The sequence below is a fragment of the Notamacropus eugenii genome, chromosome Y (genome assembly GCF_028372415.1).
Source record: "Notamacropus eugenii isolate mMacEug1 chromosome Y, mMacEug1.pri_v2, whole genome shotgun sequence".
Classification (NCBI taxonomy): domain Eukaryota; kingdom Metazoa; phylum Chordata; class Mammalia; order Diprotodontia; family Macropodidae; genus Notamacropus; species Notamacropus eugenii.
Window position 1 is genome coordinate 1,875,633 of NC_092880.1, and position 66,771 is coordinate 1,942,403.

General features: G+C 39.5%; 1 protein-coding gene and 1 long non-coding RNA gene across 6 annotated transcripts in view; one reads left to right on the forward strand and one right to left on the reverse strand.

Moving 5' to 3' along the window:
• Positions 1 to 7,350: 7,350 nt before the first annotated feature.
• LOC140516643 (E3 ubiquitin-protein ligase Mdm2-like) lies at positions 7,351 to 36,625 on the reverse strand. Of its 5 annotated transcripts, none has more exons than XM_072627644.1 (10): positions 36,531 to 36,625; positions 34,287 to 34,361; positions 30,879 to 31,012; positions 29,738 to 29,787; positions 26,014 to 26,081; positions 25,800 to 25,893; positions 23,903 to 24,063; positions 13,412 to 13,555; positions 12,887 to 12,964; positions 7,351 to 8,514 (listed from the first exon to the last, which is right to left on the reverse strand). In XM_072627644.1, exons 3-10 carry the CDS (start codon positions 30,983 to 30,985, stop codon positions 7,948 to 7,950), a joined length of 1,269 nt encoding a protein of 422 aa, XP_072483745.1. In that variant the 5' UTR covers positions 30,986 to 31,012; positions 34,287 to 34,361; positions 36,531 to 36,625; the 3' UTR covers positions 7,351 to 7,947. The 5 variants fall into 5 exon arrangements, with proteins under 5 accessions (XP_072483745.1, XP_072483742.1, XP_072483746.1 ...); XM_072627641.1 differs by lacking the exon at positions 36,531 to 36,625 and adding an exon at positions 36,317 to 36,395; XM_072627645.1 differs by lacking the exon at positions 34,287 to 34,361 and having other exon boundaries at positions 36,531 to 36,615.
• Positions 36,626 to 60,354: 23,729 nt separating this feature from the next.
• LOC140516605 (uncharacterized) overlaps positions 60,355 to 66,771 on the forward strand; it is a 10,967-nt gene continuing 4,550 nt past the window's right edge. Inside the window, exons 1-2 of the long non-coding RNA XR_011971399.1 lie at positions 60,355 to 60,525; positions 63,049 to 63,201. This is a non-coding gene — a long non-coding RNA (uncharacterized lncRNA). The remainder of the gene's footprint in view (positions 60,526 to 63,048; positions 63,202 to 66,771) is intronic.

Consider the following 66,771-nt stretch of genomic DNA (forward strand, 5'->3'; position numbering starts at 1 on the left):
ATCTCCCCTCCCTGAAGCAGCATGTAATTTGATATGGGTTCTACATATACATTCTTGCTAAATACATTTTCACCTTCATCACGTTGCATAGAAGAATTAAAATGAATGGGAGAAACCATGAAAACAAAAGAAAACAAAACAAAATATAACACAAGAGTTTGCTTCATTCTGCAATCCAATTCCATAGTTCTTTCTCTGGATGCGGAAGGCTTTTTGCCTCAAGAGTCTATTGGAAATTTTTTAGGATCTTGCATTGCTGTGAAGGGCTAAGTCTACCAGAAAAATTCCTTGCACACTGTGGTTGTTACTGTGTACAGTGATCTCCTGGTTCTGCTTTCACTCAGCATCAGTTCATATAAGTCCTTCTAGGCCTCTCTGAAGTCTTCCTGTTCATCATTTCTTATAGCACAATAGTATTCCATTAGATTCATATTTCACAGCTTGGTCAATCATTCCCCAACTGATGGGCATCTCCTTGATTTCCAGTTCTTGGCCAACACCAAGGGAGCTACTATAAATATTTTTGTACAGGTGGGACCCTTTCCCATTTTTATGATCTCTTTGGGATACAGTCCTAGAAGCAATATTGATGGGTCAAAGGGTATGCACATTTTTGTAGCCCTTTGAGCATAGTTCCAAATTGCTCTCCAGAGTGGTTGGATCAGCTCACAGCTCCACCAATGAGTTAGTGTTCCAACTGTCCCACATTTTCTCCAACATTTGTCATCTTCCTGTTTTGTCATGTTAGCCAATCTGACAGGTGTGATGTGGTACCTCAGAGTTTTTGGATTGCATCTCTCTAATCAATAGTGATTTAGAACATTTTTTCATATGACTATAGACAGCTTTAATTTCTTCCTCTGAAAACTGTCCATATCCTTTGACCATTTATCAACTGGGGAATGACTTGTATTCTTGAACATTTGACTCAGTGCTCTATATATTTTAGAAATGAGGCCTTTATCACGGACACCAGTTGCAAAAATCCCCACTTTTCTGCTTCCCTCTGATTTTTTTATTTTGCATGACTTCATAAGAGTCCTTCCAGATTCCTATATAGTTTGCGTATTTGTGTCATCCTAATTGCAATGTGGTGTTTCATTCACTATCTGTTAAACATTTAGACTGTTACCAGTTTCATTTTTTTTTTTTTTGCAAAACTGTAGATCTTTGGATAGTTATAAAAAAATACTTTCAAGTTGTATATTGTCAACAAAAGAATGGGTCAAGAAGTACAATTGTTTTTAAGCTAGTACAGCATACTGCCCTTCAAAATTCTCTATTTTCAGTTTTCCACCAGCAATGAAGAAGTAAGTCTGACTAGTAATTTCATTGCTTTTATTTTGGGGGGCCTATTGGAAAATGTGAGATGATGACTCAAATTTGTTTCAATTTGCATCTTTATTAAAATTCTTAAATTCTTCAAAGATTACCATTTTTTTTCTTTTAAGAATTATTTGTTCAAAATCTGTGACCATCTATTTATCCATTAGAGGCTAGGAATTGCTTTTGAAAATTTTTACCAGTTCCTGATATAGTTAAGATGAAAGTTGTATCACAAATTTTACATACTTTCCCCAGTGGTACTTTCATGTTTTTCTTGTTAAAAAAATGCTCAAAATAATCCAACATTTATGATGTTGCTAATATTTCCTGTTTATTTCTTTTTTACATGTTTTATATTATCCAGTTGGAGATCATCAAGGTAGATATCTAGGAGATATAGGTCTAAATTCATTTCCCACCCATCATGAAAACAGCCTTCCCAAATAATCTGTGAAATAATGGATTTTTTTCCCCTTATCCTAAAGTGTATTGGGTGGGGCACCTGGAATCTCTATTCTGTTCTATTTATTTATTTTTGGACTTTATTTATAGTGCTGTTGAAAGACTACTTCTACAAGTTTTTTTTTTAATTATTGTAAGATAATTTTAATTATCATTCTGAGAAAAGTGCACAGTGCTATTGAGTTAGCATGCTTCAAATATCTGAGGTCAGAAATTATACTGTTACTCTGTCCTTTATTTAGTCTTTACTATATAGAGAGTATTGGAATGGAGATAAAAGAGAAGACAATCTAGGCCCCAAGAATCTAGTTGGAGAAATACAAATATATACAGAAGATTTCTGAAGTAATTTTCAACCTAGTTTGGAAGTAGGTATATAGATGAATTTAATGTTAGAGCTAGGTGGCTCAGTGCATACTCAGCTGTGTGTAGACATAACTGTGTGACCCTGGGCAAGTCACTTAATCTGTTGGCCTTAATCCACGGGAGAAGAAAATGGCAAAGCACTCCAGTATCTTTGCCAAGAAAACACCATGGACAATTTTGGTGTGCTACAGTCCACAAGTTACAAAGAGTCAGACAAGACTGAAAGGAGTGAACAGTGTGGATGATTTGACAAAGAGAAAGGAAATTCCACAAAGACAGGTGCAAAGGTAAGAATAATCTAGGCATATGCATGGTGTGGAATCACAGACTCTCAAACAAGATTTAGTTCAATCCTTACTCAAATTTTGACAGGCTTCTCAGCTTGGCTAGGGCAGTGAATCTAAGTCAAGATGGACCTTATAAGTTTCAGGGGCCGGTAGAATACTCCAATGGATAAGTCCAAGACACCACTGAAAATATGTTCTTCCTGTAAGCAAAGATCTTAAATTTCTTTTGCAATCACAAAAAATCAGAGTTGGAAGGCATCCCCGAAATCATACAGTCCAATCCACAGTTAAAGATGAAGCATTAAAAATAGCTTTTTAAGGAAAGCAGTGTTCATTTTTCCAAATTTAAAAAGAATATAAATATAGAAGAAAATGACAAATGTTGGAGAGGTTAACAAGTTCATTAATGTACTATTGGTAGAACTTTTTCCAGATCAGTCATAATGGAAAGTATTTTGGAACTAAGTCCCAAAAGTTACTAAACTGCATCCTCTTTGATCCAGCAATATGACCACTAAGTCCATATACCAAAGAGATAAAAGAAATAAGGACCCAAATGTTCAAAAATACAACAATCCTTTTTGTGTTAAGAACTAAGGAAATATTCACCAACTGAGGAGTGGCTGAACAAATTATGGTATATGAGTGCATAATGGAATTGCAATTGTGCTATAAGAAATATTAAAAGGATAATAAAAGAAATGATTTCAGAGAAACCTAGGAAGACTTCTATGAAATAATGCAAAGTTAAGTGACTAGAACCAGGAGAAAAAATTATATATTCACAACATTGTAAAGACAAGTCTGAAAGACTTAAAGCGCTCCTATCAACATAATGACTAAACCCACTTCCAGAGGACTTTATGATGAAACTGCTACCTAACTCCTGGCAGAAAGGTGATGGACTTAGGGTGCAGACTGAGACCTATTTATTGGACTTGACCAATGCAAGATCAGTTCTGCTTGATTATGCATAAAAGGTTTGCTTTTCTTTTTTTTCTCAAGGGGGAAAGTGGGAGGAAAGATAACTTTAATGGAAAAAATTTTTTTCTAATTTTCTTAAAGCATACTGTATTTAGCTTCAAGTCAATTACAATCCCATTTTAGCCCAATTCATATCATGCTATGTCTAGAGAGAGAAGCTGGTAAATATTTAATAAATGACTCTAAAAAACAAAAAAACTGTGCCTAAACTGTGTATGTGCATATGTTTGTATTCATCCATACATATCATACCATGTACATGCATACACACGTGTGTATACACACACGTCTTTTTGACCATTTTATATTGCAGTCATGGAATTACAAAGCTCAAGCATCATCTCCAGCCATGAAGAACTCACTACAACTCCAGGTAGTCAAGTCTGACTTTTAGACTACTCTAGTTGTCAAGACATTTTCCTTTCTGTTAAACAGAAATCTGCCATCCTTTAAGGCATCCCTAGTCCTGCCTTAGTTCTGCCCTCTGTGGTTTAACCACTATCTACTGGCATGCAGAGATAACTGAATCTTAATCAAGTAATACCTATAGTAACAAGTTTTTTTTTTTTAAATGTGAATTTCACTTCCATCTTTTCCAACAGTCTCCTGTACCAAAATTTCAAATTCAAAAATTTATGCAGGCATTTAAAAAAAACCATAGTAGTACCATTTGATGCTTACAGCTTAGCTTTTGTATCAATAAGAACTTCTCATGTTTAAAAATTACCCTGAAAAGAATCTGGAGATATTATCACTGAATACTCCTTTGTACGAGCAATCTAAAGCTGTCAGGGAAAGCTGAGAGGCATGATGCATCAAACAAAATAGAGCAAACTCCCACGTCTTCAGCATCCAACCCCACCCCCACTAATTCTAGTAAGTCCTAGGAGTTTAGAATTACTTCACAGTACCAACACTGGTGACAGACATTTATAATAATGCTCCTAGGCCATTCCATAAAGTCTGGAAATACATCTTCTAAATCAAAGATTAAATGAAGCGTAAGCTCCAACTTTCCAGCTTTATTTCACAGTTCTCTCCTTAATCCATTCAATGCTCGGTTCTACATCAGACTACATCCCCACCCCAATACCCACCCACCCATGCTCTCACAATTTTATACCTCTTAGAATCCTCAATGCACTTCAGATACCCTTATCACGTCCAATCTCTCATGCTAATTTGCACTAAAACTTATAGTGTACCTGTCTCATCCACTGGACTAGACTGTAGAGTCCGTTAAAGAGAGAAACTTTTATTTTTCAACATATCTTCTCACTGTCTAAAAAAGTGCTGTGCAAATCAAAATATTTAGCAAATGAATACTGAATTGAATGCTCCCCTGGCCAAGATCCTTTAAATACAGTTCCCACTCCTATCCAGTCCTTGCCTGCTTCGCCACCCTGATCCCAGCAGCCCGACTGCTGCCCAACATCACTTAGAGTAGCTGCCTGTCTGGCACAGGACTCAATTCAGATGTTACCTTCTGCAAGTGGTTCTAGTTTTCCTAGATGAGGGCACAACACCATGATTTTCTTCTTTCTGCTTTCTATGTACATTTCTTATTTGCATGTTTTCTCCCATTAAACTGCTGGCTCCTTGAGGGCAAAGATTGTTGTTTTTGCCTTTCTGTGTATCCCCAGCACTTAGAACTGTTCTAGGCATTTCTAATAAATGCTTGTTGACCTCTAATTGACTTTCTTCTGGTTTCAAAACATGAGTTGATACTTCCTGCTTGGAACAACTCCTTTATTTACTCTCTTGATCCCATCCTGGGGCAGCTAGGTGGTGCAATGGATAGAGTACCAACGCAGGAGTCAGGAGGATCGGAGTTCAAATCTCACCTCAGACACTTGACACTCACTAGCTCTGTGACCTTGGGCAAGTCACTTAACCCCAATTGCCTCATCCTGGGTCATCTCCAATCATCCTGATGAATATCTAGTCACTAGATTCAGATGGCTCTGGAGGGGCAGTGAAGCTGGTGATGTGCACAGCCCTCCCTCATGCAAAACAAAGTCAAGTGCAAGTCATGTCATCATTTCTCTGATGACATGGTCTTCTTCAGTAACAAAGGACGAACACATACACACACAACTGCCACTTTTAGCACCACAGCAAGTGATCACCAACAGTGAGCCCAGCATGGGGCAGCACCACTGAGTGGTACAAGCTGCAATACTTTGATTCCAGTCCAAGTTGTACTCAACAGCATTGTCACACACACCAGGCTGGGCAGCCACGGGGGTTGAGTAGGCCCAGTCTCAGCAAGAGTTGGAGCAGACATTCTAGGGAAATGATCCAGATGTACAGCTATCTGGTTCACTACCAGTCTTCAATACAAGCAGAAATGGACTCCAGTTTATTTTATTTCCTTATCTTAACTTGCACAAACACATTAGTCACCTAAATTGGTGCAATAAAATTTCAAATTTAAATTAGCTTTCCAGTCAGCAAATAATCTGCAGTTCGAAGAATTCACAAACTAAGCAACAATAGTTATGAAGGTAAATCTGCTTCCAAAAAAACCAAATCATAATCTATTTGCTTTGGAGGTGCCCCTATGCAAAATCTTAAAAATGGATCACCTTGATTTGCATGGAAGAGCAGAAATTCATGTTAATATCAGTTTTATGTAATTGTGACTGATGTCCCCAACTTTTAAAACATTAAATTCAAGCATGTACCAATGGTTTAACTACATCTAGTAAATATTTTGACAGCCTAAAAAAACCAAAAGATTCTTTAAGAACATGCTTTCATTTGTGTAATTCCTGAATTTTTTTTAAAAACTGGACCTGGTTGTTGAAACCAAGACACCTACCTGGGGCCATATGTCCAGATTAAGATAACATAATGAGTTACATCTGAATTATGTTCAACTTGGTAGAAACAGATTTTCCCAATTCTAATCCTAATTTGAAGTGTGAAAAAGGTCTGGGGTAAGCTATCATTCATCCAAAGGGGCATTGCTACATTGTACTTGAGGCCCTTAAAAAGACCTGCCTGGTATGGTCCTGGTGGCAAAGGAGTATAGAAAGAATTATGATGGCCCCAACGATACCATTTTTAGGGCTGTATCTCAAAGGGATCATACAAATGGAAAAAGGACCCACATGTACAAAAACATTTGCAGCAACTTCTTGTGGTGGCAAAGAATTGGAAATTGAGGGGATTGTCATCAATTGGGGAACAGCTGAACAAGTTGTGGTATATGAAAGTAATGGAATACTATTGTGCTATAAAATAATGAGCACAGGAACTTCAGGAAAACCTGGACTTAAATGAACTGATGCTAAGTGAAGGGAGCAGAACCAGGAGAATATGCTACGTACAGTTACAGTCATATTGTATTTTGACTAACTTTGATAGACTTGGCTAGTCTCAGCAATGCAAGGTTCTAAGACAACTCCAAAAGGCTCATGAGGGTAAAGGCTATCCACATCCAGAGATGGAATTAGAGTCTGAATGCATAGTATTTGTTCTCTGTTTTGTTTCTTCTTTCTTGTGGCTCATTCCATTCATTCTAATTCTTCTTTACCACATGACTAATGTGAAAATGTTTAATATGAATGTATATATAACTTATATCAGATTGCATGCCATCTTGGGGGAGAGGGGAAAATTTAAAACTCAAAAGCTTGTGGAACTGAATGTTGTAAACTACAAATAAATTTTAAAAATTTATAAAAGAACTATGATGGGCTCTAAAAAACATAAAGCCACCCTTTCTTTTGTATTTGTCTGTGCAATATAAAAAGATCTCTAAATAACAAATGAAAACTATCAGGTTTTTCCTAGGAGATTTTCCCTAAGATTCTTGGAAGTAAGGACAGATAAAACTTCAAAGAATCAGAAACCTGAACTTATTTGCAACTCAAAAACAATCATTTTCATGAATCATCATCACATTTCACCAACAGTATGCAACTTAAATAATATTTATTAAATTTACTATTTACACAATTTTTTCAAAAAATTTCACACTCCCAAACTAGATAAGGAAATTACTTAACAAAAAGAAAGTCAATCTTCAAAATAACTAGTGATTCTTAACAGATGCAAACAGTAAAGGATCTATAGATTCAATATAACCCAGTATGAGTGTTTATGACTTACTCTCAAATGATCTGACTTGGCACATAAGTTTTGGGAACCAACTAAAGCACAAAGAGGTTAAATGATTCATCCGGGGTCAAACGAGCTGTAAGTGTCCCATGCAGTATCTGACCCGCACTCTATCCACTATACCTGGCTGCCTCTATAAATAATACAAATGAAAACTAATAAAAATGCAAAAATGGAAAAAATAGTAATTAAAATGTTTTTTCCCAAAGGAAGAGAATAAAAAAATTCTTCCAAAAAGTAAATTGCATGAGATTTAACTAATATGGATTAGAAGTCATCCCAGAAAAAAATGTACAAAAATAAAATTTTAAATAAAGTTCACAAGTCGTGTGAACATTCTTTAAGAGTTTCATACACAAGGTTCATACATGGTTCCATTTTTAGTACATCACATTTAGAGAAAATAAGTTAACACAATCATCTGAATTGGCTGCCTACACACTGGACAAGGCTTATTTCTCTTTTTCAGCTTCTTAGCACATGTAAAACATGCCATAAGATGTCCTGTCCTTCCATGAACAATGCATCCATTTTTAGGTCGGCTCTGACAGATGACACAGGGCTCTACTGTACTAGGGGGAAGAATGGATTCCACACTTGCTTCTTTGTCTTGCACTTCTTCCCTCTCAAATTCTCCAGCATCTTCCTGACTACTACAGATGATACTTTTAGATGTCGATGGCTGAGAATAATCCTCACTTTCTTGGGAGTCTGACATCTGTACTATTTTTTCATCACTTTCCTCAACACATGAATCTTGAGAGTCATTCATTTTATTTTTCTTACAATCTGGAACATCAAAGCCCTCTTCCTCCCCTTGCGTGGGGCGTTCTAGTCTGCCTTTATCTGACACGTCACCTTTCCCCTCAGAAAGCCAATTCTCTCGCAAAGCCCAGCATCTATGGCAACGTGGTGGAAGTGGAGGGTTCATTTTATCACAGGAAGTACACTTCCAATAGTCCTGCAATGAAAAAAGAAGTAGAACTAGTTTCAATAGTTCTTAAATAACCAGAAATAACAATGCTAGTCATGCCAATTTATTCAGCTTGTTTGTTAAAAATCAGGTTTTGCAATAAAAAGATTTGGTAGCTTATTTTGTAAAACATTTCAAATTCTACCCCATCTTTAACTCTTAGCAACTTCTCCTGAAACCTGAAATTGTGGGTAAGTGGTCTTTTCACCTTTTGGAGATTCTGACGTGAGGCATTCTATTTCTCTTAGTTGTAGACCTTTTTTTAATAGGAATCCATCCTTATCCGTATCTGTCAGGAACCATCTGCTACCATGTCTATTTTGATTGGGTAGTATTCAGAAGAATATGTTTTAACTATTGCCCCCCCCTCCCCCTTTTTGTAAAATAGAGAGTAATGCAATTTATAGGAAACTAGCCAACTTACATTTGTAGCCAGTTCCCACCTTACAAATGATTTTTGTTATTTTACAAATCAGGTTTTTTTGAAAGTGAAAATGAATGTCTTCATAGAAATATTGCTAGAAACAGAAGTTAGGTTCCCAGGCCAAACTCAGAAAAGTCTACTTTATAATACAGCCTAATTAATAATACTAGATATTGAGAACACTGAACAATGGAGAGGTGGAAAAGGCTGAGAGGATGGCTGGAATTATGAATGAAAATCATCTAATGGATCCCCCTCTAGTTCTCTTGCCCTGTGGAGAAGGTTAACCCTAGATGAAACCTGTCTTTGACATCTTCATTACCATTGTACTTTCTCTCATTTCTCCCTCTATGTATCCTAATGTGATTCCCCCTTAGCATTTCCTTATATTATCCTCAACTCATATGTGCCCGCCAATGTTCTTCATGTCCCCAAATTACCTATAATCCTTTCACTCTAAACAAAATTCTTATTTCAAATATCAAGCTGTGTTAGGAAGAAAACCTAAATTAAAAGAAATTAATTCTGAGCCTCAGCAAACCTCCCAGGAGTGATAGCTCCATTTTTTTTCAAAAGGCTTGCAAATTCAAACGAATCCCTGGTAGTCATTTCAGGGACAAAGTGAAATGAAAATATTTAGTAAGCATATGTTTGGAAGAGAAAATATTTTGGAATGGGTACAGAGGTTACTAAACAGTCTGTTATCTTTAAGTTTGTCAACTGCTTAGCTCTAGAGAGCTAAACTAGAGAAAGAAGCCATAGTAATTCAGCAGTCTCTCTTCTTAACACTAAGCCTAACTTTTACTTGTTTCTTATGCCTCGAAGATCTATGATTTCACTCATGTGAGCATATTCTCACTGTATTGACGTACATATGCTGCACCTTAGCACAGGGTTTCCGACTTATCACTTCTGGTGATAAACTTCTCTGATCTTCAGAGATCTTGGGTTGATCTTGAGAGAACAGACTAATAGTGCTTCACTTGGCCTAGACTTCTCACCTTGGTAGGAATTTACTAAATTTGCTAAAAAGTCTGAGTCTCACTGGAATAACTTGAAAATTCAGGATTACCTGAATTATATAACAAGACATTAAGCTAGGATTTTAGTGAAGGTCCCTCACTACCATCTTATGAGAAACAATACAGAAAACAAGTTTCAGTAAAAGGCTTTGTCTGCAGGTTTGGTGTTTGTTGAGATGGGGTCAAAGAGAGAAGCAAGAGAGAAACAAAAAGCAACCTTCCCTCCTGACTCTTTTGTTTCTGCTAATAATACCAAACTCTCAAAGGAGTGGAACCACCTCTGACTCCCCCCATTTCCTTCTACCCCCAAATTCAGTCATTATAGTCTCCTCATACTTCCTCTGAAACACAACATCCAAAAATTCTTCCCATTCTTATTGCCATTCAGGATCTTTATTATCTAGAGTAATGAAATGATTTAAACGAGCTTTCCACCAATCCATCCTGCACATTAGAGCCAGTGTTTCTCATGTCATTTCCCTATTCAAAAGCATCCAATGGTTTTCACTACCTACAACATAAAAGTCCAGACTCCTCAGCCCACCATTCCAAGGCCTCCACAACAGACAATATTTAATAAGTGAAGTATTAACAGTGAACACAGCATTGTGCAAGATCCTGAGGAAGGTATGAAGTTTAGAGAAAACATAGCCCTCACAGAGCTATTCTAGAAGAGGCATAAGACATACATACTACTAGAATGCAAAAAAGTACATAAAACACTTGTGTATTAAGGAAAGATTTCATAACCAAGTGCTATGTAAAATTTGAGGGGAGAAAGTCATTGAGGGGAAATTAGAAAAATCTTTATGAATGATGAGCATTCTAAACTGAATTGGAAAGGATAGGTAGAAAGTCAAAAGTGAGGAGGAAGGGAAGGGAAGAGAATAAGCATTTATACAGCACCTACAATACGCCAGGGGCTGTGCTAAGCACTTTACAAATATTATCTCACTTGATCTTCACAACAACTCTGCAAGGTAGGTGCTATTTGTTATCCCTATTTTAGAGTAGGGGAAGACTGAGGCAAGCAAAGATTAGGTGATTTACCCAGGGACACAAACCTAATAAGTGTTTGAGAATGGATTTGAACTCAGTTCCTCCTGACTCTAGTAAACCCTCTATTCACTGAGTCACTTAGCTAGATAGACATGCTAGGTAGAGAAAATGGCTTGAACAAAGGCAATGAGGTACAAGACACATTCAAGAGATACCAAATAATCCAGTTTAGCTGGAGCATTGAGTCCATGAAGGGAAACAGTATGAGGTACAGGTAGAAAAGTAGGGTGATCAGTATATAGATTCATATTCAGCACTTTTTGTGATGGTAAAGCAGAGTGTCCATCAAACGGACAATGACTAAATTGCAGTACATGAATGTAATAGTATAGTGTTACACAATAAGAAATAGTAACTATGAGAATAACTTAGGAACAACTGCATAAAATGATACAAACAGATAAGTAGAACCATACATACAACTACAACAATGTAAATTAAAAGAAAAAAAAAAACCTGAACCCTGAGTCACTAACAAACCAATAAGGCTCAGTCTGAAGAGAAGCTGGAGATAAGGGCAGAATGATGCAAACAATGTCAAATGCAGTTATAACTGATGGGTGAAAGCAAAATTCTTGACCAGTCAGGCTTAAGGACCAGAGCAGAGGCATCAAACACAGAGTTCACTGATGCACCACAACGCTTCCAAGCACTCCCTGGAACCAGAATAAAATGTGCCTGGGAAATGTTACAAAATAAATAAATACAATAAAACAGAGGTAACATAAGTCAATAAGTAGCCCACAGGGATCTTGATGTAGAAATCGGTGGCCCCTATATTTAGTCTGACACCAATGGACTTTAAAGCACATCATCTCACAAAACCAAGCATGCCCAGTGTCTACAATGCTATCTTATAATATTAAAATGGAAGTCATAAAAGAATGTTAGGAAATAGTTTTCACTAAGTTCTTTTAAAATCATAACGGTATATGTTACTGTTTCTGTTAGGATGAGATAAAACTATTGCTAGATCTACTATGTGACTATGTACTTCAAAATTTTTATATACAGTATGTTATATGAAACAGCTTACTCAACTTGACTTCAACTATATCAACATTATGAAGTCATTTTAATTTTCTAGTTTTTGTCTTCCAACATTACAATGAAATTTAAAGTTTTCTTTTCAAGTCACACAGTATTATGGTGTTCTTACAGTTCTCAAATACCTTTGATCTCAATGATTTGGACATTCCCTCTAACAGAAATGCACATCACAACTCATCCAGGCCTTGCACCACATCCTTCCCTAAGTTCACCATGGGGGGACAATCTTCCTTAGAAGTTGTTTGGCACAAGGATACTGAGTGCTGTGTCATCCCCCTGCCATCCTCTGTCCTCAAAATGTAGCAACCAGGCCACCTTTTTTAACCTTTTTTCTTATTCTACATACAAAGAGAGTATTTGAAGTCAGGTAAACACAGATATCCCCATGGTGTATACCTGATTTTATAATCTTTTCTCTTCTTTAGCATATGAAAATACACTTTACTACTAATCTATTCTTAGAAGGAAAGAATAACTAGCAATATTAACCAAATAAGAAGCTAAAACAATAGTTTAACAAAATCTTCCTCAACATCAGTTAATTAATGAACAGGAAATCCTAAGTGTGTGGCATAAATGTGAGCATTTAACAAAAAAATATTAATCACATTCCAATAAACAACATATATGTAGCAACAGATGACTGCCTTAAGTCATTAATGTATATTGTAATGTTAAAAATAAAGTAAATTCCACAAATTTTTTTACTTCTTACAAAGTGGATATACTTTTCTAACCCTACTCTAAATTCACATCTCACTGTCATTTGCTTTTGTATCGCAGGAAATCAGAATTTTATACTTACAGCTAAGGATATTTCAGGATCTTCATCAAACGAGTCAGTGTCACTATCCTCTGCCTGATATAAGGTTACCTGGGATATCTAAAACAAGGCCCAACAACTCCATTAATACAAACCTATTACTTCATTTTATCTAAACAAGTTCCCTAGATTTACTAGAAGTGGAGTTTCGAAAATGAAGAGCTGACCCACAAGCAAACAGAAGCACAGCACTGGAGCTGAGCAGAGCCCAGACAGGCTCCGCAACTTGCCAAGGGCAAGTAACTTCACCTTTCTAAACTTCTATCTACAAAATGAGAATGATACTGCTTGTGTTAGCTACCTCTCAGAATTACAAGGTAAACAGACTTTTCTTTCATGCGTGAAGGGTGATGAAGACAAAGATAAAGAAATTTCTGGAATTTTAAATGAACCAATACATTCAAAAATTGGGATTAACATTTCAATTTGCTGTACAGAATGCACTAAAAACAAGGAAAACACTTCACTTATTTCTTAAGCAGGTATGTTAAAAAAAAAAAAACCCACCTCATCATCTTCATCTGTGAGTTCTTGTCCTTCTTCATTGTGGCTATAATCTTCTGAATCAATAGACTCAACTTCAAACTCAACACTGAATTGGTCTGAAACTGAATCATCTGAATTTTCACTTAATACACCAGTATCAATATCCTAAACAAAAGAAAAGGAATTTTAACTCAAGCAAAAAAAAACGATCCACAATTTCCTAACTGCTCTCCCTTACTTGTCCAATCCCGCCCCCACCTTAAAATCCAATCAGCACATCAAACTAATTCTTCCAAAAAGACTTTGTCATTTCCTTACACAAAATTGGACAAAACCTAGACTCCTTATCCTGACATTCCAGGCCTTCAAAAACGCTAATATTTAAAGCTCTTCTTACACTTGATAACCTCAAAATGAACCATCCTCTCCAGGCAGACTGTCCCTACCTCCAAGCCTTTGCTTTAACCTTTCCTCCTATTTGAAATGTTTCCTTCTTCTCCTCCCCAACCACATCCCACTCCTCCACAGTCCTTGAGGGTCAGCTCAAGTTCCATATTCCTGGAAAACCTTCCCAATCACACATCTGAAAATTATTTGTCTCCTTTGAATTACTGAATTACAGATGTACTATCTAATTTTCCCAAAAGATTATGTATTTGAGGACAAAGACTGTCCTCTATACTTTCTTAAGGCCTCCCCCACAGAACTAGCACATGACTTGTGCACACTTGGGTCTTTAATCTGTTGACTTAGAAACATAAACTTTATACAGCTTAATAAACAGGATTACAGGTTGAATTTGGAGAGGTAAAAGAATGGTCCAATTCACATAATTCTAGCACTTACCAGAGGGCTTGCCCAGAAAATACAAATAACTGGCTATGTAAAATAGTCTAAATTTGAGACTATTTATAAAAAATCCTGCTAAAGGTTCTCAATTTTGAGACAACTGCCTTTCCCAGCTATCTCTGAACATTTCAGAAATCAGGAGAAACTAATGTTCATCAGTATTATGTGCCTTATACAAGGTACAGCTTAAAGATGAGTTTTTGGACTCTGAGCCAAAGAGCTATTAAATTTGTTAACCAAGGCAGGTGTGACAAAGACCCTTACTGTGGAATGAGATCTAGTCACATAGCTGAGTGTAAAGAATTGGAAGTCAGAAAAACTGAGTTTGAATCTTAGGTCAGTCATTAACAACCGAGTGACTGTAGGCCAATCACTTAACTGCTTAGGTTTCAGTCTCCTCATCTGGATTATGAGGTCTACTAAAATATTTCTAAGGTCCCTTCTTGCTTCTCAATTCTATCAACTATGAAAAATGCAAGTAACATCTTCTTGAAGAAATCAATGGAAACTATATGACACTCATTAACCACCACAGCTTCCACGGATTTTGAATCTTTGCACAGAAAATGCAAGGATCACACTTAAAGAAAATACTTTAATGAGATGATCAGCCAGTCCCTAGCGGATGCTGCCATATCCCAGAGAAGGCAGAGGTGGAATGGGTAATTGTTTTCAGTATACCACTTCTTTAATCAATCATCCAGATGTGGCCGGAGACACGCTAGAAGCTTGATTATAATTACATGGCCATATGCTATTAGAAGTCCACATTCTTCATTTGTAACACAGTCTGATTATGGCACCAGCAGCTATACAATTCAATAATATAGCACTGGCACTTATGAAAATAGTACCAAGTTTGTACAGCTCCAGTCCTAAGTGCAGCAGGTGAGGACAGCCAGTTCAGTAGCCAGCATGACTGATGTCACATTTCCCTAGCTTGGGGGAGAATTCCAACCAATGAATTTACCAACCCTCCCTCAAAGAAAGCCTTTCCTTCTTTTCTCTTCTCCCCTCCCCTGCCCTTTTGAATCACTATGATTTGTCTGTTATACAGATGAGTTAGAATTCACTTCTAATTTTTCCCTGACAAAAATGATTCCAGCCAGGTTACAAATTTTGAGTGTGTAGCCATATAAAGAGAGTTTGAGGAAATAATCTTTTTAAACTTCTTGCATATTGAGAGAATTTTAGCCCTTAGTTAAGAGAATAAAATATTTTAGGCAATTTAATCCTAGCCTCTTTTCTACACTACAAATTTTGGAAGTAGAAATGAAGGTTTAAATACATAACAAGGAAAGAATGCTGCTATGCTCTAATCTGATTATTTTACTGGAGGGCAAAGGTGAAGATGGGCAGCAAAACATTTGCTATTATTTCCTAAGTTCTTTAAGAAAAGGCAGGAATTAAGAAATTTTAAAGAAGTGCCTCTCAGGAGACTGGCCTGCATATTGGACTTACAGCTGATCGCATGTTAAAGGAAAAAAGGAGTAACCAAACTCAAGGTAGGATGAGTTTGCTGATTCTCCCCAGCTAACATCCACCTTAATAGATCAGCCTAATTAGATACCTACCTTACCAAGGAATGGAAGAAAAACATTTAAATAATACATAAATGTGTTAAGCTAGAAACTGGATTACTGTACTTCAATTATTGCCAGAATCGTAAGGTGATTCTTAGATGTCAATTTAAAACCATATATTATTTTCTACGCTATCTGAAATGCTGTATCTCAGCTACAAGGTGGGTGCTACATATGTCAATCATACTAAAAGGAATCAACAGTTTCCAAATGTCTCATATATACAAAAATATTGACAACAGTGCTTTTAGTTAGTAACAAAGAACCAGAAGGAAAGAACATCCTTATATCTTTTTATTCAGAGATTTTAAAAAGATAACAATGGTTCACTGAAGAACTCTGTGTATACCTTTTTAATCTCTGCAGTTTTATAACTGAGCTGAGTATTATTTCTCAAATATTCTTTTGCAACTCAGCTTTTAGAATTTATAAAGCATTTTAAAAGGGAAAGATTCAAAACGACATGCATTCAATTCACTATCTATTTGCAAGCTGGTAGGCATTTCCTATTCCTAATGAAGTATGCTGCCTATGTGACTTTCTTTGGCATAAGACATAAAGGGCAGACTCTCAATCTGGCAAGAAAAAAATTATGCTTTATGTCTAACGCCCAACAAATTGACATCAGTGGGAGAAACTGAAAACATCCACTTTGACATTCTAACTATTAAGTATGAATAGAATACATAAAAGAGGTCACAACTACATGGATGAGCAGCTTATCAATAAAAAAGCTGGCTGTGTTTGGTTTCATTGTATACTCAAATTATTTCAAAAGATTCTCAAAATCAACATAAGCAAATATACCACCATGAAGATAACTAGCTCATGTCGCAATATCTACTACAGAGAGTAGTAGAGAAATTCTACTTAAGAACTTGACAACGTTCTTCAAGATAAATCAATATATACTTTGAAATTCAACAACTTCAATACACAAGTGAACACGGGTAGAAAGTGAAAACTACACTGGCAAATATGGCTTATGATCAAAAAACTTAAAAGCCAAAGTGAAAGTAGACTCCTAAAAATTCTCATACAAATCTTAAGTACAGTCGTTTAGAAGAGCTGGAAAGGCACTAAACAGGGCAAGAAACATTAAAAATTTAAATTTGCCATTTTTCAACAGACAGGAAACAAATCACATCAAATCAGCTGTCTGTGGAATCAGCTGACCAGATAGAGCAGAGGCTGAAGTAAGCATCCAAAAAGGATAAAGGTATAGACACTGCATACAATTACAGTAGCTCCTACAAATCCAGAACATATAAAGTAGACTTAAGAAATTGGATATCACCATTTCTAGCCCAATCTCTCATCTCAATTCTGGTCTGTCCTTAATTATATTTTATTAGCATTTAGGTAAAAGGGATAAAATTGCCCTTATTTCATTTTAATCCGATTCCAACCTTAACACACAACAATCGCACTCAACAAACAGGCTCTCTTTAAGTTCTATTAGTTTTCTAAAAATTCCAGTTCCCTCTTCCTCCCCTTTGAGATCAGTATTAAGAGTGCTTACCCTTTCTCCTCTCTTCCTATTCTTTGTTGTTTGTTCTCCATTTTCTTCACCTTTGATGCTTATACTCAATTTCTCTTCTTCCCTCCTCCCTTCTCCCTCACCCCTAAAACGATCTCCCTAGAGTGATTACATTGAGTTAAACTGTAAAACTCACTTTGGTTTTCATACCTTGACGATGATCTGCCTTCTTGTTGCAAAGCTGCCTTAAGACTGGCTCTCTCCTCCACAAATCCTTGAAATCCCCGTAGACTCAAAATGACCACCTTTTTTGTCTTCAAAAAGATTCTATTAGAAACTTAGCACAAATGGAAAACTAAACTGGATTTGGGATGAAATTTTATAGCTTTAATTTTTTAGAACTAAACTATTTCAGATTCTGTCCTTTTTCTTGTTTTGCTAGAAATGTTATATAATTCAAACTGATGTTTTCTGGTATGAGATGCTTTTCTCAGTGACTTGCAAAATCATCTCTTTATCAGGGCAGTCGTAAAGTCTAACAATGATGTATCTAGGCAAGATTACTTTAGGATTAACTGTTCCGTTAACTTATAATCTGTCCCTCATTTTCAATATATTCTCAGATTTCCCTATATAGTTTCCCAGAATGTCATCTTGGTTTCTTCAGCTTCCAGAAACTGAGAATTCTGATATTCTTTTGCCTTGTTCTGGCTTCCAGATACAATTTATCCAACTGTTCTAAATCTTTGTCCAGTTGTGAAATTTTTTGACCATGTTTCCCTTTCTTGGTTTCTTCAATTTTGTCCTCCAGGGAAATAATTCTATTTTAAACATGTTACCTTTTTCTTCAGATACTTCTAAGCTGTTGTTTCAGAAATCTCAGGAAAGTTCTCATTCAGTTTCTTTTCATTTTATTTCAGCTCCTCCATGGCATTTTTCTTAAATTCATTTCTTCCTTAAATTCCTTTACTACATCCACTGTTCCAATATCCATTGTGTCCTAAAAAGATTAATGCTTCTGTTTTGTATTTTATACATTCTATTTGTCTGATGTTTATGTCTCTACTCTTATATTCATTTTGATTGTATCAGAACCTTTTCTCATGTTTATTAAGCCTTGAATTTTTTCCCCCAAAATTTTTCTCTTGAAAAATGATAGTGTTTTTCACTCTTTCAGGCATTTATTGACACAATTTTTGGCTCATTTGGGATACTGAGAAGGTTCTCCATGGATCTTTTACTCCTCCATCTTCACAGAAGTTCATTAATCACATTTCTTAAAATTTCAACTCCTGTACAACAGTCATCACAACAAAAAAGTGGGGAAAAAAAGCCCATAAAGTATTTCAACCAGCAAATACTCCCTCATTGGCAGGTATATACTACCTCAAATGGCAGCCAAGGGCAATACAAGTTGAATACAAACTCAAACTACAGAAAAATGTTGGAAAACTACAAGCAGTATTACCTCAAAACAATGAAAAGTTGTTAAGAAAACAATCCAACAAAGATGTTGTGAGATCCAGATTAAGCCAGTTCATCCTGAATGAATTTGCAGATAAAACCAGATGGAATCAAACACAAGTAAAATAGCAGAATTGTGAGGATTTTTTATGGTAGTATATCATTCCCATGAAAAAGATAGAAATCATCATATTCAATTCAGGCTTTGTGAAGAAGTGACAACTGTACTTAAACCACAAGTTGGGAGCCATCAGAAATGGCCAATTAGACACAGAAAAAATCCATGCTACAGGAAACAATTCCTGAAGCACTCAAGGATCAATTAGCAGATAATCAAAAGAGGTGAAGATTCCTAAAGACTGAAAAAGTTACGGATTTTGCTCTTACCCCGCTCCCAAAAAACAAAAAGCAAAAATGGGTAGGGGAGAAAGGAAAGGAGGGAATTGAGAAAACAGCAGCAACTAGCACCCCATTTATTCAAATGGTCACAACAGTCCATGCTCACATCAACAGTAACCTCAACAAAAACCATTTAAGCGTTATTTTCTTAGACAATTTTCTACAAAAGACCACAACTTTACAGTCAACTCTATTGACTCAAAGATACAGAGAACACAATACACCACTATTTATTTTTCACTGATTTTCTTCTTTGGAGAATGGGTCTCCTCAACCAGTCCAAGATGGAGAACATACAGCAGCCACTAAACAAGCCTGATCCAAAACCGACTGTTATGGAAGCTTCACTCTGCTCCGTCTACGACCTGCGCCACTTTGCTCCTCCTTAGGCAGCCTGGTGGTCTTCCACTCCCAAAGGCTGACCACACTGGTGCTGCACTTAGCACATACCATTAGCTTCAGCCATACTGCAGCTCAGCACTCCCGAAATCAAGGGGATCCATCAACCTACCCCAGTAGCAAGGATGATAGATGTGCATCATCATGCCTGGCTATTATTCAGTGATTTAAAAGAATATGACTCAAAAAACAAAACAAAACAAAGGAGACTTGAAGTCTCCTCAGAAGTGCATCTGGGAGGCACATATCGAAATCACGTAAGACTCACAGCAAACAAGACATCATGAAAAATATACTTTACATCAAGTCTGAATGAAGGATTCCTTATCAATTACAAGCCTATCCAAATGCTTCTAATCAGATGACTGTACTTTTTGCATCATCCCCTGTAACACTACACAAAACTTCAAATAAACTCACACAAATGTGAGGCTGGTCTAAAAATCCACAATTGGAAAAAAATAGTGGATTAAAATATTGCCTAGATAACGCCCGACGGCCAATCAAATAAGTTTGCCAATGTTTGTAGGATAGGCGTACCAGATGGAGAATGAGCTTGGGCATGAATTGGGTAGGGATGAGACTGGGATGGGTTACATTTGGAAATCAACAGCATGTATTCATTAGTTCTAAATTACCTGATGATGCAAAAGCCTGTTTTAACACCAATCAATCACAGATACCAAATGGTTCTCAATCATAAAACAATGATCATGCATAAGAAGGGAAGTTATCAATGGGAAAATTCATTGTATTCAATAGTTCATAAAAACGAGATGTCTGTAAGATGCTTTGCAAAACTTAAAACACCATGTAAATGCTAGCTGCTATTATCATCATAATCACAAATTATCTAAAGAGCTGTTACCCAATAGTTAAGCAGTCAATATCAAGTTTTCAAAAGAATTACAAACTGTGAACAAGCATACAAAAACATGTTCCAAATCACTATTAATAACAGAAATGCAAAGAAAACAATTCTGCAGTTTCATCTCATACTCAGCAAATCATCATAACAAAAGATGAAAAGAGTCAATGCTGGAGGATCTATGAGGAAGACAGCACTGCTGATGGACCTGCAAACTGGTCCAACCATTCTGGAAAACAATGTGGAATAAAATGTAGGAGAAAAATTCTCCTAAATTGTTCATAATCTCTGATTCAGAGATCCCAATGCTTAAGAGTATAGTCCTGGGGGGTGGAGAGGGAGACAAACAGCTCTCACATACACAAAAACAATCATAGCAACACTTTTTGTGGTTTCAAAAACTGGACCCATTTAGCTGAGGAAACAGTTGAACAAACTGTGGTGCATGAACATATAATATATTATTGTAGCATAAAAATCAATAAATATGAGAAATTTAGAGAAAAAACACTAGATAATGAAGAAATGCAGAGTATGAAATAAGTAGAAACAGGAAAATAATAAATTGCTGTGGTCCAGTTGTGTCCTATTCTTCTTCCTGACTCCATTTGGGGTTTTCTTGGCAAAGATACTGAAGTGGTTTGCCATTTTCTTCTCTAGCTCATTTTACAGTTGAGGAAGAAACTGAGGCAAGTAGGGTTAAAATGACTTGCCCAGGGTCACACAGCTAGTAAGTGTCTGGGGTCAGATTTGAACTCAGGAAGACGAATCTTCCTAACTCCAGGCCTGGCACCCTACCCACTGTGCCACCTAGCTGCCCAAAAAGCAATATATATAAAAATGATAAACAACGTAAATTGAAACTACACTAAAATAAAGCCAAACACAAAAAATTTAACGATCAGTATGGGCTCCTCCCCTTCCCAAGGAGAAAATAAATATATTTCTCTTCTTTCTCTGAGAAGATAAGGAACTGTGGGTTTGGAATGATGTAGACTACTGTCAAAAAGTTGCTGACAGTAGTTTTATTTACCCATTTTTCTTTGTTACAAGGCAGGGCTCATTGTATATATGTTGGGAGGGAAGAGGAGCTATAAACTGAAATGGTGGCAATGTAAAAACATAAAAAATCCATAAAAGTCATTATTCAAAACAATTCAGCTGTACTTCAAGGCAAGGTTTATTTGGTTTATCCCTTTACTAGTGAAAATGGATTCTTCCCTCAGTTGCCATCCCCCTTCTCCAAACAGCCCCCATGTCTCTTTCCCCCAATAATGTTTTCACAATACCTAGATTAAATCCCTATTTGCCCTAAAAATCAGCCCCCCCCTTCTCTCAGTTCTGACCCAGGAAGGCTGCCCTACTCCTCCTGTCTTTATTCTCTCCAACCCCTAAATCTAGGAGTAAAAAGGACCTTTGACAGGCTCAGCATACACCAATAATCTACAACCCTTTCCTTTTTCTCACAAGGCCTGCCCCTTGAAGCGAGGGTAGAATTTTGGGATCCAAGTCGGAATGGGTAAATTTTGAGCCCAGCTTCTAATAGTTCAATGAAGGTAGCCTGAGTTTGAATGGAGCAATGAGGGTTCCAAATTCCAACAGACTGATCAAGGCTCTGAGTTCCAATAGACCAGCTGAAGAACAGAAAAATAAGTCATAAAAACTTCCTACTATCAGTGAAAGGAAAAGTATCCAAGGAGAGGTAGCATGGAACTTCTTAACCTTTTTGTATCATGCCCTCCAAACCCTGGCAGTCTACTGAAACCCATGGACCCCTTCTCAAAAGAATGTTTTTAAGTAATTAAGGAAAATGCTAAATTTCATTTGGAAATTAGTGAAAATAAATATGTAATTCTTCCCCCATCTAAGCTCATGGACAACCTGAAATTTATCCATGAATACCAGCTTAAGAATCAGTAGTAGACAGAGTTGGTCTCAGAACTCAGTGTCCCAAGCAATTCCATATGATTTTAAGTTATAGAACAGTTGCTAATCTGTATTAATAGAGGAAGCCTCCTCACCTGGGACTTTACATCAATAAGATCACAGGGTAAGACTACAAAAAAGAAAAAAAAGACCCAAGTGTCCTGGCACAAGGAGATGATAATTACACTATACTATGACAGACATGTCAGACTATATTGGAACTACTATATCTAGCTCGGGGTATGACATTTTTTGAAGAAATGGTGAAAAGTTAATATTCAACCAGGAGTAGAACTGTAACAGGAGGAGTACTCTAAATCATTGTATTTTTCATTAAAGGAAATAGGAATGTTTAGCCTAGAAAAGATAACATTTTATAGGGGATATGATAATCTTCAAACACATGAAGCATTGTTATGTGAATGCAAGATCATAATTGTTTTGCTTGACCCCCTAAGACAAATTGATAAAAAATTACAGAGAGGTCATTTCAGTACAAACTAAGGGAAAAAAAATCTCCTAAAAATGAGAATATTTAAAAGTAAAATGGGCCAACGTAAAAACTAATGGATTTTCTGTCAGAGGAAATCTTCACTTAGGCTAAATGATCAATGATTAGGCATACTGGAAATAGGATTCATGATTTGGAAAGGAGTTAGATTAGAGGATCTCTAAATTATTTTTTAACTCTCAGCCTATGGTCCCCTGATAAATAGTATAAAAGACTGTGTCAAGGATATTTATTATAGTTACATAGTGAGACAGCCAGGAAAAGTTAAAATAACACAGCTAATTTCAAAGATAAAAGACACTGGCCTTCAGCTAGATGGATAAATTGGATAAAGTGGAAACCAAAGCCATGATTTATATCTCCCACCATGCTCAACACACAGTAGGTACTTAATGAAATGTGATAGATTTCAATAAAAACCAAGACTGATACTGTCCTACCATACATAATGTCACATCCGTATTTCCTTCCTTCCAGTTAAATCTGCCCTTTTTTACTTCCAAACCTACCACGTCACCTATGTGGTAGGTGTTGAAAATAATGGACAATGACATACTTGCTGGTGGCTGAAACGTATAGGCATTGCCTTAAATTATGATTAAGCTTTCCAAGAAAATACGCAAATTCTAGTAACTGAAAAAACTAGGAAATATACCAGTTATGGTGCTCAGACTCATAGGAAGAGCTACAAATATCTAGGTTAATGAAATTTGGGGGGTTCTGCCCTGGCTTTTTTAACTTTTACAATCACTAAAGTAGAATTGCTACAAGTTTCTAAAACCATATAAGCTTGATTCTCTTAAGTATCTTTCATCACATTTAATATTAATTTTATCATCAAATCTCTAACTCTCCATCCCCAAGACTGCATCTAAGTGGATGTTATTACACAGTCGCTCCCCTTAAAGGGAAAATCTTATCACAAATTTAGAAGCCCATACTCCTGTCCTTTGAAAAAGAGTTTCTTTCAAACCCCCTTTACCTACATTTCTGCTGACAAGATAGCTAATCTATCTGAACAAGTGATGATTACCGGACTTGAAGGGATTTCTGTTGAGTCACTGCAACCGCTTCGTTCACAGCATATCTCACTTATGACACACAGGGCACAGCTTTCATCAAATGTAAGGGAAATACTATCTGACTTATGTTGTTTTCTGTGTCTTTCACCAGGCAACTCTTCCGAATTTTCTTCTTTTGGTGAAAAAAAGAAAAAACTGTTAATTTATACAATTATAATAATTGTAGAAGGTGTTCTGTGTACCTTTACATTGACAATTTTTTCACCAAAAAGTTAAAATTATAGGCATATGGACTAAAAGGTAACAGTAACATACAAACACGTCTGAAAAGAAACATCTACCAAAACACCTCCAAATGAGTCTTATAAAAGGTCATCACACATATCATTTTTGCAGACTTGTATCTCCACAAGTAATGATTTATAAAATTCACTAAAGAGATTTTCTTCTTTCAACTCCTCTGTATGTTGATAAATATTGTATTCTAGAATATGAACTTTTATCACTGGCATCTCAAAAAATAAAAAAAAATTATTGCTAAGGTGGCTTTAATCATTTCAACTTCTTCAGAATCCTATTTCTTCAGCAGGATATATCAATATAAGTGAGAGCTACTTTTAAACAAAAGATTACCTCCATGATTTAAAACAGGCCAAGATAGTTGCCAATGACTGCAATGACTTGTGCGCACAAGACAAACCATTGAGATGTAAAAATGTTAAAGTTACTAACATTTATTTATACCTTAAAAAAGCAAAATTAAGCTTTATTAACATTTAATAAACAACTTAGTACCAATATCCTCACTCCGATGGGTCACATATCACGATATGTGTGGTGTTCTAAGGGAACAGTGAGAGATATACCACACAGAAGGGTTGAGATTAGTGCCCTCATTCACTGATTTGCTTTCCCCATTATTACAACAAATTGCAGTTTGTTTTCCTGGCTGAGTGGATTTACAGTATTATCTAGGTTTATCTACGCTAACCTTTGCAAAATAGACAAGTGATTTAAAAAGATTTCTGCAAAGAAACTATGGATTGAGGATAACATTAATAATGCGGGAGCACAAATGAACATGAATATGGCAGGGATGTCATTTCTCTTACTCCTTCATCAGCCAAATTACAAAATAAAAATGACAGTACAATGAACTGTAATTAAATAAGACAGAAAATCAATCAAAATCCTTTGAAATTATTCGTAATCTTTAAAAGATGGACCTCAATCCATTATCATTCATGTTTTACCTTGAATTATCAAGATTTTCAAAGATAATAAAGCACATATTCAACTGCTCTCACTCTAAGTATTGCAATTTTATGTACCATTAATAAAAAAAGTTTAACTATTGTCCTTTACCTGTCATACTTTAACTTCTATTTTTGTGTTTTTATAACGTATGTAACATATCAGTGCAATAGTTTCATGTAGCAATTTATATGACAGTGTACTACGCTGAGGGTATATACTCAAATGTTTTTACAGAAGTACAATAACAGAAGTACAAAATCAATAAAGCATAAGTGTTGTATAAGCATATTTGTGATTCAACACATTTCTAATTTTCTCCTTTTACATTTTCTATTCAAAGATATCTTCATTTTTCATTTTCTCAAATGAAAAGTTACCTGTCACTGGGAAAAACTATACTTAAGATGTACTGCAGTAAAAATAAAACATTTTAATGAGAAAAAAATGAGAAAGAATTTAAAGAAAATAATTAGCCAGCCTTAAATAAATGAGCCCATATCATATATCAACAGAGAATGAAAAGAAAGAACAGAGATCCATCCACTTAACAAAGGAAAAAAAATCCTTCAAGCAACCACCATCAATACAAAAGTTAATTTCAAGGGAGAAATGAAACAAAATTTTGAATCTAAGTTAAATATCACCATGTACCTGCTTCACTATGTGTTCTCCTTCTGGATGAGGTAGTTGGTCTAGTATTCAGATTTGGTGATGGTTTCTCTTCCTGCCATTCCTGAATAGACTCCTAAGTATTCAACACAGATGCAAAATAAATACTAAGCTTAAGAATACCAGTCAGCTAGAAGTCAAACAATTTCCGGGGCAAATGAATTACTGTAGTAGAAAATGAAAGGTTAAAGCTCACCTTTTGATCACTTCCGATTTCAAGCTGACAGCTGGCTTCATTTGTTGATGTATCTGGACTAGCAAATTCTTAGGAAAAAATATATAAATTAGGTGTTTAGAAAAGACATTGAATTGGGAAATGCAAAACATGAACCTCTTACAAAGTTGAAATTCTTGTCAAATATGCTCCTAAGAGCTGGCACAAATATATTTCTTTAAAATAGCATTTTTTCCCCGGAAAATTTAGAAATGAAAAATTCGATTAAGATTTTGAGTTAAATTTCAGAGGTTGTATGACCATGGAAAAGTTATTTAACCTCTCTAAACTTGTTTCTTCTACTAAATGGGGATAATAGGATGTAAAGTACCTACCTCACAATGTTGAAAGATTAAATGAGATAATATGAGACACATTTTAAGGGTCAGTCATTATTATTATTAACACAAACATGAAGTGAAACAGCCCACTATGTTCGCATAAATTTACATGTTTTTCTTTGAGAAAACAAGAATATTTAAGAACTCAGAAAATAATATCTGAAGACAACAATCTCTATAGCTCCCTACAAAGGCTTTAAAAATTATTAGAGAAATAAAAACAAGAGAAAAATCATTCCAAATACTAAGTTTTTTAATGCATTAACATATTAAATGTATTTTCGTTTGACAGATGAAAAGTTCTAAAATTTATATTACACAGTGTAATAATTATTTTTGAATTCCTGTATTAGGAGACAGTACCACAAATCTCTATTCTGAGTAACTTTCTTTCAGATAATTGAAACGTGAGGACAGATGGATGGCTACTTTATCTACATACAGGCAATACTGGACCTCTCAGCCATGACAGTAATCAGAGGATATGGGGAGAAAGCTCAGGCTGCAAAGAAGAAAAGTTTGGGAAGATGGAAAGCAGTAGAAGCTCTGGTAAAAGGAGATAGGGGCTGCTGGAGATCCAGGTTGCTTCACAGAAAGAACTTGGAGGTAACAGTCAGGTTCTGACTTACAATAAACCAAAGAGAAGATATAACTGTAAACATTTAGGAAATCACTGATTAAGACTCATATAAATTCAAAATGAATTTAGTAGCTCAAATTTTAATTTTAAAGTAAATTTTCTGATATTTTAGAAACAAGATTAGGCCCAAGCATATGTAACCATCAAGTTTGTTTTGAGTGACAATTTTACTGAAGTTTTTCAAAGCTATGTAAGTAAAAAGACTGTGTTATAAGGAAGGAATGAGGTTAACAGATAAAGTAGTATGGTACAGTGAGAAGAGGGCCAGGTTTCAAGTCAGAGGACTTTGGTACACATACTGATTGTGCTATTGTGACCCTAAGTAAGTTATTGCATTTCCTTGGGCCTGAGTTTCCTGTAAAATGAAAGGCATCTACCATGCCTTTGTGGTCCCTTCTGGTTCTAAGTATACAATCCCATGATCACAGCTTCAGTGAGCTTTTGGTGATAGCTTGTATCCTAGTAGAAGAAAGTAGTCTTCTTACTTCCTCTATTTCTAAGCCCTATGGAACTGCATAAATAATCTAGGTCTAGACCTAAAAACTAGTCTGCTTTTAAGAATCTGAAACTGAAAGGAACTCCCTATTTTTTTTTTAAACTTGAATTCTTTTTTATTAGATTTGCATGAAAGTAGGCAAATACAATGTGACTAGCCTTTTAGATTGCACTCCCATCTTCAGCCAGCATTTCATTCCCATTTATTTAAGATATTGTAAAGAAATCTGAAGGCAACTGTCAGATTTCATATTCTTAATCTTGTGTTCATACCCTGAACATAAATAGGAGAATTTGGAGTCAGAACTTAGAAAGGAATATGAGTTTAGTTTGGAGCATATTGAGTTTGAGATGTCAAAAGAACATTTAAATGGAAACATTAATATACAATTTTGTCCTTCAGGTAAAATTGTTACTATTACCTCCTCTCTACTCTATAAGGAGGTTGGATACACTGTAGATTAAAGACAGACACTGAGAAGGCTGGAGATAAACTATTCAGTGGTCTCTTACAGCATAATAACTATTTTCACAAGATCCTCTTAGACAAAAGGTATCTTTACTACTCTAACTGGGACTGGCATATAACCAGAGTGACCCTGACAGCATTTCTCCAAATGAAAAAGCTGATGAACCTGCTTCTTGAGAGCCATGATGATTTGTCAGGGAAATACCTCATAGAGATCTTCGAGTATATGTAGAGATTCCTGTCTCCTAGTTTTTGGATTGGCTGTGTACCTAGGAACTCCCTATTTTACACACAAGAGACTCACACAAATTTCACTGGCCAAAAAACATCCTTGCCCTACAAATTAAGATTGATTTCAAGGTAATTTCCACTCCTTATACAAGACTTAAGGAGTTATGTCTAAATTCTGTTTGTTTCACGGAACAGGAAATTCCCTCATCTAGAGATGCCATATGCCCAAGGTTTCATTTAACTTCCATAACTTTTTCTGCCAAATATGACAGCACTCGAGGGTAGCACTCCTAACCTACATGTTCTTCTGAGATGAAAAATGAAATTGATAGTTATAAAGCCACCAATAGCTATTTGGAGAGTTCACTGTAGCTTCTATATTATAGCTACAAAGAATCTGGGAGCAAGGACAACACACAGGCAAATATGTATGCAAAAATCGAACCCAGGAAAACTCTAGTTCCAGGCCAGCCCTAATGAAGTGGGCAGATTCAGTCACAAGTAATCCCTGAGCAACTTATAAGTTTCAAAGGCATAGGCAGCATGGCACAACAGAAAGTACACTGAAACTGGAGTCAGGAAGACCTAAATTTAAATCCTGTTTCTGCCACTAAGTAGAATGTGGTCATGGGCAATCATTAACCCGTCAGACTTCATGGCCAAAGACAGACCCAGGCACATGCAGAGCTACTGTGAGGTTTAAATGAGATAACAATATTTAAAGTGCTTTTTAATCTCAAGCATTATATAAAGATCTCAATTATTATTATCATCTTTGTATTCTCAGAGCCTCTCCCAATGCCCTTTTTTTTTCACACAGTGTGCTTAATATTTGTTCATTTTAATTGAACATAGAATATGTCTTCTCTTGCAGCTGTGTCTTCGGATGACCTGGGAAGAAGCTTTGGTTTCTTCTAGATAGGAATTTCAGGTAGAGGCTGGGGAGCAGGTATAAGGCAGAAATTCAGGTTTAGTGATTCCTAATTTCTAGTCAGTGCTAAAACCAACCTGATTTCCCGGGAAAATCTTGAATTAACAAGGCTATGCTGAAATAGAACCACACACTGGGGACAGAGAAGCAAGTTATCATTTACTCAGACACAATGATCTATGTGGTACTCCGTTAGTATACCAAAAAGATACATACTTATTCAATGGTCTCATCCAGGACCACTGATTATTATACTATTAACCAGGACATAAAATCCACTTTTCAGTGTTCTAAGTTCTAGCTATATTGATTACCTCTACAAACCAAGGACTTCTAAATTACTCAACTTTCAAAATAAATCAATAATTTCCAACTTAAAGAAGGTCATGGGTAATTTTAAATTTATACATAACTGATTTAGAAGCTATAAAATACTACATAAAAAAAGTTTCTTTGTACTGTTCCATGAAATTATTCCATCAAATTATTAAAACTACTACTCCACATAATTAATTCTGCATTTAATGAAAACTAGTTATGAAATGCTAGAATGTAAACAATTCAAAAAATACTTTGGAATTCTTTCAAAATCAACTTACCTTGTTGATTGACTACTATCAAGTTTCTAGAAATCATTGCATACAATCTCCTGGTGGGGGTGGGAGAGAGATAAAAAAATATGTCTGTGATGAAAAATCTGCATAGCGGTTGAATTCAAATTAATATAATCCAAGATTTAAATAGTTTCAAACGGAATCAACATATTAGGGCCGACAGAGCACGCAAGTGACAGAGTTCAATGCTCTCTTAATAAAGAACTGACCTCTCTTAATTAGTACTAAAGTAAGCCAACAAAGAAGACAATTTTATGAGTCCTAAGGATTTAGAGAACTATATCCTTCTTAGTACTATTTCTTCTCGATTTGTCAAAACAAGGAAAAAAACATAATCTTTCTCACAGAGAAGAATCCAACCTACAAAGGAATTGTATTCATTTCTATTTTATCATTCACATTAGGCTAATCACTTGATGTTCTTGTTTTATTAGTTTAACATCTACAGAGGAACCAAGGATCACTTTAGTAACTAGGCACATGTAAAGAACAGTTGGTGACTACCATGCATGTCATTATTACATATTTTCTAGTTCCCAAAAGAGAAGGAAAATTAGCATTACCAGCTAGTTGCCTGCTAAAATGTTTCTATTTACTTCCATTTTCCTAATCAGTAATTTTCTTGAATGTTCAATCTCCTTCTATATATGAAACTTCTGGTCAGAAATCACTTAAAAATTGAACTGTACACAACAGCAGCTACAGCATCAAACATTACCTAACATGAATATATCAGAAATCATGTACAAACAAGGTAATGAATTTCAACTCTACAAGAAAACACTGGCTCTAAGTTACATTTAGATGTCAAAACAAAAGTTTCACAGCAGCATGTCAAAACGGGAAATAGGCATTTTCAAAAGCTATTTACAGACTTAGTGATCAGTAACCTGTTATGGTACAGACGGGATAATGCATTTGGATAAAACAAAAATGCAGAGCTGAAGAATTAAATTTCAAGATTTTTCATAAGAATACAAGTTTCTAAGACTATCTCATGACGTTTAGCATGACATATAATTATAGAAAATCTTTCACTAAACAAAGATGATCCTACAGGTTAAAAAAAGAAACAAACCTGAAGTCATAACGGGATTTCTAAACGAAGTCAACAGAAACAGCTTACCTATGCTCTTTCACAGAAAAGCTTGGTACCCCAAACAGATCTCCAAGAAGGTCATCTGAACAATAGACAATGTGCTGTTGCTTTTTATCATATAATTGTTTTGACATAATATACTGGCCAAGGTAGAATAAAACCTGAAACAGAAATGAAATCTATGACTAGAGAGAAATCAATGCCACAATCTGAAATATGTATATAGCAAACAGGCTATAAAGTGTTAGTATCAACCTCTGTACCATATCTACCAGGAAGTTCTCAGGAATAGGTTTGATGCCACCTAACACAGAATTTGAGAAGTGGGAGCAATAGGGCAGCTCTCTAGTCCAAGTTAGAGACAAAAGGAATCCCAACTGTAACATACCCAACAAGCAGTCATTCAGTCTCTGCCTGAAGACCTCCTGGGAGTGGGAGTCTGCCACCTCTCATTCCACCCTGGGAGATCAGTTAGAAACTTTTTCTTAAAGCTTAAGTTTGCCTCTTTGCAATTCCCCCCGCCCCGCCCGCTGGTCCCTGGTTCTGCCCTGTGTGGTCCAATGAAACTAAGGACTGTGCCTCCTCCACGTGACAGTGCTTGAACTTCACTGTCACATCCCTCAGGTGGCTTCTTCTGGATAAACACATCCACTTCTTTCCACCAAACCTCAGCAGTCATGGACTCAAAACTCTTCTTCCTGACTGCCCTCCTCCTGAATACTCTCAAGCTTATCACCATCCTTCTTCAAAAATTACTAAGAATCCAATTCACTAAGTAAGGTCTGACAAGGTTAAGAGTGGTGAGATTTTAATCTTTCTATAAAAACGTGTTTTTCAGAGAACTGTTCCAGAATGATGTGTAGTTAAAGCTGATAGATCTTCTGGATTCATGTCTGTGATACCGCCATCAAAAGTAACTAAATTACAAGAGCTTTCTAAACTACGATGACTTAGCATCTTTCTCCTGTGGTAGTCAGTTTCTGTTCCTTTGCAATCACAAAGCTCGAGAGCCTACGAACACATTACCACGAGACAAATATTCTGCTCACTAACAACAACAGAGAACAACCCCAGGAGATCCCAGAGAGAGGGCAAGTTAAACTCTACCCACATCCAAGGGGGCCTTAAGAGTACAAAAACTGATATTCTCATGAGTCATCAAAACATTCATGTTCTGAGAATTGAATTTTGTTCTGACAAAGATGGCTAAACTAAAAACTTGACCACGGACTTCTAACGTCCCTATCTTCTCACTCCAGTTACCACAGGACAGACATGTCTAAAGAATTCACTGCTTTCCTGGATTCCCACAATTACTTAAATTCCTAAGTATGAGCTCTCCCTCTCCACCTGCAAGGCTATAGCTGTGAATAAACACCCTATGATCCACAGTCTCACTAGCCCAGCTACATTTCTTCCCTCCATGTTTTTTACTTACAGCTGCTGATGCCCCCTCCTCTTATGTAATCTCCTCTCTGTCCTTCTGTTCCTGCTCTTTTACGGTTCTCCTGCCAGTCTAAATAATCTTCCTCAATTTTCTTTGCAGGATCATCACCCACTAACATGATAAAGTCCCCGAAATTCTGTCCTGAGTGCTCCTCTCTTCTCCCTTTGACCTCTTTCAGTCATCTCATAATCTCCCATGGATTCAGTTATCTCTGTGCAGATGACTACAAAATCAACATCATCAGAAATAGTCTCTTGGATTCCATACAACATTTCCAACTGAATGATGTACAAACATACAGAAGAGAAACTCATCTTTTCTCTCCAATCTGTCCTTCATCCAAATTTCTCTTTCCGTTGAGAGCTCCATCCTCCTTACAGTCAGCCAGATTCACAATCTTAGATATCTTTGATTCTCATCACTTTCCACATCCAATCAGTTGTCAAGTTTTGTCAATTCTACCTCCATAAAGTCTCTTATGTCATTCCCTTCTTTCAGACACACATAGTCAGCACCTTATTTCAGACCCTTATCACCTATTACCTGGACTATTCCAGTAACTTCCTAAATGGTTTCCTTTATTCCAATTTCTCCCCTTTCCAAACCACCCTCCAGGTAACTGCCAAAATAATCTTCCAGCAAAAGTCTAGCCATATCATTCCTGTGCTAAATGCTCCAGGTAGATGAACTCCTCAAACCTGGGAATCAAAACCCTTTCCAGTTCCTACTTCCCCATCTCTCTTCCAGTTAAACTGGTCTAATTCTGGTTCTCTAAACTTAGCTAAAGCCCAGAAGCCTTAGACTCCTTCCAGGTACATCCTAAGTGCCACCTCTTTCTGAAAGCCTTTCCACTTTTCCTAATTACTTTTGCAAGTAGTTAATTAAATAGGGTATTTCCAATCTCTCAAAAGAAAGCTCTTTCTTCAACATCAAGGATTATTTTCACTGTCTCTGAAACCTCAAAACTTTGCATGTTTAAGAAATGTGCAATGAATTGAAAACTAAAATTCCCTTGGAGGCAGAATATGAAATGGGAAAAAAAAAGTAAAACTCACATTATTGGTCCCGAACAATACCATTTGACTTGAAGCTTAAAAAGAAGCACGCAGGCTGGAAGTACACACTGCTGAACGATTCCCCTAGTTGGGGAGGTAAAAATGGTAAAAATATTCTAAGTTTCTACCCTCTTCTTTCCTCTTCCTAGAGAACAAAAGCTAAGAAGCAACGCTTCACTTCAAAACTGGCCTTGAAGGAAAAGAAGCACCCTAACCCATGCTCAACCAACTGATATGATCATCCTTTCTCTTTGTCAGAGAATAGTGAAACCTATAATAGGCATAGAGTAAAAGGAAAGGCCTCTCTTCTACCCATCAACATCCCAAAAGACATCCTTTTGGACTAAAAAGATCTTTTTTTTTTAAATTAAATTACTCTGGGAAGGAGAATAGTGTAATGATCACATTAGTGCCAAATTACGATGAGAATAAAAATGCTGACTTAGGAAAAGGGAAAGAATTCTAGAGCAGAGGAGGATTTGGGAAGAAGTAAGGCCACAACTTTGCATATGATACCACTGTAGGCAGAGTTGAAATGCTTCCAATATAATGCTTTCTATTTTATTTATAAAGGATAAATCATGAGTTAAAACATAGTTCACATTATACAAAGTGCCTATAGGTAAGCTAGCTCAATAGTACTCCAAGTACATACATTATCTTCTCTGTGACCTCCCTGTCTCTTCCACTTGAAACCTGATGCTAGTATTTTCCACTGAGTAGTAGCATCAGTATATTAAAGTAGTGTTACGCACCTACAAAAAGAGTCAAATTCCTTCTACTATCTCATCTCCCTAGCAGCTGAACAAATTCCTCCACAATGTAACTATTTCACCATGACTGTAAGTTATATTATGCTGAACAAAAAAAATTTAATTGTATTTCATCTCAAAATACAATGTACTTCTTTCATAATTTCTGAATATACCTTACCTCCTTCAATGTGAATGTTTCTTTCTGTGCACCAGCAAACTTCAACAACTTCAAGAGCAATGGTTTTGGTCTAACCTATAAAGTACAAACATCATCTATAACACTTGGAAAATCTTTCTACAACCAAGAGTTTCTTAGTATGTAACCACGTAAAATAATCAAATACATGAAATCATAAAGTGTGGTGTGGCAGTGCTAGATTTGGAATCATAGGGCTCAGGTTCAAAACCTCTTTCTGGGTCTCAGCTTCTTCATCTGTAAAATGAGGGAGTAGGGACTAGATGGCCTCTAAGGTCCCTATCAGTCCTTAATCTACCATCTACCCAAGACTATAGATTACCTACATTTAAGTTTGATCAAGCCACATCGTGGACTGTCATGGAAGTCTAAAATAGGCAGGAATGAAAGAATCACAGCATCCAGAATCCTAAGATCTTACAAAACAATCCTCTTAATTTTACAGATGAGGAAAAGGAGGTCCAGAGAAGTAAAGCAATCAGTCCTCATAGTTATGAGCCTGTACGAGTTGGAGCTAGAACCTAGCTCTTCTCCTCCAGATCAATGCTCTTTCCATTATGCTACAATGCTTCCTTAGGGCCTGGGCACTTGATTTCATAGAGGACCAAACCTGGGAAATACAGGACTTAAGCTCAAGTCCCTGCTTTACAAGTTGCTATCAGCTTAGACCTTGGGCATGTCACAACTTCCGTGACTCAGTTTCTTCCTCTGCAAAATGAAAACGTTAGACTAGATGACCTGTAAGGTCCTTTCCAGCTACAGAGATATCAGTCTATGTAAACTATTCCATAAGGGTGTGACTTAAACTCCTGCCACTGCCAAGTCAAAAACTTAGCCAAAAAAACAGCCTTGTGGATTTAGTTTAACCTAATGTAATAACCCCCAAAACATAACTTTCACGTGGTTCTTCAAGGCCTGAAATTACTTTTTCAGGACTCCCTATCTCAAACATTCAGCATATCAATGTCTACTAGATTGTGAATTATGAGGGCCGAGACCTTCTCTTTTCTATTTTGTATCCCCTACAGCACCTAAGACTCTTGCAAACAGAACGTACTCCACGTCTGTTGAAGAAATATACTTCATACTTCACCAGAAAGTAGTTCTAATTTAAAAAAAAAAAAAGTTGTTCTAATTCTTACCAACCCTTTGGTTCACGATTAAACAAAGGTACACTCTTCTAAACAGAGAGCTTCTGGGGTTTTTCCACTCAAATACTAACAATTACACTGCTCAATTTATGCAGCTACGATGAGGTAACAGCTTGAGATCCAACCCGAAAAACCTGTACTTATGGAAATAGCTATTCCATGTTCAACTAAAAGGCAAATGTTCATTCCGAAAAAATCAACTTTAAAATAAAATATAAAAATAGAGTAAGTACAAACTTTCATAAAAAGATATCTGTAATACCTTTTTTTTTTTTACCAGAAACAAAGCACGTAATAATAATGATAGAATCATAAACCTCTGAAATTTCCTATCAACTCTTTTTATGCCAGGCGGCCAGTTAGCATTTTAGCTCGTGTCTACTACGTGCAAGAGGCCCTGTACCCTAGGTTCAAGGACCGACTTCTCAGGTAAGGAGGAGACAAAGACTTCTCTTATTCAAAATGTAAACTTAGAAAGAAAAAGTGCTCCCAAAGGTCCTTAATTTCCCTCTAAAGACTCCATAAACCACATCTTGACCAGTCATCCTAACCTGAAAACTTCAAGACTTCTCAGGACAGCTCAGAACAGGACAGAAAGAGAAAGAATAAGACTTAAAGCCTAACTTTCAGCGCCTTCGCTAGATTTAGGCGGGGGGAACCTCACTCTGCTAATGCTCCCGTTAGGAACAAGCCTACACGGTCGGATTGGAACTTCTCTTTTCGGCCTGAGGGGGACAATCGGATCGGGGTCCACTTTACAAGAGGAAAACCCTAGGAAAGCGGGGCTTCGTCACTTGTAGCTGAAACCCCCACGGATGACGGGGCGCAGGGAGGCAGAGCGCTGGGGACAAGCAGACTAACCAGGGTCTCTTGTTCCGAAGCTGGCATGTGTGAGGTGCTTAAGGCACCGTCTGCATCGGAAGACATTCTGGTATTGCACACTTGCCTAAAATCGGGAAAAGAAGCACAGACGACACAAGCGTGAGAAAACCGACGCCATGGCACCCGAGGCCCCAAAGTGGACGAGGCGTGAGAAGAAGCGAGAGACCCGATCAGAGAAGCCCGCGCCCCTCACCTGGGTCAGCACGGGAAGAGCTCGCCGAGGTCCGCCGGAGGACAGCTCCTGAAACCCAGAGGCCGGCAGGTGGCGGCTTCCATACCCGCGGCCCGCGGCCAAGTCGGGCCTTAGCTCCCCAGCACGGCCGCCGCCTGACGGGGCCGAACATGACCACCCCGAAGAGGAAAAGCTCGGTCAAGCCGCGGGCTGGCCCCGACCTCGCCCGACGACTTGCCGAAGAACCGGCCCCGGTTCGCCTGCTCTGCCCCCCACCCCCACGGGGGCCCGCCGGCCCCGACTTCCGGCTACCTTTGTCCCCGGATGCGAAGACCCCCTCCTCAACACCGTCCGCTTCTTCCTTTCCCTTTCCCGCCGGTGGCCGCCGACCCGCCCCTTCGTTCGCCCCCCTCCCTCCTGGTCCGAGGGAGACGTGGCGGAGCCCCAGAAAAGAGGGTCCGCCGGGAGGGCGCCCCTCGACCCCCAGGCCAGGCGAGGCCCCCCGCGGCTCCGGCCTCACCTCCGGCTCCAGAGCTGAGGGGCGCTTCTGGCCGTGCTGGCCACGGCCCGCGCCCCCGGCGGAACGGGGCCCTACCGCCCTGGAAGGGCGGTTTCGGACTCCAGACCCCGCTTCGCGGACCCTGGCCGGGCTCTGGGGGGAGGGGAGAAGGCCCTCGGCGCGCTAAGGCCCCCGAGGGAAGCCCAGAGCGGGCCCGCGCCGAAAACCGCATGGGGTCTTCGGGTGCGCAGCCGGGCCTCGGGAGCGAGCACGCACCCCTCCCCCTCCAAGGGCCCGCGCCGGAAGCCGCAGGGATATCTGCGCGTGCGCACACCTCCCTCAACCCCAAGCTACCTTCTCGAGCGCGGCGGTCCATCCGGGCCTCTGCGCGCGCCGCCGAGCGTTCTACGCGCCTGCGCAGCGGCTGCCGTTCGAAGCCGATCCAATCTCCCTCGAGCTTTCTTTTCGCCCTTCATGTGTTTTTATTGACGCTGCTTCACCTCGTCAGTAGGGCGCCAGGGCAACGAACAGCTCCGGCTTGTGAAGAATTAAAAACAACATGACCCTCAGTAAGAACGATTTTTTAAACAGCGGAGAGCAAACTCCAGAGTTCCCCAAAGTGTTCCCAGTTTCCTGACCGAAGCTTTATTTAGTCATAAAGTGAGGAGCGGCCCTCAAAATGGGCTTCTTCAGTCAGCTTTTTACCAAAAAAAAATACTAGCACGCTATTTTAAAAGGTACAGAAATCAAAACCTTTTCGGGCTTCTACAGTTTAACGAGCTCCTGGAGATGGCAAAATTAAGGTTGGCCGGGCCTCCTATCGCGACTGTCACGATACCTGGGGCGCCTCTCACGATGCCTGTCGCGACTCAACACCTAGGCGTAACCCTTCCGCCTCAGCGTCCGTCCGCATTTACTGGCGTGGTTCTCAGACCTGTGTGAGCTCGGTCCCAGAGACTGTGGTGGAGGACTTGGGGGGCCCCCTGCGCCCCTGGGATCCCCAATTGATCCCGTCTCCATCGTGCTTGTACCTAGCTCTTGGAGCGTAGTTGTTCCCCCATGGGAGGGTGAGCTTCTTGAGGACAGGAGCTTTTATTTTCCTTTCTTTGTATCTGCGGTGCTTAGCCTAGACGCCGGTATACAAGAGGTGCTTAATAAATGTGTGATGGCTGACCCGACCAAACAGCCACTCTCACTGAGAGAGACTTCTCCCTCCCCTCCCCTCCCCAACAAGAGCCTGGTGGAGTGAACATGGCAAAAACCAACCCGTAACAAAACAGCACCAAGGGAAAAGGCTGGGTGAGACACCTTCCCGAATTCCCTGAGCCCGAAGTAATCCCTCCCTTCTCTAAGCTACCGTAGGGAAGACTTTGTCCTTCTGTTAGGGCGTATTCTGCGTTATTGCATAATTCTGAACATGCACACTCCGTGAGGCAAGGTTCGTGTCTTACTTCTTTTTGTGTGTCCTCAGAAGTTGGTACAAAACAGGCACTCCAGAAATGCTGATTGAATAGACTTTGGTCAGACATTTTAGCACCGTAGCCATAGGGGAAGAAAGGAATAATATTCTCTTTTCTTCTGGAAGAATGCCCTCCAAAATCCACTAGGGAGTTAGGGAGGAGTCCCTTCTATTGGCATTGTTAATATTCAGTATAAATTGTAGACTTTAATAAGGGCCAAAGTTGGAATTAAGAAGAGTCTGGACCTAATAGTCTCCTTTGTTTAGAGGAAAACACAGATACCTGGGCTTGTAACTTCAGCTTTTGTCAAACTCTGTTAAGGCCTGTTTAGGACAGGATACCTGTTATCTGGGTGATGGGACCTTTTCCTTATCTTAAATCACAGAGATATGCTACAGAATGAAGATGCCCATAGTTTGGGATCATAAAACCCAACTGACGCCACTTTTGTTTACAATGTGTCCATCTAAGAGAATGCCTTTCTCATGGCAAAATGTACTTCAGACAGTCGATTTCTGTACTAAGTCAGCCAGTTCTGATCCTGGCTCCATAGCGCTATGTAACCGTTTTCTTTATGGGGAATTGATCGATGAATTAATTAAATCCTAAAATGTGTGCATTTAGCCTGTTGCCTTTTCTCTAACCAAGTTTTCAGGTCAACAGCATCCATTATCTCTCCCACCCTGACCCTTCATTGGTCAGGGAGTTGCAACAGTAACTTTCCCATACAGTTCTTTCAGTCAATTACAGTTCATGGACAGACATTTGTCAAGGACCTGTGTTCCAGGCACACTTGCGAGGCTTTGGGGATACAAGTACCAAGTACAAAAAACCATCTCTATTCAAAAAGAGCTTCCATTTTAATGGAGAAGACAGCAAGTACATATATAAGCATATACAGAATAATCAGAAGCGAATACGTTCAAAGAAATAGAAAGCGGTTCAGTATGGGTGATTTGGAAAGAAGGGTACAGCCAGCTGCAGCAAGAGCACCGTCTGCTTATCTGGGCTTTGGTCACTGTCCAGCAGAGTTATTTCATCCATTTGTATCATCCAATCCTGATCTGTAATGACAATCTCATTAACTATAATCTTGTTTGTCTGAGAGAAAGGTACAATTTATTTTTGCAGTTTACTGCCAGTTTGGGTATTAGAACTCTATCAATTTTCTTCTTGCTAAAAAAGACAGTCACATTTCTAGCTGATCTATCAACTCCTGTTGTTCCCCAGCATTCCACAGCTGTGCTATGTATATTAGGCAACAGTGCTCAAAAGTTGCACTTGTTGACCTGAAAACTTGGTTAGAGAAAAGGCAACATGGCTGAATGCATACATTTTATGATTTAATTAATTAATTGATCAATTCCCTATAAAGAAAAGTTACATAGCGCTATGGAGTCAGAGGTGACTCTGACTATCTAGTACAGAAATCATCTGTCTTAAGTACATTTTGCCATGAGAAAGAAACTCTCCTAATTAAGCAAATCATAAATTCAGTAAGACAGGACAATTAACAAAGCAATGTTAGTCAGGCCTTGAGATTCCAAGCTGGGTAAGCATATGTCTCGGTGATAAGGAAAGAAACCCCACCACTACTAAGTGGCAGGCTTCCTCCCTTAAACAGATAATTGACATAGGAAAGGGTAAACAATGTTCAATAGAAATTATGATCTAAGATGTCTATATTTTCTTTATCACCAATACGCCGTAACATAGTATGTGTCTATAGATCAAAGGAAAGTCCCATTATTCATAACATAGTATGTGTCTATAGATAATAAGATTCATCAAAGGAAAGTCTCATTATTCATCAAAGGAAAGTCTTATTATTCAAGATATAGTGTCTTAGGTTAAAGGTCTCCTTAAGGAGTGTAGAGTCGGCCTTGGCTGGCTTTTGCTGACATAGGAAGAGGCACTCTCTGAGTTTACTTCAGAGAGAACAAAGAGATTATTCCAAAATTTTATATTAAACATTATCACACTTTAAAATGTCAGTACTGTTCTGAGATGAGCTTCTCTTACTTATTGCACAATCTCTAGAAACATTCTTTTGCTGCAAAGCAAACTTCACTTTTTCTTATAATACTCATTAACTCAGCTCCTCAATCACATCGAATGGACGCTGCTCACAGTCCAAGGACATCTTTCCATCTGGCTTAATTTGTGATAACTGGACTAATCTTTACAGAATGGTAGGAAACAAAGTTAATGAGGGAGGGGGAGACAAGATGTTTTGCAATACATTTTCCAATAGTCATCAAAGATAAAAATTCCAAAGATAACCCAAATTTCATTATAACCTTTGAAATAACCAGATATGAATAGTTTTAAAAGAAAAATCCCAGCAGTTATGGAATTAGAGTAAATTTGTATAGTCTTCACACTTTTTATTTGGTGAGAGCTCTATTATAATCAAGATATTTTGTAAGAGTGCTTCAGTTGAAAGAACTAAGATCATAGTACACAAACAACATGGATCACCTAAATTCTATAGCCTTTTTAGTTTGACCAGAAATTTTTAAACTTTTTGAAGAATATTTTCATTTGTCACATGTGGGTATTCCCTGCAATGGTGCAGGTCTCAACCCATCCATGTCCTTTCATACTCTGCAACTTTTGTCCATTAAGCTTTTCCTTTAGATTTCTAGATATTGCAGGAATGCCAGTTGAGTATATGGACTTTCCATTAGACATCTCTAACTCTCATCCAAGACTTTTTGTGGGGTCATACAATTTTCTGATGTAATCCTTTACATCCTTTATCCTATAAGTTCCTCATGTGTAATGTATAATGTTGCTAACTCACACCCACTATCTGCCACCTTCAGCTTCTTAGAAAGTGGCATTCCATGACTTGCAGCTATGTAGAATCACTGGAAGAATATTGGTGCTAAAAAGATAAGCCTTTCTTTCAAGAAATTTGAAGTCATTAAAAGAACCATGAAGGCAATCCATTCTGCCGTCCTTCTCCAGTTCACCTTAGGGACGATCTCATGATTCCTTTGCAAAGTCCGTCCAAAATATTTATACTGATGATAAGCTCTTGTCATGTTAATTATGTCAATGAGAGTTAAAGATCTTCCCTACACGTTAAGAGAAGCTTGATTAGGAGAAATTCATCGGAAGGCCCACACCTTTTGTTAATTTCTAACGAGGCACTGGTTCTCAAGGGTTGTGCCCTCTGGCTTTGCAAAATGTATATATACTCTGAGGTGAGGCTTTGTTTTGGGGCTTACTCACTGGAAGTGTTTGGCCAGACAAGACTCTGGGTAGCTGCTAGGGAGCCCCATGCATATGCACACTTTTAAAACTGAGAAGCTGATGCTTCTCTCTCAGGTAACTATGTATGTATATAGTGTTAACCTGAAAACTTGGTTAAAGAAAAGACATTAGACTAAAGGCATGCGTTATTTATTAATTAATTGATTCCCTCTTAAAGATACCTAGTACAGAAATCATCTGTCTTAAATACATTTTGCCATGAGGAGGAAACTCTCTTAACTACCCAAATCAGAAATTCAGTAAGACAAGACAATTAACAAAGCAATGTCAATCAAATGTTGAGATTCCAAGCTGGGTAAACATATGTTTTGGTGACAAGGAAGGAAATCCCACCACAGATAATTGACACAGGAAGGGGCAAACAATATTCAATAGAAATTATGACCTAAGACGTTTATATTTTTTTACCATTAATATGCCATAACATAGTATGTGTCTATAGATAATAAGATACAAAGGAAAGACCCATTATTCAAGATATGTCATAGGTTAAAGGTCTCCAAGGAATGCAGAGTCAGCTTTGGTTGGCTTTTGCTGACATAGGAGGAGGCATTCTCTGAGTTTGCTTCAGAGAGAACAAAGAGATTATTTCAAAATTTTATATCAAACATTATCATTCCCTCCTTTTGGTCAAAGGCAAGCCGAAGGCTTCGCCTGTAGACCAAGGAAAGCTTCACATTTCTTCAGGAAATGGGAATGGGAGTTCTAGAAATTCTTCCTTAATGGAACAGGGAGATGCACTATTCTGTGCATCTGGAGTAGGTTGGGGGAAAATGATCTTGGTCAGCATTATTTTGTTCACCAAAGTGGTGGAACATTTGTGGACCAAGGCTAATCCTATTCGGATACCTGGGAAAATAAGGACCAGAATAGCAAGTACTCCCGCAGCAGAAAGGAGGATGGATCTGAGTAAGCCACCCACTCTTGGGGAAAGGGAACTAAACATATCATACCACTGGGGTGCTTCAGCCCTTTTCCGTAGCTGAGTGGCATGAGAACGAAACACATCTATGCTATCCTGTATCTGTTGGGATTTGTTAACATAAAAGCAACATTCTTCTCGGAGAAAGACACAGACACCCCCCTGAGCCGCAAGGAGGGCATTAAGTGCTCTTCGATTTTGTAAGACCACTCCGGCCAAAGAGCCAAGTTCAGTCTGCAAGTCTCCCACCACCTGGGTCAAATTGTCAATCAGGTCTGCAATTTCGTGAGATAGATCCTTATAAACTTCATTTGTAGCGGCTAGCCCTACTATTCCTACTCCTGTGGTTGCCAGGATACTACCTCCTATGATGAGGGGCAGGAATTGGATGGCACGCCTGAAGCGGAGAGGCTTGGCAGGGGAGTTGGGGTCAGCAATAATTAGGTCTTGAAGTGGCATGGGTATCGGAGTTGAGCCTGGGATATATCGGAGGTCTGGCACTACTCGAACAATGGTACAGAGTCCTGTCCACTGAGGAGGAAGGGTCTGATAAAGGGATGTACCACACAGGAAGAACATTCCTAAGGAAGATGGTAGTGTAAGGGAAATAGTAAGGGAACCCGGGAACGGTCTAATACTATTTCTAGATCCTCGGTAAAAGTAAGTTCTAGTATCGTTGTACAAAAAGCGTGACTGAGAAAGAATGAGGCCCATAGAAGGGTTTAGGCAGGGGTTGTTGGTCATTCCGTTGGAAACAGGGCCATACCCTTTTTCTGCCCACAAGTAACCCCGATAGTGGTCCCAGTAAACTGTTTCATCTCCTGTTTTATCAGGCCACAGCTTTAGGCAGGATCCAGGGGTGAAAGTGGCATTGAGGAGAAACCAGTCACTGCCACAGACATAACCATTGGGTCACCCTGCACAGTAGGTGGAAGTAGAGTCTTTTTGAGTTGTGTTGGTGCCTAGAATCCAGGCAGAGGGCAAGGTTACAAAGATAACACTTGATTTCTCTCCCGTAGTTGAGAGCATTCTACCAGGGCGCAGCCAGATTATGTGATTGCACCGGGCAGGGTCGAGGTTCCCTACAGGGGTTCCAGAAGTGTGGTTGGATAAGTAGCAAAAAATAGCAGGGGCTGCCGTGGAAGCCCAGGCTACCTTTGAAAAGACAGGACCCTTAGGGCTAGTTAAGGCTAAATGGACTCTGGTTTTCTTAAAACGCTTTCGGAAATAGGGGGCACTAAGGAGAAGGTCATATTCCTCAGTAGACTGTGCCTGATTTGCCTTTTGAACCAAGATCGGCATTCCAGGATGCCCATCTTCCGAGAACCTAATGCCCTCCATGGGGTGAGCCTGGGACTCCACTTCGACAGACCCCCAATCAGAGGCTGATATAGGGTGTGCTGAAATGCGTGTTAGAGGGTCAAGACACAAGCAACAGTTGGACAGATTAAATAGTCTGGCCGCCCCCTGGCTCAGCTTCCGCATGGGGTAAATTGGGAAGAAGGAATCACCTCCTCCCCATTCTTGATCATCCCCAGAGATAGGCAGCCATTGCAAGACAATGACAATTAAGCAGAAGGAGTAAGTTGTAAAGGAAATCAAAGTGGATAGTGGGAGGTACATAGTGGGACACAAATCGATTAAGCAAGAGTGGGGAGGGAGCTGTTGCTTTTCGCACAGGCCTGGTCTGGACTCTTGGGAGAGCTGTCTACACCAGATGTCGTCTTTTTCTGGCCCTTTCGAAGTCGGAGGGCAAGGTCTCCTATCGGTTCAGATGTCCACGCAGGAGCAGGAGCTAATTTCAGATGTGACAAATGGATCCAGGAGTCTATTCCTTGGAGCTTGGCAGCGGTGGAGGTTGTGAGCAGCACCTGAAAGGGTCCCTTCCACCGTGGTTCCAGAGAGTGTTTCCGTAGATGGCGCTTCCAGTATACCCAGTCTCCAGGGGAGATGAGGGAGCTGGTTTCCGGCGGTGGACCTAAAGAATAAGACTGAGAAACAAGGTCCTGAACTTGATGAATCTGCTGACCAAGTTTGACACAATATTCCTGAAGACAATGCGAAGCGAGTGGGGAGAGGTCTGCCGGGGTGAGAGGCATTGGTCTCCCAGTGACAATCTCATAGGGGGAGAGTTTAGTCTTGCCCACAGGTCGAGACCGGAGGGCAAGGAGGGCAATAGGTAGCACCTTAATCCATGGTGCCTGGAAATCTGAAGTTAATTTTCCTAGTAGCCCTTTCAATACTCCATTGGTTCTGTCTACTATCCCTGAAGACTGTGGGTGATAAGCACAATGCAAGTGCTGATGAATTCCCCAAGCTTCCAGAATGGTTCTGAGTTCCTTGCCAGTAAAATGAGTTCCTCGATCACTATGAACTTCACGGGGGACTCCCCAATAAGGGATGATGTGTTCACATAGGATTTTTCCTACCATCCCTGAAGTGGCTGCTTGACATGGGAAAACCTCTACCCATCTGGAAAACATACAGACCATAACAAGGGCAAACTTATATCCTCGGCAGGGAGGCAGCTGGATCAAGTCAATTTGCCAGATCTCAAAGGGTGAGAGGGGGAGAGGAAAGCAACCCCGGGGAGGTCTAAGGGACTTGGAGGGATTATATAAAGGGCAAGACTGGCATCCGGATACCACCTCTTCAACCACCTTCTTTGATATTCCCCACCAGTGCTGAGAGGCGAGTTCATAAAGTTTATCTGGTCCCCAGTGACTCAGATGGTGCAAGTGACTTAGTAATGGTCGATGCAGTTGAGGAGGTAGGACAACCTGCTGTCCATGTTTCCAAAGTCCAGTTTCAGAGTCCCGAGTGCATCCTTGTAGTTCCCACTGACGCGCTGTTTCAGGAGAGATAAGAGCTTGGGCTTCAGTTAAAGCTACCAGATCAATAGGCGGGGGAGCAAGCAAGGGGGTGCAGGAAATCATCACAGGAACCGGAGGTAAGAGGGCTGCTTCCCTGGCTGCTTGATCAGCTAGTTGATTCCCTTCAGCCTCAGGGGTGGATTCACTAGAATGGCCTGTAGTTTTGATAACAGCCACCTTCCTGGGGAGTAGGAAGCATTCTAATAACCTAGAGACTTGCTTACTGTTCTTTATGGGCTGTCCTGTGGAGGTTAAAAATCCCCTTTGTTTCCACAACATTCCAAAATCATGAGGCACCCCAAAAGCATATCTGCTATCTGTATAGATGTTAATCTTCAGCCCCCTCCCCAATTCACAGGCCCTTGATACAGCTTCTAACTCTGCCTGCTGCACAGAGTTAGCCCAGGGGAGAGGGCCCAACTCCAATACCTCAGTTACCGTAGTGATACCGTAACGGGCTACTGCTTGCCCTTCGGAGTTCCTCAGACAGGAGCCATCAGTAAAGACTGTGAGGTCGGCATCTAGGATGGGTGTTTCCTGAAGGTCGGCTCTTGGAGTCAGTAGGTGATCCAGGATTGTGATGCCGTCGTGATTGGAGGGGTCAGGCTCATGATCATTCTCGAACTGGTCTATCTCAAAACGGGGAATAGTCTCTAGAAACTCAGCAGGATTTAGTATGTTTAGTCTTTTGATTGTGACCTGGGGTCGTGTCATCAACTGGGTTTCGATTTTTGCCAGGCGGCTGCTTGATAGATGTTGGGTGTGATGTGAGTTTAGGAGGGCCTCAACCGCATGGGGTACAAAAAGCGTCACTGGCCAATCGCGAATCGAATCGAGTATAATGTCCTCACTTTGTTTAAAAATCTCAGTTATAGCGATGACACTTCTCAGGCAGGGTGGTAGGGCCCTGGCTACTGCATCCAGTTGCTTGCTATAATATCCTACTGGTCTGTAACGTTCCCCATGTTTCTGTGCTAAAACTCCTACTGCATTCCCTCCTTTGTCCATAGCAAAAAGTACAAAAGGCAGGGAATAGTTAGGAAGACCCAAGGCTGGGGGTTGAGAAAGGGAGGCTTTTATGGATTCAATAGCCAGGTGCTGTTCTTTGGATAAGCAAAGGGGATCAGGGTTTTGGTGTCGCAGGGCTTCATACAAAGGGCGGGAGAGTACAGAGAATTCGGGAATCCAAGAGCGGCAGTATCCAGCCAGGCCCAAAAAGGCCCGAAGCTGCCTCTTGGATGTTGGGAGAGGAAAATCACGGATAGCCCGAATTCGGGAGGGATCTAGGGAAACACTGCCCTTAGAAATGACATGACCAAGGAACTTTACAGAGGCACGGCAAAACTGAAGCTTGTCTCGGGAAGCCTTGTGACCATTTAAAGCCAGAAATGTAAGAAGGGTTATCGCATCATCTCTCCCTGAAGTCAGGTCAGGGGAGCAGAGTAATATAATAGGTCTTCAACATACTGGAGAAGTACAGAGCAGTGGGGTAGGACCAGAGAGGCGAGATTGTCATGCAGGGCTTGACAGAAATAGGAGGGAGATTCAGTGAAGCCCTGAGGAAGGACTGTCCAGGTATACTGCCGTCCCTCCCAAGTGAAAGCAAAAAGATATTGACTGGAAGGGTGCACGGGTATAGAAAAGAAGGCGCTACAAAGATCCACAGCAGTGAACACAGTAGCAGACGGGGGAATAAGGGACAACAGAGTATGGGGATTGGGAACCACCGGGGATCGAGGAAGAACAATGGCATTAACAGCACGGAGGTCCTGCACGAGGCGCCAGCCTCGGTTACCAGGCTTCTTAATAGGGAAAATAGGAGTGTTGCAAGGAGATGTACAGGGGACAATCAATCCTTTGGAAAGGAACGCTTGGAGGAGAGGCCTAGCACCTTCTATAGCGGCATGAGGGAGAGGATACTGACGGAGACACGGAAGAGGACGAGAGCGGTCAATCTGAACCTCTATGGGGACGGCGGTGGAAATGCGCCCGATATCTGTATGATCCGTGGCCCATAACTGGGGCGGAACCTCGGCTAAAGCTAGTTCCTCGTCAGAGGGGGCAGGTATATCAGACTGAGGTAGGAGGGATAGGGCTGTGACGAGCACTGGGGAAGGGGAACGGTGTTCTAGCTGAAAACCCGTTGGGGTAAAGCTTAATAGAGCAGAAAGGAAAGATAGGATATCTCGACCAAGGAGATGACAAGGGGCCCCAGGGACAAGGAGGAAGGTGTGTTGGAAGTGGTCCTGGCCGAGAATGACTGAGAGGGGATTAGTTCGGAAAGCCCGAAGAGGCTTATTGGAAACCCCCACCACCAACAAACTATCGTTACTCCGAGGAAGGGGAGTGGGGAATTTGCAGGGATCCAAAACTGACAGAGTAGCACCGGTGTCAACTAGGGCCAGAATGGGGTGACCTTGTACTACTACAGACAGTTCCCCCAGTTGAGAAAGAGATAGAGAGGGGAAGATAAAAGTTGGACCCTGCATACCTTGCTCGGAGCAACCCTATGGTCGTTGGGGGGAGGGGTTGTAATGCCCCTGGCGTTTCTGTTGTTCTAGTACCTTGAGACGCGTTCTGCATTCTGATTTCCAATGCCCTGGTTTCTTACAATAGTGACAATTGCCACGTTTGCGACGTGTTGTCGCAATGGGAGGAGAGTGTGAAGTTGGAACAGGAGCTGTTAGTTGTTGAAGCTGCATTGTATAAACCTGATCCTTCTTAGTTCGAAGTTCCCTTTTTGCTTCTAAGTCCTCCTCAGCCTGCGTTGCTTAGGTCTGAGCGAGCTGGGAGGCAAGTTCAGCTATGAACTGCGGATGTTTAGACTGCCACTCCGGCTGGGTGATTTTGATATTTCGTGATAGGGAAGGTTGCAGGTTATTAACAAAGTAGGAGAGGAACTGCGTTTGTCCCCCACCTTCCCGATCATGTACTAAGCCAGAGTTAGCATCAAAAACTTCAGCTAGGCGATTATAAAATTGAAACACAGTCTCATCAGATCTCTGCGTAACACACTTAATCTTAGAAAAGTCTACGAGTCGGGGAAAGGCCGCTGGGATAGCTTCAATTAGGGCTTCACCCAGGGCTTTAGCCTCCCGATAATGGTCTTCCTGATTCTTATGAGCAACCCAATCTGTTTTTTGCATTTCCTCAATTGTGGCCTTTATCTCTGCCTTTTTCCACCAATTCCTGGCTTCACCCTTCCCAACCAGGATCACTACCAAAAGGCAAATGTCAGGGATTCCCGGCCTATAAGACTGGAGGGTAACCCCGAATCGATCAGCAAAACCTATAGGGTCCTGGCGAGGATCAGGGAAGTCCTTCTTAATAGCCTGCAATTCGCCCCGCTCCCAAGGTTTAAAATTATACTGAGTGGTGGAAACGAGCGTGACAGTTGGCTTCACCTGGCCTTCTTTGTCTGTTATGGGCATAGTTTGGGGGCTTTGCTTAGTAACCACCTTAAGGGGATAGGCTCCAACGGGGTCACACACAGACTCCTGACCTGCAGACGCGGAACAATCTTGCGCTCTCAGATTAGAGTCTTTAAGGGGAGGGAGAGAGCAAGGGGGCAACGATGGTGGAGCAGAGTTATCCCCCTCACCTTCCTCGGGATTAGAGCAGGCAAGAGCAGGCGAGGAGAGAGAGAACAACCTCGAAGAGCTTTTGTCTTTCCCAGAATCAGAGCTTTCAGGGGAAAGAGACGGGGAATAAGGGGGCGGGAGGGAAGGAAGAGAGGCAGGGGGAGGGGAGGGACAGACTGGGGCTGTCGGGGAAGAGGGTAGAGAAGGATAGAGAGAGGTAGCAGGGGTTGACGGAGGAGGGGGTGGTGCTGAAGCAGCTTTACGAGCTTTAAAGGAAGAGGCCTCAGATTTCCTTTCTCGCTCAGCCATTTCAGCAAACCAACGATGAAAACATTCCCACTCCTGGTTAGATGTTTTGTTGGCCTTTAAACTCAATTGGGTTTTAAGATAGAGTAACTTTGACCGGTCAAAAGAGCCCCATCGTGGCCAACATAATTTAGGGCTATCCTTAGTTAACTGATACCAGCGCTGGCAATATTTGTGATCATCAGATTGGTAACGACTCGACATATAAGAAGCAGGGGTCTTGTCGGCCGGATTTCTGATCTTAGTTTTTGACTGACCCATGGCTAGCTAGCTTTCCTAGATCGATCCTCAGAGGAGACCTAATTAGTACAGAGAGACATAACGCGAATTGGTCTCCGCCCCCAGAGTTATCTTTAAGAGAGAATATTTTGGACTGCAACCAAAATAACGGGAGTCCCCTGGAAGCTGGGAAATAGAAGCACTTACCCCGACCCCGTCAAGATCCAAGACTCCGGGAAAAATGGATCCTGTTGGCGCCTGAGTCCTGGCGTTGGCGAGGTGAGGAAAATGTCTTCGTCCTTTTCTCAGTTCCAGTCCGCACGTCACGGCACCATTACTGTTAACCTGAAAACTTGGTTAAAGAAAAGACATTAAACTAAAGGCATGCGTGGTTTATTAATTAATTGATTCTCTCTTAAAGATAACAGTCATAGCTATGGAGTCAGAGGTGACTCTGACTACCTAGTACAGAAATCATCTGTCTTAAATACATTTTGCCATGAGGAGGAAACTCTCTTAACTACGCAAATCATAAATTCAGTAAGACAAGACAATTAACAAAGCAATGTCAATCAAATGTTGAGATTCCAAGCTGGGTAAACATATGTCTTGGTGACAAGGAAGGAAATCCCACCACAGATAATTGACACAGGAAGGGGCAAACAATGTTCAATAGAAATTATGACCTAAGACGTCTATATTTTTTTACCATTAATATGCCATAACATAGTATGTGTCTAGAGATAATAAGATACAAAGGAAAGACCCATTATTCAAGATATGTCATAACATAGTATGTGTCTATAGATAATAAGATACAAAGGAAAGACCCATTATTCAAGATATGTCATAGGTTAAAGGTCTCCAAGGAATGCAGAGTCAGCTTTGGTTGGCTTTTGCTGACATAGGAAGAGGCATTCTCTGAGTTTGCTTCAGAGAGAACAAAGAGATTATTTCAAAATTTTGTATTAACCATTATCAATAGACAGTTGGATCTGTCTGTTGATTTGTGGTGTATGTATTGCTTATGACAGACATTTGAAAGGACTGTCTGTTGGTCTTTCTGTTTGCAATTTCTGCTGTAATTTCTGTTTATATTTCCCTGAAGTTCAGGGTGCTGACTTTCCCCCCTGAACTAAGTGAATGATTTATGTGTTTGATTAAAATAGATTGCTGGCCCCTCAAAAGTTGCCTTCCTTTTAAAAAAGCAGATCTGAGAACCTGTACCCTCCTGTTTATGCTGTGACAGCTCTGTGGGTTGTCCACCTCGCTGAATATCATAATACAATAGGCATTTTTCACCCACTTGCTTTTTCCTGCGTGAATAGATAAGCTGAATTCTTTTTCAGTAACTATGGAGGATAAAGCTAAAATTAGCATGAAATTGTATTAACATAAAATGACAAATTATAAAAAGGGGTTGTATTGATTTGCGCTATTTTGTTTACTCAAAGAAAACCAGAGTATCTTTCAAATCAGGCAAATTTGAATGTTGCTCTATCTAAGGACTTGTAGAAATGGAGGGGTACTAGAAGGTTGCGTTCAGTTACTTATATCTCATTTGCTATTTAATAACTATTCCCATATAAAAAAAATAAAATGTGAAAAAATATTCCAAATCACCACTAACTAGAGAAATGCAAGTTAGAAACTCTCTGGGGTTCCACTTCACACCCACGAAATTGACAAAGATAACAAGATGGAAAAATGACAAATGCTGGTGAGATTAGGAAGGAAAGAGGCACATTAATGCATTGCTGGTAGGACTATAAATTGGTCCAGTCACTTTGAAAAGCAATTTGGAACCATGTCCTAAAGTCACTGAAGTGTGCATGCCATCTGACCCAACAGTACTACTACTGGACAGATACCCCAAACTGATAAAAAGGACAAGGACCCATATAATACAAAACATTTCTATGAGCTTTTTTCATCTTACCTAAACACTGGAAATTAAAAATGGGGGAGGTACCCACCTACTGGGGAATGGCCAACATAGTATATAAATAAATGAAATACTATTGTGTCATAAAAAATGATGGAATAGTTTCAGAGGAAACTATGATGCAGAATGAAGTGAGGAGAACCAAAACAATTAATACAATTGACAACATTACAGAGAAAAAAAGCTTTGTGACGTGAGAACTCTGATCAATGCAATGACGAAAGACCAGAGAAAGAAAGGTGAAGTGTGTTTACTAACCACCTCTTGCCAGAAGGGTGATAATGGACGTTAGATAAAGAATGATGAAGACATTTTGGATTTGACCATTGTGGAAATTTGTTTTGCTTGACTTTGAAGATTTGTTAGGAGGGTTTTCTTTTTTTTCTTTCTTTTTTTTTAATTGTTCAGTGCTGGTGAGATGAGTGAAAGAGAAAGAAAATAAACACTTGTTAATTAGAACAATAATATTGTTTATTAAAAATAGCAAAAAATTTTTGAAATTAAGTCAGTGAAAGTATAGATTTCGTTTCAATCATATGCAGTAAAAATGCAATGGAAGAAAATGGTATTATTTCAGTTATTTGTATTAGTGAAGTATTGTGATTGTCAATAGAACATGTGTGGTTAAATATGAATTAGCTAAATAGCCAGTATTTTGGCAGAATTAACTCAGCATTGTCACACCTATGAGTTCATAAAGATTTTAAGCCAGAAAGTGTGTGAAGAGAGACAACTTTAAAAAACATTTTATTTAATATTTTCAAGAATTAAACAAAGGCAAGCAACATAGCTGTTTTTTAAAGCCTGATATAGAAAGGACCAAAGAAGAGAGAAAATACATTTTGAAGGTTTTATTAGTCATCTATTTCTTGCTAGCATCTGTCCTCTGTTTTTGTCAGTCTAGATTCTTCACTTTCTCCAATAGATATAATTTCCACCTCTGTCACCTACATATTCTTGGACAAATCATTTCCCCTTTCTGTGCCTCAGTTTTCTCAAATGTCGAAGAGAGACTTGTACTATGTGACCTCTTATGGTCTCTTCTTCTTCCTTCTTTTTTTACCTATTAAAATCCTTCACATCCTTGAAGTCTCTTAAGTAAAAATATTTTAACCAACAATCTCCAAATTAAAATGTAGCCAGTTTTTATATTTCCTTAATCCAAACAACCAGAAAGCTGAAATCTCTAGTTGAGGGTTTGTTTGTTTTTAGGGACTAAGGAAGTGGACTAGATAATCTCTGAGGGACTTTTCAGGTAAAAATTCTATAAACCTGTGACAAGTGTCTCAAATTTTTGGTAAGAAATATGAATAACTTCACTTTTCCATGAATGTCATAGGTTTATTCCATTTAAGTGGAACACCTTTTTCTCTGATGACTCTGGATAAATGAGGTGTCACTGTTATTCTTTTCTTTAAAGCTTCCAATTTATGTCTTTTGTCCCATCTCACATCTAGAAATTTTAACTATGAGAACAAAGTGTGGGATGAGAACAAGAGCAGATTTTTGGATCATGCTTCTTCTTAAACCTAGCCTGAGAGATTAAAAGAGAATTAGATATGTCCTTCCTTGCTCCTCAAATCTGTTTGGGATGTGACTTTCAATGTTTGGGTCATATGCCCCTTTGAAGTTTACCTTATATATGGTGTGAAATGTTGACCTATGCCAAATTTCTGCCATATTGCTTTTCAGTTTTCTTGGTTTCTTTGAACAGTGTGTTTATCCTAATAGTTGAGGTCTTTGAGATTATGGAACATTATGCTTCTATGTTCATTTTCTTCTGTATGTTGTGTACTTAACCTGCTAGGTTAATCAAGCTCTCTATTTTTTTTTTTAACAAGTACCAAATGGTTTCAGTGACCATTGTTTTGTAATGTAGTTTGAGATCTAGTGCTACTAGACTACCTTCCCATTTTTTTTTTATTATTTCCTGGGGAATTCTTGACCTTCTGTGCCTCCAAATGAATTTTGTTATTATTTTTTTCTAGCTTCATAAAGGCATCCTCTGATAGTTTGGTTGGTATAATACTAAAGAAGAAAATGAGTTGAAGTAATATTGTTGTTTTCATCATATTGGCATGGCTCTCCTCATTCTCTCCCTCTTCTGTCACATCTTAATCCTACTTTCTCTTTCTCCTTTTGCTAGTTGTCCCTGTGCTGCCAATTCTTTCCAGTCGAACTACTGATGTCCCTGTTCTTTCCTCTCCATAGTCACCTCCTTAAACTTTCTCCTCAATTATGGGATAGATTCTTGTTTATACAAATTACTTCAAATGTGACCTCACCCAACAGAACCAGTTATACCTAATTTTAAAAAGCCTTTGATTGATTGATTCAAGAAGTTTACAAATAATTTCCAAACTTAGTTCTAAGATTTTCCTAACAAAGGTAATTGCATTTAAGTGGGAGTCGGGGTAATCAATGGATCCCCATCCTTACACAACTATGGATAGGATAAAAATTGATAACCAAACAAAAGATAGAAAAGTATTAACTGAGTAAAAATGGAAGTATTTTCTTATATAAAATTTTAAAAGTTTTTGCATAAAAAATATGTAGTTAAAATTAGAAAGGAAACATTGTTTTGACTTTTTTTGTCTCTAAAAAAATACCATCTATTATATGGAATGGCTCTTAGGAAGGTAGAGGAGGAGGGATACATGGGCTATTATGGTGATGTAACAAACAGAAAATATCAATAAAAACTTGTATTAAAAAGAAAAAAGAGAAAACAAATAATTAGGGGGGATCCTTATGCCAAGTTTCTCTGAAAAAGGTCTGATATTTTAGACATATGAGAAACTGATTCAAATATGAGAACAAGAGCCATTCCCCAATAATTGAATGGTCAAAGGCTAAAAACAGGTAGTTTGAAAAGGAGGAAATCTATTACCCAAACAACTAAAAGTAGGAAAAATGCAAATTAAAATTACTTTGACATTCCATATCATGTCAATCATATTGGTAAAGAAAGCAAAAAATAAAAAAAAATGACGCTTGTTAGAGGGGCTATGGGAGGACAGGTATACTGATGCACTGTTGAATGAACTCTTGTGCTATTTATTCTGGAAAGCAATTTGGAACTACTCAAAAAGTCATTAAACTGTATACTCTTAGAACCATTAATAGCACTACTAGGTCCACATTTTAAAGAGATGAAAGAAAGAGGAAAAGGATCCATATATACAACAATATTTATATGCCAAAGAACTAAAAACTAAGGGGTGGCCATCAATTAGTTCATTGCTAAACAAGTTGTGGTATAGCAATATGATGGAATGTGATTGTCCTATAAAAAATGATGAAATGACAATTTCACAGAAACCTGAGAAGATTTGTATGAATTGATGGGGCATGAAATAAGCAGAATTAGGAAAATGAATTCTATAATAACTGCAGGGGTATGCTTGGCCCTTTAGTGCTGATTGTTAATTTTTCCCTGTGAAAATCTACACCTCTGAAATTGGTGCTAAAAATTAGGGCTTGATTTATTGCTATTTTAAGAAGACATCTGAATGATGATGAAGCCTCTACCACCAGACAGAGGTTATGGACTCAGTTTACATAATAAGTCATATATTTTTGGACTTGACCAATGTGGAGATTTGTTTCTTTTTTTTTTTTTTCTAGTGAGGCAGGTGATATAGAGAATTGAAGGGGATAGAGAGGCTGGCAATAGGGTCACCAAAGGAAAAAAAGAAAAGATCACTAAATCACCTTTTTTTAATACACAGAAGAGGATAGAAGGAAGGTCGGAAGGAAACTCAGGCACAACAGCTTTAAAAGTAACAATGCAGAGATTAAAATATCCTTGAAAGGAAAAGCACATAGTAGAAACTTGTAACTTCACATACAATCTTTTCCTATTTGCTTTATATATGAAAATACTCATTTTATTTAATATTTGTTAAGTTCAGAATTTTCAGTAACAAAAAAAGTGGATCTAGGTGTAGTCATTGAAGAAAACCTAAAGAATCACAGAAAGGGAATGGAAAGAGAGAAATGGAAGAAAAAGAGAAAGAAAAGTAGGAGGGGGGGAGTAAACTAGAAATAGGAGGAGGAAATGAAAGAATTGGGACATGAATTGCCTCAGGAGTCTTGGTTGTCTAACCATTATATGTTTTCCAACATTTTGGTTCAAACGTTTTAGTAGCTCCAGGTTCTCCCATCATTATTAGTACTATAAAAGAAAGAACTAACACAATTATAAGTTGTAGACTTTCCTGAGTGCAGGAAGATAAGCTGACTTTTTAAAAAAGAATATCTTTATTTTTTTTCAATTATACATAAAAACAATTTTTAATATTCATTTTTTAAATAATTTTTGAGTTCCAAGTTCCATCCCTCCATCCCTGCCCCCCTCCTTGAGAAGGCAAGCACTTTGCTATAGATTACACATGTGCAGTTATGCAAAATATATTTCCATGTTAACCATGTTGCAAAAGAAAACACAGATAATAGCAAGATAAATAGTTTTAAAAGTATGCTTCAATCTGTATTCAGACTTCATCATTTCCTTCTCTGGAGGCAGATATAAGCTGACATTTTTAAAGGGGAAACCAGAATGTTGCAATATGCTAGAACTTAACATTTTTTGTTTAGATAAATTGTTTTATTTTTTATTTTCAACATTTTAACATGCATTCCTAAATCAGTTCCCTATAGTTTTTCTTGGTTACGGATAGCTATATTGATAACGAAGATATCAGTTCCTTCTAAAATATTAGATTGAAAAATTTCAAATTTAATGTAACCTAAAAATCCAACAACAAATCTTCCCATAATACGTTTCCATATTAAACATTGTTAATAAACTGCAGTTTAAGGTTTTTAACTGCAAGAACAAATCTGATTCATTATCCAGCTATGAAAGGATTTCACCGATTTAAATTCTCATTTTAAGCATGTCTCAGAGAATCAGCTTTCAGAGTTGTGTTTTCTCAGTAGTTCCACCTAAGAGCAAAATGATGTTAAATTTATGTGAGTAATTGGAAAGAAGCAACCAATCAATCAACAAACATTTATTAAGCACCCAGTAAGCCAGGCATCGTGATATAATGCTAATATCCTAAGAGGAGAAAAAGGAGCATTGCCCAAAACCCTTAATTACTTCAAAGGGTATTGAGAAAGTTGAATAATAAACACAGAGATCTAGGGTGTGGATTGGTAACGTTCTGAGGGCTTAACACAAAGAAAGAGAAGGGAAGGTAAAAAGAGAAATGGGTTAGCAAAGAAAGGAAGAAGGGGAAGGGCGAGAGACGAGTACACAAGCATGTGGTAAGAAGCTCTTGTTTGTAGAGTACTAACATCTGGTCTTGCCCATATACCAAGTACTATGCAAATGTTGGCTGTTGTGATTTTCCACGCTCCCTTCGGTTTTAGTTTTTACTACCCTCTTTGTTGTTCAGGCATTTTTCAGCTGAGTCCAACTCTTCCTGATTCCATTTGGAAACTTCTTGGCAAAGGTAGTGGAGTGATTTGCCATTTCCTTCTCATCTTACGAATGAGGAAACTGAGGCAAATGCCCAGGGTCACACAGCTAGTAAGTGTCCAAGACCAGATTGGAACTCAGAGCTTCCTGAGTCCAGGCCCTGGTGCTCTATCCTAGCTGCCCCCTGATGACAATAACAATAACAGTTGTCAAACTAAACTGGGAAAGCTGTGTATATGTGTGCGCGCACGTATGTACATATGTGTATAGATAAAAAGAGACATATATTTCCTAGTGCTATTAATGTAAAATTAATTGCATGCTTACGTTATGAAACTCGGTAACACCAGCATAGAAAAACGACTTCTCTTGTAATTCAGATTCTGCTAGTTTATAAACTCATTTGTTAAAGAGCTGTCTAAAGGTTGCAAAAAAAAAAGTATATAAAGGAAAGAGTGGGGGAGTGGGAATCACATGAAACTCACTTGTATCCAAAAGACAGAGGAAAACTGAGTATCCACAATTTGTTGTAGGAAATACATTAAATTCAACATGGAAACAATTGAGGATGAGGGCACTTTTAAGAGGAAGGGTAATTCTGGGGAGAGGATAGCTATAAACAAAACCATTTATTGTTCTTAAAGAAGTATTGAAAGTAAAGAAAAAAAGAAAATGAAAAACCAGACTAGAAGGGGATGTCTTAGATCAGATCTAAACAATCGGAAAATGGCAAAACAAATTTTGGTATACAAACGTAATGTAATGTGATTGCACCATCAGACACCAAGAAGATGACTTCAGAGGATTTAGAGAGTAGAAAGTGAAGCAAACAGAACCGGGAGAATAATTTAGACAAGTGTCACATTGTAAAGAAAAACAACTTTGAAAACTTAGCAACTGTGATCCAAACAAAGACCAATGATATCACCCAACGTCACCTGTCACCTGACAGAGGTGATGGATACAAGGCATAGAGACATACCCACTGCGAGGATTTATTGTGCTTGATTCTATCTGTTTGTTACAAGGAATTTTTCTCCCCTTTCTTTTCTGGGTTAGTTGGGGAGAGGTGCTGGGTTAACAATAGTGATGCCCACATGAAGATGGCCTTGAAAACTTCTTTTGATTCACACGAGAACGGAAGCAAGTTCAGAAGAAGCACAAACAGGACAATTTTGAAAATAAAGTGTAGAATTAATTTTACACACATATATATATATGTGTATATATATTTTTAATGAGACCTGACTTAAAAACAATGACTGGGACCCCAGGAAACATAAGACTGTCGCAGTCTAGGAACGCTGGGAACCCTGAAATCCAAGGGCAAAAGACATGAGTCCCACCTGAAAGGTATTCAACTCAAGCCTTCCTTCAGTCAGAGACAAGTTTTATTAAAACGCTGGTTAAAGTGGGTGATATTGTAAGAATCTGCTTTGGTAGAGGAGACGAACCCTTTTTATAGGGAAAAGGTGTGTGGGAAGATTTGGATGGAAGTGGACAAAAGCATCGTCACGGTTCTTTCTTTCTTCCTCTCCCCTCCCCCCGAACCGAGCGCGAGGGGGCCGGCCGTGCGGCCGGCGTGGCGCTGCTTGCTCGCCGCGGGGCGGGTCGACCAGCACTCCGTGAGAGCGTACCGCCGCGGCTGGAGGACAGGAGGATCTGTCGATCGATCGCGGACTGCACGGACCTGGGTCGCGCTCTCGGTCTCGCCCCGCTCCCTCCCTCCCTCCCTCTCTCTCTCTCTCTCTCTCTCTCTCTCTCTCTCTCTCTCTCTCTCTCTCTCTCTCTCTCTCTATCTCTTTCACTCTCTCTTCCCGCCCCCCCCCCCCCTTATCTCCCGGACCCTGCGCGCATGTGCGGTCAGGGTCAGGGCTGCGGAGGGACCCCGGCGCATGCGAATGCGCCCTACTCGGTCACAGAGGGCGGCGAGGGTAGGGGTGGGGGAGGGCGCAAGCTCTTCTGGCTACACATGCGCAGCTCCACCAGCTACGAAGGGGCAGCTCCTCTGGCTACACATGCGCAGCTCCACCAGCTACGAGGGGGCAGCTCCTCTGGCTACACATGCGCAGCTCCACCAGCTACGAGGGCTCAGCTCCTCTGGCTACACATGCGCAGCTCCACCAGCTACGAGGGTGCAGCTCCTCTGGCTACACATGCGCAGCTCCTGTGGCTACACATGCGCAGCTCCACCAGCTACGAGGGCGCAGCTCCTCTGGCCACACATGCGCAGCTCCACCAGCTACAAGGGGGCAGCTCCTCTGGCTACACATGCGCAGCTCCACCAGCTACGAGGGGGCAGCTCCTCTGGCTACACATGCGCAGCTCCACCAGCTACGAGGGCGCAGCTCCTCTGGCCACACATGCGCAGCTCCACCAGCTACGAGGGGGCAGCTCCTCTGGCAGCCACCATAATACCCCCTCCCACTTAGACTCTGCTGCCAAAGAGCAGGAGAGAAAAGAGGAAAGGGATTCCCACCCACCTAGTATACCTTACTCCATACATATATCCCCAGCTGTCCTTGGATTGTTCCAGAGAAACCTTGAAGACCCTTCTATACATTTCCCTGTCACCCTAATGCCCTAAACAGTGGGTCTCAAAGACCCAGCAGGGCTACTAGTAGCCTCTTGAAGAAATGTTATACAGCCTTCCAGGTGACTAGTTTTTGTCAAGGAGAAACAAAGATTCAGGTCATTGTAATACCGTAAAACTTGAAACAGGAAATCTAAGTTCGAAACTACTAGTCCTAGACAACATGTTGTTTTAAAAAAAAAAAAAACAAAATCTAAAAACAAAATCACTTTTTTTCCCCTTCAAAGCAGAAAAACTCTTCTGGCTTTGGATCGGGCCCTGAATTCAAAGCTTTTGTCAAACTCTGGCCTTGATTGGGTGACAAAGCAGTTCAAACCCAACATAATAAAAGGCCAAATATTCACTTCATTTTCCCACTTGCTCAAAATTTTCTGACTCCACAGAGAGCCAGTGAGTTCCCTGGAGTGAGATGGAGGCAGAGAGTATTCTCCATGCTTTGGAAATTTCATTTAGCTTTTCCTTCCCCTGCCTGGGAAACGCTTAGCTGCTCCCAGAGCTTATTCACAGTGAATAAACAGGACAGCAAGATGCTTAGTGAACCCAGCCCTGTTCCTGGTTTGGTCATAGGTTTATCTTGTTTTTTGTTGCCTTGTCTGAAGATAGCACACCCATTCACTTCACTGTGCGTGGGATGATCACATTGCCCCCTCGGGGATTTGTCAGAGCTGTGCTATAGCTTTCCTCAGCTTAAGTTGGCATTTACTGCTATGTATCTGTCTGTCTTCCATTTACAGAGACTGGGACAAAACGGGGCTTCAGCCTAACCCCAGACAATGATGTGTTCGAGTATCTTGCGTATACCTACTCTTCAAAGAATCCTGAAATGAAAAGAGGAAACTTTTGTGAAAAGAGTATAAATTTCCCCGATGGTATAACAAATGGATACTTGTGGTACCCACTCAAAGGTTAGTTTTTCTCTGGTTCTGCTGGGTTCTTTTCTTGTCTCTTTAATCCAAAGGCTATATGTTCTTCTCTCTATAAGCAGTTATCCAAAGACCCCCCAGTCCTTGCAGACTACTGGCAATCCCTTGCTAACAGAGTGTAGATGAGTTTGTGTTTGACATAGATAATAATGTTTCCTGTCATCAAGAACCCAGGCAGAAATGAGAAAATGCAACATTCCATGGCCACAGTGGGTCAGGCCCCTATGGGAAGAGTCCCCTCCCCTAGAGGCGTGATTGTACAAATAGCAGCCTAGATACTGCTTCTTTTGAATTCCAGGTGCTGATGGGCCAGAATACTCACTAGTCCCTTTTCCTAGCTCCCTCCCCATTCAGTTGTTCAGCTGTGGGAAGGACGGAGAGCAGACACACAAGTTGGTACTTTTTACAGCAGGATGGCTCTGGGCCAGCCACATGAAAGAATGTAAAACAAGCAGACAGTAGGATTGATAATGCAGCCAAATAAATAGGTGTCTTAAGCACATCTTTCTATGGGTTTCACCTCCTTTGCTCCCTCTGTTTCCAGGCTTCTGTCACCTTCCTCCCCACTGTTGATACAAAGTTTTCTCCTTACACTTAGAAGAGAAATATTCTCTGGCTCAAAGGCAAGCTTTACTGTCTGTCTCTTGCGTACGAGAACAAACCCGTATTGCGTGGGATTAGTTGGAAACATAGTGACACACAACAGTAATTCTGGGACTCATTCCCATGTGTGAGTCTCGATAGACTTGTGTGTCTTCAGTGCTGATGAATGGGGAGTTTGGCAGGAAGTGTGCTATATTCAAATGTCTGAAGGGCTAGCATGTGAGAAGGAGGGATTACATTTGTCCTGCTTGGCCACAGAAGTACTCGGTGGAAATTACAGGAAGGCAGATCTCAGTCAACATAAACAGAACTGTCTATAAATCAGAGCTAGAACCATTCCAGCACAAACCTTGTCAGGGAGATCGTTAGAAGTCATTCATTCTACAGATGGAATATAGACTAGTCCAGGGGAGGTTCTTAAATCTTTTTGCATCATGAACCCCTTTGGCAATCTGATGAAGCCTACAAAAGCATGTTTTTAATACATTGGATTACAAAGGAAACCAGTTCTATTGAAATGAGGTTAGAATTTTTTTCCCCATCCAAATTCATGGACCTTCTGGCATCTACCCACATAACCCTTAGAGGATAATAACCCCTGAACCATAGAAGATACCTGATGTGTGCATACTTTTCAACTCTTCTAGGATTCTAAGTTAAAATCAGATAAAACATTGTACTTTAAATTTATAATCGTCTTAAAAATACGTGCTGGAATGAGAGGCAAAAGAGTGTCAGAGTGAACACCCTCAACATCTGGAGTAGAGGGGACCCCCAGTTCAGTCTGCATCAGTAACAGCAAAATTTGTGCCTTGCTTTTCTATCAGAAGGTTACTCTGGTGATGATTGACCCAGAAATGGCCCAGGAAGTTGAGCCTTCATTACAAAAGTGCAGGTGTGCCCTCTCTTTTTTTTTTTTTTTTTGGCCTTAAAGAGATGTGCACTTGAGGAAGCTCTATCTTAAGAGGATCCAGCAATGAGTCATTTTGTTAAGGGAGGAATCCTTTTGTAATGGAAATTTTGTAACATGGGGACAATCTTGGACATGTTTCAGCAGCCTGGTATAAGAGCCATAGTGGAGCATTTCCAGTTGCCCCTAGATAATTGCTTTGTCAGGTCTTGTGTCTGTACACTAATTGATGGAGTGAATGGGGTGTTCAGGGAAGGCTAGTGCTTCTGGTGTGAGGGCTTGCTGAGCCCTTGTCAGGGCTACTCATCCACCTTTGGTATCCACCTGTCACCCAACTCTCACCTGTGGCTCCAAGAAGCTGGAGCATGTGCAGGTGGTCACTACCCAAGTTAAACCATAAGGGTAACCAACAGGCCTCATCAGTGAATTAGGGGGATGTCTAAACCAAACATGTGAAGACTTCCTCCATCGGAATGGGCAGATGAGAACAATTTGTTCCAGCAGTCATGAAGGAGGTGAGGCAGGCTCTGTGGAGTGCTTAGAGCTTGGTCAGACATCAAAGATGCCATGGTCATCCACTGCACCCCAGATCATCACCAGTCATCTTGACTTTTGTCTTGTGACTGGACTTTGATGACTCAGGAAGACAGAATGAGGCTTTATGCAACTCTGCCTCTCTTAAATACAATTGAAGGGCAAGTCAAGACATCATTTGTGAGGTCGCTGGTCATCTTTGAAAACAAAAGAAAACAATACTAATTGGTAAGCACTTCTGAGACAGTCTAATGCAGCCCTCTCATTTTAGAGAGGTCAAGGGACTTGCCAGGGATCTCCTCGGTCTTCAGCAGAAAAAAACAGAATTTAACCCACATTCTCTGCCATCAAATGCAGGCTCTTATCACTGTGAGCGATATGCCTCTTCTTTTCCTGTAACACAAGCATCTGCAGCTGCCTAATTCACCCATTTCTGTTTGTCTGGTGCTTTTGTTTAGGTGGGATGCAAGATTACAACTACATCTGGGCCCAGTGTTTTGAAATTACGTTGGAGGTGTCATGCTGCAAATATCCACCAGAAGAAAATCTCCCAGACTTTTGGAATAAGAAGCGAGACTCACTAATCAGCTTCATGAAACAGGTTCATCTAGGTCCGTAAGATTTTCAAATGAATTCTTTGCTAACGCCAAGTATGACTTCTAGCAAAACCTGTGGGATAAGAATGCGAACTTACCAATTTCCTGGCTACATTATGGTTTTTCCTAGGAGGCATAACTAGAAGTGAAGAATTTTCTCTGCTAGAGAGGAATCCTTCCATATTTGGGAAGGTGCTATGTCAGCCAGTTGGGGTAAAAGACAGGACAAAAAGTGTTGATTTCCAGTGGGCCCCAAGTTCAAATATCAAGTCACTTGGAAACTGGCCTCAAGACAAGAACACCCTGTGTTAGTGAAAGGGATGACGCTCATTCAACAAATATTTATTACAAGAATCTGGCATATAAGACGCTCTAGGAGGCACTGGGGCTGCAAAGATAAAAGGTGACATTGTCCTTGTCCTCCATGAATTCACATCTCACATCCCACCGTATAAGTCAATGGTGACCTATCCTAGGTTACTTATTACCCATTATAGAAAAAAATTAACAAAAGCCCACCTGCATATGTGACTTCATAATTTGAACTTCATAAATTTCCATATTTCACTTTAGTTTCCCAGTACAACTCTTCTTGGCCCCATTTCACATCTGGGAAAGCTGATGCTAAGAGTTCAAATGACTTCCTTGAGGTTATAAGTGGTAAGTGGCAAAATGAGGTCTTTGAGGACCAATACATTCCAGAGGGGTAACTGGACACCTGCTTGATGACCTTTTGTCCGTTTCTTTTCCAAGGTAGGAAGGGACCAACAGTGACTCCAGCATCCCCCCCTCCCCCCTAGAAATCCTGCCAAATGCATCCAAGCTAGTATCATGGGGCTCTACCTGGCCTGCTTCCGGAAAGTCCTTTGCCAGTATTTCCCACAGCTGCTGGTCAAATACAATGAACAAAAGAGCAATATATTAACTGGGATCATGTACAGTTCAGCACCCCAGCTGTCACTCAGTCTTCACTCATGTGGGCTTTGTAAAGCTCTTTGACTTTGTTAAATGTTGGTATCATCTGCTTCTATTTAGAACGTCCAGAAGAAAGATCAGAAATTGGCAAATGTTTTTCTGCTATAACGTCAAGTAAAGTGCAGGGAGGAAAGAAAGCGTTTGGGCTTTTGGTTTTGGTTTTTGCCAAGTTCTTGCCCTAATCCTCAACAAAAAGCTATCATTTTACATCATCCTTTTTTTGGTTTGTTTTAGAGAAGGTATCATTTCCATCTTCACTTAGGTTCTAGGGTTTTTGCCCATCATCCCATGTCTTTCTCCTTTGCTAAATTCTAAACCTTGATTGATCTCTGGTTACCAGTGCTGAGCCCCCAAACCTTAATCCCCTGGGTCTGTTAGGCTTCCTGGATTTGTACACGTTGTATATGCTCAAGTTCTTAATTACCCGCTTCCTTCTTCTGTCATTTCGGTCGTAACTGTATGTCTACTTTGGGCATCCATTTCCCTTCCTCCTTTACTTTCTGTCTGCCATAGGAATTGTACCACAAGAGTATATTTTCTAGGATATGTTCAGAAGGGGGTGTAGGGGGAAAGGACATAGAAGTTTAGAAAAAATTCACTAAAAGTAAATAAGAAATAGATATGAAAGAAAAAAATGACCCAAGTCTTAGGCAGATTGACCCCCTAAGCTTGTTTTCTAAGTTGAGTCATAAAATATAAGTATATTCAAGAGGATATAAATATCACTAAAAAAGGTTTCATTATGAAATATATGATCTGTCTTCCCTCAATTTATCATGACCCTAAAATTTCATCCACCCTTCACATTCATCCTGAATCACTTCAGCCTGAAAATCCCCTCCTCTTCAGCCTCTAGCTTTCCTCATCTAATACCTTTCTCTCAAATTTTTTTCATCCGTGCCCTGTAACCCCTGTTACAAACAGAATTAGGCCAGCAAAACAAATTTACCATGTTGGACATGTTCAAAACAGTACGTCTTCATTCTGCATCCTGAGTCCACCTCTGTAAGGGGGTGGGTTATAGAAAAGGCAAATGATCTCTCTAGGCCTATGCCCTAAATCATTTGTCTTTTCTCTGATCCATAGCTTTCGCCAAGCAGTAGAGGATGGAGGAATCAAAAGATATGGGTTTCAATCCCAGCTCTTCCACTTACTTCCATTTGAGTCCTTGGACAAGTCGCTTTATTTCTCTGGGCCTCAGTCTCCTCATCTGTAAAACTGGGATAATAATCCCTCCCAGGATTGTAATAAGGGTAAAATGATGCAATATTTATAAAGTGTTCTTGCCAATTCTAAATGCTAGCTATTATTCAATGACAGGCCTGGGGCCTCCTGACTCTCAGGTCTGTGCTTTTCCCATGATGTTTGAGTTCTCTTCTGTAGCTAATTCTCATTTGCTCTGATTCAGGAGGTGTGTCCATATTGGCTCCCTTCAGGGACTATAGGGGTAAAGGAACCTGGGTCTCAGTCACAGAGTCTCTCTCTCTGGCATACCATAAACAACCAAAGAAAGGCATTCTGGAGGGGAGAAGGGAAGCAAAGAGAAGGGCTTATGCATTGCATATCAAATAACTGATCCTACTCGTAGAATGTAGAAGGGAGGTGTAGTTTATCCACACAGAATGTGATTGGCACAAAATTCAGCCCGTGGAGTCATTTCTTGCTTGGTTAGAAGACCAGCAGACTGTATACCCCATGCTGACCATTCCAGGACTTTAATGAATGAGAAAACACTGGCTTAGGAAATGATGGACAGGAGGACTTCAGAGAGGCCTGGAAGGACTTCTATGAACTGATGCTGAGTGAAATGAGAAGAACCAGGATTACATTGTACACAGTATCAGCCACAGTGTGTGAGGACTATTTCTGGTAGACCCAGCCCCTCACAGCAATACAAACATTCCCAAAGGACTGCTGAGACAAAATGCCACCCACATCCAGAGCAAGAACTATGGAATCAGAACACAGAATGAAGCAGAACATTTCTGCTTTGTGTTGTTTTGGTTTGGTTTGTTTTCTCTCATGATTTCTTCCATTCATTTTAGCTCTTCTATGCAACATGACTAATGTGAAAATGTGCTTAATAAGGATGTATATGTAGAACCCACATAAGATTGCATGCCGTTTCAGGGAGGGGGAGAAAATATAAGACTTATGGAAGTGATTGCAGAAAACTGAAAACAAATAACTTAATTATTAAAAAGAAAAGGTTACACTAGTTTAGGAAAGAAAAGATCTACAGTCCCCTTGAGTCAAGTCAACCAAAGACTGAAGGTAATTTCAGAAAGATACAGTCACTACAGCATTTTCTTCTCTTTTGTCTTTCAGTGAGAACAAGGGAGCGCTTTTCACTCAGGTCTCATCCTTTTCTTCCAGCTTAGAAACAAATCTGCTTTGAAAAAAAACATGTGGTTTGAGTTTTATCCTTTAAGAATCCTGAATTGGGGTCTTTGCACGCTAACTGTAATTCTTTCATGGTGCCCCACGGTCAGGGTTGGAGGCGAAGGAACATGATTTCTCCTGGATTCTTGCCGGGGGAGGTTTCCAGCTGCAATTTTATTGCAGAAAACAAAATTAATTAATTAAATTAAATGACTGGATGGATTGGTG

Bases quoted from the DNA above. Each gene is read 5' to 3' on its own strand.
- LOC140516643 (XM_072627641.1), bottom strand. From the start codon at position 36,382: ATGTCTTCCGATGCAGACGGTGCCTTAAGCACCTCACACATGCCAGCT. The intron at 31,013-34,286 runs GTAAGGTATATT...TTTCTGTTTCAG, and splicing joins AAACATTCACATTGAAGGAG to GTTTTATTCTACCTTGGCCA. The intron at 13,556-23,902 runs GTAATCATCACT...TCTTTTGTTTAG, and splicing joins CAGAAATCCCTTCAAGTCCG to GATATTGATACTGGTGTATT.